Source organism: Fukomys damarensis, unplaced genomic scaffold (genome assembly GCF_012274545.1).
Source record: "Fukomys damarensis isolate Sample0158 unplaced genomic scaffold, DMR_v1.0_HiC HiC_scaffold_22, whole genome shotgun sequence".
Classification (NCBI taxonomy): Eukaryota; Metazoa; Chordata; class Mammalia; order Rodentia; family Bathyergidae; genus Fukomys; species Fukomys damarensis.
The window spans coordinates 23,535,543-23,600,947 of NW_022900934.1; the positions used below are offsets into that span (position 1 = coordinate 23,535,543).

The window sequence follows — 65,405 nt, forward strand, 5'->3', positions numbered from 1 at the left end:
GCATTGTGAGGGTTGTGAATTATCATGCATTGTGAGGGTTATGTGAATTTTCATATGTGAGGCTCTTCAAGTAATGCCTGAGTTAGATAAATACCTCATTACAATTAATTCTCTTACTTATTGTTAAACATTTTCTCCTTGCACATTAATGTAAAAAGAAACAAGAAGGCAAGATTGCATAGTTTTGATGGAAAACTTAAGGCTTAGACTGATTTGATTTCCAGAGTCACAAGGCAAGGAGATGATTCCTGGGGCCTAACACTATACTTAAACTCCATTGTATTTCTTAAGCCTGAGTTGGAACTTGAATATAGACCACCGAAGAAATGTATATAATGGACACAGCGTTCTAGCAGTTTTTCTCTTTCCTTTGGATGAAGTGCCCTTTTAAGAATATTTTACTGAAAAGAAAAAAAAAGGACAAAAGAGAATTATTCTTAGAAATGAGGCCTTGTTGCTCACAATGCCTGGTGTCAGTTCCATGATAGGGGCATCTGAACCTTACTCCTTGCCTCTCTGCCATTCCTTACCAAGTAATCTTATCCCTGATACTCAGGCTGCACTTCAGCCATTCTCAGGATACTCCTACAGGATTCTAGAAGCCATCGATTGAATGGCAAGTCTGTTTGAGTATTAAAAGAATGTTGTCCCAGCATTGAGAAGGCTGAGGTAGGAGACACAGTTGAGCCCAGGAGTTTCAGACATGCTGCCTAAGACCACTTTAAATAGCACAGTGAAATTCCATCTCAAAAAAACAACAAACAAAAGAATGTTGAGGTAGGAATCAGAAGACCTTCTTTCTGTGAATATCTTGGCCATTTGTTAGCCCTGTGATAATTAGGCAAGCCGCAGGACTTTTCTGAGCCTTTGTTCTCCTCATCTCTACAACAGGGAACCACCACTGTCTGAGATTACCACTGGCTCCGTATTTTTGAAACTGTACAGCTCTGAGAGTAAGCAGAGAGGCTAAACGGTGGAAGACAAGCATGGAAAGCGATGGAAATGTCTGTCTTACTGACCTGCTTTGCCCAGGTGGAGTCACCAGTTCAATCACAGGAGCCATTTGGTTTATTGTTGTGACCCCACCTTCTTCACTCCCTGTTGCTGAAGAAGGCAGGGCAGTTAGATAAAGGAACTAGGAATCTCAGTATGGGAAGGAGCTAGATTTTGGATCCTCTAAGAAAATACTGCCATCCAGGTGGCATATACCTGTTTCAGTATCGCTGATGAGTAAGACACTGAGGCCAATAATCTCAGTATTGCCTTTAGGTTTTCTAGGTTGTTTAGGTCCTCAGCATCTATGACAAGTGGCATTGCCTCAGCTCCATTAGCAAAGAACTCGATAACTTGTTGATTATTTGACTTATATGTCTGTGTTTCGTAGGGTTGGGGAACAAACATCCTATAGTTTTCTCCTGTATTCAATCTGCCTACATTTAATAGAAAATCATTTTTTAAAAAAGTTGCCTGCAGCTTTTCTGCACTCATAAATGCAGCCTGGAGGCTCAGAGTTCAGTTAGGAGCCTGTTAGTGTGCCAGCATCTTCTCCCCATCAGTAATCAGACCTCATGGGTACGGGTAGAACACAGAGGACTGAGGATGACATACTGATGTGGGTGAAGAAATTACTGAAGGAGGCTCAGGCTCCTAGGTCGTGGTGTGTTATAGCCCTGCTCCCCTGGAGACGCCTGCTGGGCTCAAGCTAAATACACATCTTGCACCTATTACATCTTATCCAAGTAAGATTTTCCATTACCACAAAACATAGGAGACATTAAGGGCACAGTGATTGCTAAAAGTCTCAAGACTGGTTGTCTACACTCAATGCTGCTAGGGTCAGGAAGTCTTCAGTATATGATTGCATATAATTGTTGCATTCTTTCTTCACCTTCTATTTTTGCTTTCTTCGGTGAGGCCTGATTATGTGCAAGTCACAGCCTCACCTTTCTCCTCCATATTCATGTGATAACATGATCCTCTTGCTCCCGCTGTAGGCATTTCTTTTGAACAGACTTCCTCTTCTTTATTCTTAGAGCCACTTAGCTTGAGTCAATTCCTTTCCATCTCTCGTCTTGCCTCTGTTCTTTCCCTCCAGCTCCAGGGTCTGTACTTAAAGGGTTACTTTTCACAAGTAAACCTGTTTATGTAACTTTCCTGTTCTTAGAACTCTTCCTTGTCTTCCTTCAAGTAGCATTTAGAACCATTTGCAGGTAGTGCAAACTGCCTTTCAGACTCTGGCTTTTGCTTCTACCCACCGTGAAATCTTTGGACAAACTTTCCCCTGAAAATATTGTATCCGTTCTTCTTTCTGTGGCTTTGCATATACCACTTTTTTTTTTTTTTACCTCCAGCACATATGCGATATTTAAAATTAATAGGTACTCATTATGTCCTTATGAAACATGTACTGGTCTATGCTGAATTCTGTACCCTAGATGGCTGGTGGTTTAACAAGGAATATAAGTTATTCCATAGTACTAAAGTGTAGACTGAGTGTCATAAGAGAGGCTCTAATAAGTGTATGGTTAATCACAGATTGAAATAACCTGTCTGGGAAGAACTGTTTGTAATAGAAATTTTCTTTTATTGTGGTACAGTGTACATTACATTGCTTATCATTTTAACCATTTGTAAATATGCAGTTCAGTAGCATTAAGTACATTCACAATATTGTATAGCCATCATCACTATCTATACCTAAGACTTTTTCATCATTCCCAATAAAAACTCCATCCATTAAATAATACTTCCTCCACTTCTCCCTCTCCTCAGCCTCTGGGAGCTGCTGTTCTACTTTGTGTCTCTGTGAATGCCTATTTTGAGTACTTCATATACTGTAAGAGCAAGCAGACAACATTTGTCCTTCTTTGACCTATTTCACTAGGTATAAGTTTGTCAAGTCCCATCTACTTTATAGTACACAGTATATGAAACTGCATGGCTTTTCTTGCTAAATAGTATCACATCGTATTATGTACCACATTTTGTCTTTCCATTCGTCAGTGAGTGGACACTTGGGTCATTTCTACCTTCTGGCTGTTGTGAATGATGCAGCTGTGAACATTGGTATATAAGGATCTGTTCCAGTTCCCACTTGCATTCTTTTTGGATATATAACTTAGAAGTAGTATGGCTGGGTCATAGGGCAGTTCTTTGTTTAACCTTTTGAGAAAGCACCAAACTGTTTTCCACAGTGGCTGTACCATTTTACATTCCCTCAGTGATACATGAGGGTCCCAGCTTTTCTACAGGGTTGCCAACGCTTATTTTTCCTTTAAATTCCAGCCATCTTTGTAGATGTCAATTAGGTAACTGTCCTTTAGTTTGCTTTGACTGTTGGCAATTGGGGATTTCTTATAAACTATTTTTACTTTCCAAATCTTATATTTCACAACAGAAAAACTAAAACCTAACCAAAATTTTCATGTATAGCATGTAACTTGTTATTAGGGTATAAGGCCATTCTTAAACTTAGATAAATAAAAACACACTAGGAAACTTTCCTGTTATTTTTCCATTGTACTTATTATAAAACAGGCAGGGATAAAAGGTTGGTTAATGTTTAATCTAATTATAGTACTTCCTACTAGAGTTTGGTGATTATTATCCTGTTAGGGTAACCTGGACAGTTGCAGAGGTTTGGTTTTCTTTTGTTTTAGATTTTGAGGCAGAGTCTCACAATGTAGTTCAGGCTGGCCATGAACTCACTATATAGCCTGAGCTGGCCTCAAACTCATGATGAACTTCCTGCCTCAGCCTCCTGAGTGCTGGGATTAGCCTGGCTGTTGTTTGGTGTTTTGATTTGTTTTGGTTTTGGTTTCGGGGTTTTTCTGTTTTGTTTTGGATTGGCTTTGGGTTTTTTTGTTTTGTTTTGTGTGTTTGTTTGTTTTGCTGTATTGAGAATTGAACCCCGTACCTCACAAATGCTAGGCAAGCACTCTACAACTGAAAAACCCCAGTCCTTTTAATTAAATAAATTTATTTATTCATTTGTTCATTTTTTAAGGCATTGAATCCAGGGCCTTTTTTTTTTTTTTTTAATTTTGAGACAGGGTTTCACCAAATTGTCCCGGCTGGGTTTGGATTTGTGAACCTCCTGCCTCAGCCTACTGAGTAGCTGGGATTACTAGCATGTGTTGCCATGCCCACTACAAAATTCTTCCTCTGTTTAGTCGGAAGCTTTCCTCTTTACTTCAAACTTTGGTATAAGTATGTTGACTCAAAGTCTGAAACTCCAACAAGTGGTAGTAAAGGAGCTGGAGGTCATCTAGAGACTTTAGATTGATTTGAGCGGGTGTGGAGTTTCAGAGGCCGTTTGAGGACAGATTAAAACAACAAGAAATGGGCCTCCTCAGCTAGAGTAGAGTTGTGTTTGAAAAACATTAAAACAGCAGCAGCATGTACAAACTTGCCATACTTGAGGAGCTTTCAAGTACTGTATGTGGACACCCAATACTGTAAGAGGTGATTGTGGCAAAAACAGATCAACTCATTCTAGTAATGTGTGCAGAGCATTGTTCCACCTTTGCCCTCAAAGCTCACATAGTAATGCAGAGAGAGAGAGAGAGAGAGAGAGAGAGAGAGAGAGAGAGAGTGTGTGTGTGTGCGTGCCTGTTTGTCTGTTTATAAACAGTTCATTAGAGTAGTATAGTAAGTGTTCCTGATGGAAGTATTAAAACTTGTGTAAAGGAAAAAGCAACTAGCTTTGACAAGATTTGAAAAGCTTCACAAAACAATTAGTGATGCCTTTTCTATAAAATGAGGACAATAACAACTCCTTAAAGGATTACTGTGAAGACTAAAGAGCTAACATACAAAAAAACTTTTAGTACAGTTTCCGACACATGGCAAATATTCAATAAATGTGAGCTGATTTAGTTTTTAATGAATTGATGAATAATATTAAATCCACTGACTGAGCAACAGAAACTGACTTCAGTGAATTTAAGGAAACAGAAATTTACAGGAAGGTAACTAGGGATTGAAGAATGGAAAGGAGAGTTTAACAATAGCCCTCAGGAGGAAAGACGAAGGGGCAGCCAAGGGAGTTTAGTATATAAACAGGAACTTAAGAGACTTTGTGGGATGGCCCAACTTTAGCTGTATTTTATCTTTGGTTGTCGCTGCTCAGAAGAGTCTGAGTAGTCTGGGCTGTGTACCTATCTCTGTGAGGGGAAGGGGTTTCAAGCTCAGCAGCCTTCCAACTCATGTGGAAAGAAAAGTGGGTCAGACTTAAGGAAAGGCAGAGGGCAGGGTTGGGGAGAAGAGAGGAAGATAGAAGACCATGGGGTGGGGGGGATGAGAAGAGAGAATAAATAGGAAGGAATCATGTCAGATTGCATCTGGACACTTCCGAGGTCCACTGATCCATTCAGGCTGATGATGGAAGCAACCAGGCCAGCCCACAGAACAGCCTTTGGATGTTTCTGTTGGCCGCAGAATACCAGTGCCAGCTCTGGTATTCTTTAATGAAATGTCTCCATTTTTTCCATGCTTCATTCTTTTCTTTCTCTTTTTTTTTGTTTGTTTTTGTTTTTTGAGACAAAGTCTCCCTATGCAGTTCAGGCTGGCCTCACACTAAGAGGATCCTCCTGCTTGAGCCTCCTGTGTACTGGAATTACGGATATGTACCACCACACCTGGCTCCGTTCATTTTTAAGTATAGTAGCTAAAAGAAAGACTTTTAGCATTACTATAATAGGGGAAAGAAAAACTTTTAACCTTTACATGTAGTTTTTCCCTTAATAAACCCAATTATGATTACCATTTCAACATTCCTAATAGTTTATATTGAGAGATTTGCTTTGGGAATCCTATTATGCCTACAGGGGCAAACCTTTAATACCTCCTGTTATTTAAATACACTGGATTTAGGGACTAGCCCTCTAAGTTATAAATCCCAGCATGCAGGGCCTGATTTGAGGGCAAGTCACTTGACAGTTTTGAGCCTCTGCTTCCTTGCTTATGGAATCGGGACAACAGTAGCATTTAGGCTGAGCTCCTGGAAGGCAGGCAGGCTAATAGTTGTGAGGCACAGATAAGAAGATCATAAATGGGAGAACAATGTCAGATCATGAGCGTACGGATTTTAATGGAAAGCTGCAGGGTTACTTCCTGTAGAACTCTGTACAATCAGCACAGTGCATGACACTTCTAGACCAGGTGTTGACTCTTTCCCCGGAGTAAGCATGATATTTGCCACACAGGATTCACTCAGAAGCTTCCAGAAATCAAAGTAGGTTATAGCTATTGTTTTCCCTTGATTTATATGTTCTGACATAGAAGAAGATTACTCTTGTAGGATAGTCTGTTCTTCCTAGGAGTGCTAATGGATTTGTGGGTGTGTTGGAGTGTTTGTCAATTAGACAATGACTGCAGTTTCCAAAAACAGATACTTTTTTGTGTGTGTGCTTGATTTGCTATTTAATGAAACTGGAAAGGACTATAGTTTGTGATCATTGGGAAATTAAGGTGGCTGGTTCTGCAGTTCTGCCCAGCAACCATGTAACTTGTTTTTCAGGACATTATCAGCCTATGTGGGTTTTGGTTTTGGTTTTGATTTTTTGAGACAGCGTCTTGCTGTTCAAACTGGTTTGAACAGTTCAGGCTGGTTTCAAACTCATGGTGATCCTACTGCCTCAGCCTCCTGAGTACTGGGATTACAGGCATGCACCACCATGCCTGGCAGGCTGTGTGGATTTTTAATATGTACTGATAGGTCACAGCAGCAAAGCTGGAATTTTAGAAACAACTAAATAAGAAAAAAAATAAGTAAGAGGTTTTTTTGTTTTGGTACCAGGGATCGAACTCACCTCCTTGCACTTGCCAGGTAGACAGCAGAACTACTGAGCTAAATCCCCGGCCCTTGTTTGTTTGTTTTGAGACAGGGTCTCACTTTGTAGCCCAGGCTGGTTTTGAACTTTCAGAGATCCTCCAGCCTTCGCCTTGTAATTGCTGGGATCATAGGTTTGCACCACCACACCTGGAAGGTTTTTTTTAAAGCTTCTTTTCATATGCCAAGCTTCTCTAGTGCACTAAAAATTTGAGATGATTTTTTAAACTGGACTTTTAAAAGGATCATCTCATACCTTATTTAGGTTGGCCTTTCATCATTTACTCAAATGTTTGGTTCATTTTCTAAAAAGGGAAGAAGAAATTGAAATTACACATCTGTCATGTTTTATAATTTTTCCTTTTCTTCTTGGTATTAACAGTTTTCTCTGGAACTGCATTCTGTGTCCACAGGCACATATAATCACACGCACAGAGTTTTGTTTGTATTTTTTGATCATTGATGAAAGACCTTCAATAAATATATTAGTCAGAATGCAAGTAAGTTACATGTATCCTTTTGTATATGGTCTCTCCAAGTCCCCTTTCTCACTGTTCTACCTACTTTGCTTCGTTTTTATGTATCCCCTATGATATCCCATGGAGAGTTAATTTCACCATTACATTTATAGACTAGCTAATAGTGCAGCCTAGAGTCCAGTGATGGCAAACCTCTTAGACCTTTCAATGGTACAAACAACCTGCAGCAGCACGTGTGCCCTAGGCTCGCCACCATAGCACATGCGGTTGATACTATGGACTGTTGACGATGCATTACTGTCTACTAAAAATGACTGAAAACATTGCCAGCTATATCTTGGGTTGTATTGTTGCCCTGTGATGCATTTGATATATTCCTTTGGCTTCAGGGAGCAACTCTAGCCACCCTTTATCATTAATTCCTTCCAACAGATTTTTAGCCCGCTGCTGTTAACATCTTTGTGTTAAGCTGGTAACCTTAATACTTTATTCTTACCTTCGTGCTGATCAGTTTTTGTTTTTCATACCAACCTTCTTCCATTCTCCATCCCCTCACCATAATTATACCTTTCTGACCTTCACCCCTAGTTTTCCTAGGAGCTTTCCTGGGATATATTGGGGGTGTCTGGTGATTACGTGGACCCATGTTGGGGGTCCCAAGACCATGTTGCACTTTTTTTCATGTGTGTGCATGGTTGTGCTGGGGATTGAACCAGAGCCTTGTCCATTCTAAGCAGGTGCTCCACCACTGTGTTAGACCCCCAGCTCACATTAGTACTTTTTAGTTCTGCCTCTACAGATAACCTGAGATGTGGGGCATATGAAAGGGCAGCCACACTTTATGGGGTTTGTGCCAACATAGATAATCATTGGAGTTGGATTGCTTTATGCTATAATTTTTTTTTTTTTGATAAGGTCTTGTTATGTACTTCAGGCCAGCCTTGAACTGACTGTAGGCCAAAGTAGCCTCAAACTCATGGGTGGCAGGATTACATGAGTGCTCAACCACACCCAGCTATGCAATAATCTTCACTCTAGTAGCTGTTTGTTGTTTGTTTTTTTATTTGAGTCAGGGTCTAGCTATGTAGTTCAGATTGGCCTTGAACTGAGTACTCACAGTGAGTCTTCTGCTTTAACCTTCTGAGTGCTGGGATTATGGGCATTTGCCCCCATGACCCTTGACTCCAGTGTTTCTAGCTGTGTAGCTTTAACTTTTCCCACATATCAATTTCCTCTTTGAAGTGGATATAATGGGGCTGGGGATTTAGCTCAGTGGTTCCACCGCCTGCCTCACAACCTCAAGGTCCCGAGTTCGATCCCTAGTACAGAGAGAGAGGGAGGGAGGGAGGGGGAGAGAGAGAGAGGAGAGAGAGAAAGACAGACAATACAAATTTCATAGATTCATCAGAGGGGATTAAGTGAGCTAATATGCAGAAAGCTCTTGGCATAGTTCTTGGCACTTGACAAACAGTCAATTATGAGACACTTTTGTAGTACCTGTAATGGGAGAGAAGAGAAGCTCTGTAGAGAATGTAATATGTGAGATAGATCTTAGAAGATAAGAAAGAGTTTCTGGAGTCGAGGATTCCCAGCTGGAGAAGGCACAGGGTTGCCTGTGCCAGGAGATGAATGAAAGTGGGCAGGCAAGAGGAGGCGAAGCAGGAAAGATGACCAGGAGCAGCTCACAGAAGAGTGAGAGCTTGGTCTCCCATTAGGCCCTATATCTGCATAGTCTGGTTCCTCCGTTAAGCAGTCACATAAATGTTTTTAACAGCCACAATGGTGGAGAAAGGAAAGAGAGCAGTGATTTGGCCTCAGATGAACTGGCATCTCTTTAAAGCTAATATTCCTCCTTGAAAATACTACGTTAATTAAACATGCTGCTTGCAAGATTCGTTATTGCCTGTGCTCCCCGTTGGTTGTCTCATTCATTAATCTGCTGATGAGTAACCCTGAACTCTTGCACCCCCCTTTTGCATTCCCTTTTTAATATATTGTGCTGTTCCCCCGGGACATAAACTCCAGGACCTGTCCCTGGCCTGCTCATGTTTGTTTTCTTTGCCCCTTGTGCCTGCCTCTGCTATAACATTTGTAGTATGTGTTAAGTAATCCTTAAGGTAACATTTTTATTATGTCATAAAAAGTGCATGGCAAATATATTATAACTCATGGACTTTGTTTAAAAATGAACGGATAATTTATTGAGTGTGTTACATGAGCCTTCTCCCCTCCCCATTTCAGCAGAGACCTGCTGCTCATTTAGCCTCGTCTCCTATTGAGTGCTCCCACCCTGTGACATCCTGGGCAAGCAGAGCCATGGTTGGCTAGAAATGACATCATAGTTTATGTACTCCATAAAAATTTAATTAAGTCATTACAGGAATTGCAGTCATCATTTAACCCTCTGATTTCTTCTGTTTAGCTTATTATTAAACATTCAGTAATACCAGTTGTGAATCCTGGTGGCTTATAAAATATCTGCATGAATTTTAATAGCTTAAATAAATGGGAAAATATGAGTAACTGATATAAAAGGAACTTTTCCCATGTGGTTGTACAGTATGTATGGGTTTTTATAAAAGCAAAGCATTATGGAAAGGATAAGTCTTTATAAGAAAATGGCCCAACTCTATCTGGGAGGAGTTTCTCTTCTGTTGGGGGCATCTGTGCATTCACAGGAAGGGTGCTCCATATAGGATGATCTGGCACTGGGGAATCAGGAAACCTTCACACCAGCTCACAAGCTGATGTGAAGGAGTAAAACCCAATAAGGGCTCACCAAAGAGTATGTCCAGCTCCTCTTGGTTGCTGCCTGGCTGGAAGGGCCCAGTGGGTTGAGTCCAGTAATGGAGGGAACTGTTGTCATTTACCCTCACCTGTTGCCTGCAGATCCTCTGTCTGCACTGATTGAGGTTCCACTCTCTTCCAGGAAGGGCCCTTTTTCATGAGCTAATCCAGTGCGGGTGATGATATCTGAAAACCATTCCTGGCTAAGGTAGCTTGCCGTCATTCAACTAGAGGTTGAGAGCTTACAGGTCACTGGAGTTAGTCAGGAGGCAGAGGGGACTTGCTAATAAGGAGCTCCACTTCGTTCTTCCTGGGCAGCAGCCAGCCAGGATGCAGGTGCATCCCAAGAGAAAAAATGAGTTTGTACATATTTGGCCCTTGCTGGAAGGCAAGAACTGATTATAAATGTGTTGGTGATCTTTGGAAATACCCTGCAGATGATGAAGTAGGAAAAGTATTTGCCCAGAAATTGGATTCTGATCCTGGCTCTGACAGTAACTTGGTGTGACCTTGGACAAGTCTCTTCCTCCTTTTAGACCCTCAGTTCACCATTTCCTCGGGGATCTGTGAGCGCTATTTCAGCTATAGAGCTTATGGCATGATGCCGCAGGAAGCTCGCTCTACTGAGGCAGCTTCGGTGAATGCTTTCCTTGGAGAGGTGCTCCTGCCTTAGTGTTTGACACCCCTGATGTCATGCTTTTGTGGCTCTGGTCTTTCTCTCAGTTAGGAGAACAACTGGTGTGGGAGTAGAGAGAGCCCAAAATGGTTCCCAAGAGGTCTGTGTTGAAGCCTCACATGACAGAAGGGATAAACTCCCTCTGGCTTATTTCTTGACTCTTCTTTCAGTCCAACCCAGATGGAAGATGGTTTTGATGGATGTTTGGCAGTATATGCTTCTGAAATTTCAGAAACATCGGAGATGTTCAACAACAAAAAGCCCCAAAACAAGCGTTGTCGTTGGACATAGGTTAGGAATGGTGCCCTTGTAAGGATTCAGGTAGCATGCCTGTCCTATCCCCTGCTGTAGGCCAGGCCCTGGACCAGGTGTTGGAGTGCTGTGATTAATCAGTCAGAGTACCTGTACTCTTGAGTGGTTCCCAAACTGGTGAGAGAGGCAGGCCTTTAAGTGACTTTAAACCATGTTTTGTACCTAGGGGAGAAGCTTGCATGGAGTTGTGGGAACACAAAAGATAGATGGTTGTTGTGTTCTAGGTTACCCCCCCCATCTACCACCAATTTCACATTTTCCAGCCTTTGAGCTTCACAATTCTGTTTTCATTTTTGAAAATTATCCATGACCATAAACTATTGGAACTGGTTTTAGTTTTATATAAACAAACCAGAAGGTATTACTCATAATTCCTTGCATTTGTAGAGTACTGTGCAGTTTATCAAGGCTTTCAGCATATGTTGTTAAATTAGTGAGTGGATACATAACTAACTTATTGGCTCTTGAAGACAGCCTTGTGTCTGGGGCATTTAAAAGGCAACAAAATAGGCTCAGAAAGGTTATTTGACTTGCTTGATAACATCTTGTACCTAGAAGAACTATGGCTTGATCCCAGGTTTTCTGGCTAAATTTTTTTACTTTTCTGCTCTTCTTCAGAGACTAGTTATGAACCACAAGATTAAATCACTTAGTATTTAAATTACAATCCAAAGTAAAATTATCCTCTGGGATGCAGGAACCTGTGGAATATAAGGAGCATGGACTTCGGATTCAGAATGATCTGGATGCTGATCTCAACTTTATCACTAGTTTGCTGTGTGATCCAGACTCACCTCCCTGAGTCTCTCAGTCAGCCAGTCGCCTACAGGTGACTAACATGTCTACCTCTCTGAGTTCTGGTGCAGGTTAGAGGAGATGATGTCCATAAAGCACTTGACCCCTTGCGAGTGCTCGATAAATGTAAATGATGGTGGGTGTGGATGTAGAGAGGGTTGTTAAGCACAAGTCTTATTCTCCATAGAAAGTTCAAAATAATGTTTGGCATTTTCTAAAACCTGTCGGGTTAAATAGTGAGTCTTTACTCTGTGTTTTGTCCTGCCCTGGGCTTTCTGCTGGGATCCCAGAGAAGATTAAACTTTGGATCGTGCAGCATATGGAAATTTGCTCAAAGGTCGACATTTCTTTTGAAGATGAACCATACTTCAGGCTCTGCAGGTGCTCCTGCCCGTTACCTAAGAGGAGTCTACCAGGGTTTCCACAATCTCACAGGAACTGAATTTCTAAAAGCCATCTCAGCGTGCAGTCTGACTACTTCTGAGTTGCTCCTCTCATTCTTCCTGCTCTTCTGCTTTGTCTTCCCACTTCTGACAACTTCCTTCTTTTTGTCTTTCCACAACAAGCTCTTTGGAGCAGCCCTTGAGACATTTGCCAACCTAATGTCAGCATAGCTTCCCAGGGGTCCTCCCTGTTCACCCTCCCCAGTGCTCCCCATGTGTCCTTTTTCCGGCTGTTCACCTCCGCACACCTCATTCCCTCCATCTCAGATGCTCTCTCCTCAGTCTTCCCCTCTCCTGTTAGACTCTTCTCCCAGTTCCGCTTAAGGATTATTTCCTAGAGCACCTTTTGCCCACACTGAAATTCACTTGTTTCCTAGCACATTCGGAATAGGGTTTGAGGCAGTAAGTTACAGTAATTTTAAAATGTTTGTTTGTTTGTTTATTGTGGTACTGGGGATTTAATCCAGGGGCTTCTGAGCTACATCCCCAGCCATTTTTATTTTTATTTGAGACAGGGTTTCACTAAGTCACTATGTTGCCCAGGCTGGGCTTGAATTTAGGATCTTTCTGCTCCAGCCTCCCAGAGTGCTGGGATTACAGGCATCTACTACATGCTCAGTTGCAGCAATTTGTATAAATGCCTATTTTCCCACACTAGACTATGGACTGCTTTGACTGGAACACTATTTCTTATGCTTGCCTTCATAGCATCCAGCACAAAAACAGACATGTAGCTGGACATCAATTAATTAAACTAACTGCATTGTGTAGTTTGAGACAAAAATCTAAAAGAAGTTGGCAAATCAGTGAGAATCTTGACAGATGCGGGAATTGGGAATGAACTGGCAGTTTGACTTGTAAGAGTTTCTTTCTCTTTGTTCTTTTAAGTCTGCAACAACTTGGAGCCAAAGAACCTACTTTTTGGTTTTTTCCTTTCTTTAATACCTTTGTTTTTGCTCTTTGTTTTTGTAGGTTAATCCCTATGTCCTGAAGAAGAACATGATCCTCATGACAAATAATTTCTATGCAGCAATCTTGGGATATGATGAGGTAAGATCATTTGCCAAGCCTTAGGCATGACAATGGCTCCTCGAACAAAGACATTTGATAATAGCATCTGAAGGAAGCGTCCAGGACTATCGTTACTCTATGCATTATACATGATGGCTTGATATGTACTTCTGTTTTCTCTGACTAGTTTGCTAGTATTTGGGAGAGCACTACATAATGTGGTCAGATCATTCAACAAGTCAGCATTTGTTGAGTGCCTGCTGGGTGCTGGATAGAGCGACAAAGGCAAATCACTGTCTCAGCCCCAGCTGCTCCCCGAGAGAGGAAGACATTGACATGTAAACAGCAGAATCTGCCAGGCAAATTACACACGTCTTTGGCTTTAAGTGTAAAAGCAATACATATTCATTTAAAAAGTTCATAACACTACACAGGTGGTTGAAATGAAAACTAGAAGGCCCAGGGCTGGGTATACACTGATAAAATTCTTGCTTGTGTGAGGCTCTGAGTTTGACCAAGAAAGAGAGGTGGAGGGATAGGGGAGAGGGAGAGGGAAGGAGGAGGAAAGGAGAGGGGCGGGGAAAAGGAAAAGAGAAGAAGGGAGGAAAGGCAGGGATGGGGGGGCCTGTTTGCTTCCCTGCCCTAGAATAAAACTTCACTCCTAGTTTATTGGTTGTCCTTCAGATGTTACTTGCGCATAGACATGCATCTGGTTTTTCCTTCATTATGCAAATGGGAATTGTGCTATGTGTACACTATTCTTTGACTTGCTTTTTGTTCACTGAACAGTGTATCTTGAGAGTTCTTCCACTTCATAACATATAGATCCATCTCATCTTTTGTATTGTAAAATATATCTGTATAACAGCTGAGTTTGGTGACACACGCCTGTGATCTCTGCACTCTGGAGGCAGAGAGAGGCAGGAGGATCAGTGGAAGTTTGAGGCCAGCCTGGGCAACGTAGTTAGCTCAAGGCCAGCCTGAACTACATAATGAGACCCTGTCTCCAAAACAAAACATAGTTAAATTGATAAATTTTGTGTGTGTATGTATATTCTTTTGTTTCCATCTTCCTAAACTGAATGAACATTAACTCCCCATGCTCTCCTTTCCCCTGCCTCTGGCAGCCATTATTTTCCCCCAGCTTCATCTGTGTTCACCCAGGTTGTGGTGTACATAGTCTGTGAATATATTCCCAGCCCCTGGCAAACATCATTTTCCTATTTGTCTCTATAAAAAAAATTTTTTTTTGAAACTGGGAATTGAACTGAGGACCTTGCGCTTGCAAGGCAGGCAGTGGCACCACTGAGCTAAACCCCTGGCCCCCAGTATCTGTTCTTTTGTGACTGGCTTGTATCACTTAGCATGATCTCAACAGGGTTCATCCATGTTTTGGTATTTACATTGGGAACGTATTGGTGAATCTGATATTTACATTGACTGATTACATTTTGATTTGAGAAACCTTACAGTGTATAAAGTAATGAGGCCTAGCATTGAAGAAGTACAACTCTGTATTGGCATTTGTTTGTGGTCTCTATTGCAGCTGTGGGTTCAGTTGACTCTGTGATGAGGATTACTAAAAGGGTGTTGGATGTGTCTGCTCTCCATCCCCCATCCCAGGCCCTTCTGGCAGAGCCATTGGACGTGCACGTTCCCCATCACAAGAATCTCACAAGAAGAGTGCTTTTCAGATTGCTCGATTCCTCAGTACCTCTGAAGCTTCCAGTTCAGTGGGAGTTCTGCCCGGTGCTTCACCAGGCACCCCGGGTGACACTTAAGAGAGGGAAGTTTGGAAATATGCTAATTGCATGGGACATATTTCTAGAAGTATCGGTGCTGCTTTGGCCTTGTGCCCCAAAGTTTCTGATTTAATTGGTGTGGGTAGGTATCTGTAATTGTAAAAGATCTCAGGTAATTTAAATATGTAATTCCAGAACAGTTTTTCTTAAATTTTTTTGGTACCGGGGATCGAACTCGGGTCCTTGTGCTTGCGAGGCAGGCAGCAGAACCACTGAGCTAATTCCCCGGCCCGAAATGAAATATTTTTGTCTATTACGTTTGGGGAGGAACCTTCTTTTTATTTTTTTTCTTCTTAAATGTTTGAAATGACCAACAAAAATCTAGATTTGGATTCAGTGAGTCTGGAATGGGGTCCTAGATTTTGCATTCTGCAGACCATTTTTGGAGTCAAAAGGGTCTAGAGGTATCCAATACTAGCTGCGTGCCATTATTTTTACTTAAATTAAGTAAAATTTAAAATTCAGTTCCTCATTTGTGGTGGTCATAATTCAGGCACACGTTGACTACATATGGCTAGACACCTCTGCACACAGCTACATCCAGACACAGAGCATCCTTCATCACGGAAAGTTCTCTTAGACAGCACTGTTCCACAGCAGTCTTTTCCTACACTCTTGCTTGGGTTGTTTCCCCTCCCTGGACACTGTTGGAGCCTTCCTGTTTTTCTGTCGTGAGGCTCAAACTGAAATATGGAATATGGAATTGAGGTCTTCCCATTGTTACATGTGCTTGCTACCTTTATTTCCTCTTGCCTACCTTTGAAGACTGGCCTTAAACTCACAGTGATCCTTCTGCTTTAGCCTCTCAAGTGCTGGGATTACAGGAGTGCATCACCATGCCCAGCTCTCCTCTCCATTTTTAAAGCCCACTTCTCTCTCTTTTTTTCTTTTTTTGGGATTGAACTTGGGACCTTGTGCTTGCGAGGCAGGCAGTGGAATCACTGAGCTAAATCCCCAGCCCCAAAAGCCCACTTTTCCACACAGCTTTCCATGACCTCTCTCGGTCTCTTGTGTTTTTTTCTCCACATTTCAATTCCCATCCATTCTTCTGTCCATTTAACAGATTGGGAATATTGGTGAACCACGCAAGCAGGGTCAGTTTCTTTCCCACTCAACTTACCTTTCAGTTGAGAGACAGAGAGTAAACAAGCAAATAAATGTCTAATTACGAAGAGTGTAGTGATGGAGAATAACGGGAGTGACTTAGTATGGTGGGGGAGGTCTCTCTGTAGAATGAGGAGAGTAATGCATAGCTTGTGGTCTCACCAAGAAGTTTAGCATTTGTTCACTCTCACGTTTGTCCCTTCCACTAGATTGCAGGCTCCTTGAGAGCTGAGCCCACATGAGTGTGATTCTGTGTTCCTAGCATCACGCTAAGCACATAGTGTTAAATGTGTCTTCATTGAGTGAAACTCTGCCATTCTACACCCAACTCATAGCCAGGCCCTCTAGCTCCAGGACAGTCCTTCCTCTCAGTTACTCTCACACCAGAGGTTTTCATTTCCTGAAAGATGCTTCTTGTGTCATAAGTGAAAGTGAGTAGGCACCTATTACATTGTCGCAGAATTGGCTTGCAACCTAATGTTTGGCTTCCCCGTAACCTTTTTCCTTTTCTACTTTCTTAGTTTGAAATTTGCACTCTTAGACTCCCATTAATTTCCACTGAGTTAGTAGCAGTCTGATGGAAAGAAGGCTACAGCTGGATTTGGTTATTGATTTGGTCATTTTCAGTGCACTCACATCGTGTGCCAGGGATTGTGTTGTGCCCAGAGCTAGGCGATCACCATCCTCTGACCTCAGCAGGGCAGACTGGTTCCACTTCCATTATGGTTGGCACGTTACCCTCTGAACCTCCATACTGATCTTTCAGACTGGGTTAAGGATATCTGTGCCATATGTAGTCTCGGAGCCAGCTGTGTGGAGGAGCCTGGCGGTCCCAAGTGGGCAGGTCATTCACACTGTTGGGTCTGACTATTCTGTGACTCCTGCTTATGGATTTGCCCCATCCCTGCCATCTCACCCACCACTGAGGTTGCCTATTTGGAAAAGGCCATGGTGACCAGGTTTTTCTTATCCCGCGCTCTGTGACATTCTTTGGGTCCCTGTGACCCCCTTGCCCACTCATATTCCTTCCCGTATCATGCCCACGGGTTGCTCTCAGCAGCACCCCAGCCTGTGCCCAGGGCACTGCAGACACTGGCAGGCTTTTATTTAGCACAGAGCTTGGTGAATGGTGAGGTGCCGGAGCTTGTCCTTGGCCCTCATTGCCCTCTGCTGGGGGAGGCTGGGTTTTCCTGACTCAGCCATGGGGCCCGAACAGTCTTCAGCCGTGGGACCATGCGGGAATTTAGCAGAGGGTGTCTGGGAAAGGGGAATGCTTTTCAACCAAATTGTCAGCTCCCCACACTGGACATGGCCCTTCCTGGCAGCAGGCCTCATATATCACAGTGCCCAGGAGCCCAGACCATGGCATAGGCAGAACAGATGCTCTTATGTCTGTGTAGTGTTTACAGAGCCTTCCATACCCATTGTCTCTTGACAGCAACCCGGTTGGATATGATTATTATATTTGTTTAACTCATGAGAAACTGAAGCTCAGGAACGGTTAATGGCTTTTCAGGGGCCACACGCCATCAAGTGCCAGAGCTGGCATCTGAACCTAGGCTGTCTGGCTCCCAGATACCACTGTTGTCTCTACTGTATCCACAGCTGCCAGCCGAAGTATGCCCTTAGTTCTTGTAGCCAAGATAGTACACTTTAAAGTGCCTTTATACATCTGTCTCTGTGTGTGTGTGTGTGTGTGTGTGTGTGCGCGCGCGCGTGTGGTTCTAGGGATTAAACCTAGGGCCTCACCCATGCTAGGCAAACACTACCTCTCAGCCTTACCCCCAGCTCACATTATCTTATTTTCATAATTTCAGGATGCTGTAGGCGAAACAAGTATTTTCATCTCTTTCTAGTAGCTGAGAAGTCCAAGACTCAAGTTTAGCCACCACCAGTGAGTGGCAGTGACAGCGCTAGGACTTGATCCAGCCTTCTGACTCTCCAAGTCAGCACCTCGGTTCTGCTACCTTGGACAGAGCACACTACCAAGGCAGAGCAACTTCTTGAGGCCTTTCCCTTGTTGCTCTCACTCTTCCCTCCCCTAGAGACCTGAGCTAGAAAATGGCTGTAATTAGCCTCTGTGGCATTCAGGCTTCCCAATAGAGTTCCCTGTACCAGGAGGAGGCACTGTCAGTCATGGACATGTGCAGGCTCTGAACATTTCCCTTGGTGGCCCTCTGAGGCCCTTAGTGATCCTGCTGAACAGCCTGTTCCTCTCCTAAGGCAGTGGCTGGACCAATCATGACCAGCCCAGAGACAGGCAACAGTGAAAGAAGGGTACCTGGCTCTTTCCCAAAGAGCTGGCTGCCTTGCAAATATGTGTCTGTGAACCAGTTGAGAAGGAGCAGTCCACACCCACCTCCATTGCTGGGGAAGTGGACCCTCATGCCTTGTGGATGGCAGCAGAAGCACTGCTGCTCCATTTCTCTTCTTGGCCTCCCAGACTTTGCCTGGGCCAGGTGCATTGCAGTAGAGAAGAAGAAACCATGACTGGGAGCGTTGACCAGACATGGACGAGTCCCAACTCTGCATCACTGCAGCCGCTGACTTGGTCCCTCTGGGTCCGTGTTCTTCCTCTATATAAAGTGAAGGTGTGGACAAGGCACGGAGGCACACACCTGTAATCCCAGCATTCTGGAACCGAAGAAGGAGGATGGCCACAAGTCCAAGACCAGGCCGGGCTATAAAGTGTGACCTTGTCTCGGAACCCTCCCTCACACACAAAAAAAGGATTTAGATCACATGTTCTTGTAACGCTTTCCACTTGTACAACTGGAAAGTTGTACATTTAGCAGTACTGTGGATTGAACTCAAGGCTATCATTGAGCTACATCTCCTGCTCTGTTTTCTATGTTTTTTTATTATTTAAAACAGGGTTTAAGTCACCAAGTTGTCTAGACTGGACTTGAATTTGTAATTCTCCTGCCTCAGCCTCCCAAGGTTTTGGGATTACAGACATTTTAAGCCAGTTCTTTGCTCTTGTGATCACATTTTCTCCAATGTTTGTGTTATGACTTTACAGTACTCCCTGGAAGACCAGTTGTTACACTTTATGTTCCAGGGGATCCTTTCAGATGATCACGGGCTGGCTGCTGCTCTCTGGAGAACTTTCTTCAACCAGAAATGTGAAGATCCTCGACAGCTTGAGTTGCTGGTGGAATACGTGAGGAAACAGGTGAGAGCAACCAGCTCCCCCGACATATATACACACAAATCTTATGGCAGGTGGTCCTCCCAAACCCTGTGTGTCCTGGACTTCCAGGTCATAGGAAGGTGGGTTACCAGAGGCCAGTCTGAGGGAGTTCTGACCTGCCCCCATTAGTAGCTGGCACCAGTGACCAATGTGTCCTTTCTCTGGGTCCAGCCATGAGCCAGACTGGGGCCAGCACATGAGAGTAGAGGTAAGGACACCATGTAGCCTCTGGCTTTCAGAAAGTCATAGCCATTCTTAACTACACATTTCATTACCTGCTGTGTGCCTGTGGAGTCCTGGAAGGCAGGGGCATAGTCAGCCCTTCTGTACACACTTAGAGTCCCAGGACTCATTTCCTGTTTCTGACTTCTAGCAGGACTTGACCCCAGCACCATTCTGTAGACACAGCCATCTTCCACAGGCTGCTGTCCCCCAGCAAGCAGCCCCCTCAGGCCCTCACTCCTTTGTGTCCCCAGGGCTCCCTGACACTAAGGTTTCTAGGAGAAGCTGTCCTGCAAGGACTGCTTAGCCACGGAGCTTTCTCGAAGCCATGGAGAATCAACTCCTTGATCTCCTTTCCCCCAGATCCTATACTAAGGGGAAACTCATGCTTTCTAGGTGGGTGCGCTGAGTGACAGGAAGAACAAAAGTGGACTCTCTTCCAGGGTCTCCCAGTGAGTCAGCCTATACTACTGGCCTCGGACCCCAACCTGGGTGATTCATGTAACTCTAGAGACCTCAGCTGCTGTGGACAGCTCATCAACTTGGGCTGTATGTGAGTCACAGCTTTGCTTTCTGGCCCTGGGCTGTAGGGCAAAGGGCCCTCACTCCACAGTTAAGTCTCTTACTCACCTGTATATATGGCTTTCATGCTTCCAAAAGGTAGAAAAAAGAAAGCCAGACCCCAGATCTTGAGCAGCCAGGGCCAGTAGGACTGGCTAATTGGTTGCTAGAAATTTGTCATTGAGCCTGTAGATCCAGACAGAAGCCAGGACTTCTGTTTGACCATTCTTCAAATCTGTGAAAGCCAGGGAGAAGGTACTGTAGCCAGAGGGCCCCACCCACAGAGAATTCTGAGACACACTGTTGACAGGACTTGCCCTCAGAGAAGCAGATGGCAAATCAAATGCTATTTTCTCAGAAACCCACCCAACTTTTCCATCTGCTATGATCGGCTTGTGCCCGAGGCCACAAGACTCAGCTGGGACCCCTCCAGGGTTCCAAAAGGTAGAGCCTGCCACAGTTAATGTTTCTGTAAGACTCATGTGACCCTGGTGAAAGCCAGACAAACAGTGATGAGGCTTTTAGGAAAGCAGGTCGCTTTGATGGGTACCCTGTTCTAGCAGCAAACCTGCTATCCCCAGCCCTGTGCCGGGAGAGCAGAGACTGATGAGGCCCAGTCTCGCATCAAGGAGCCAGGTAGGCACACAGCCAGCCCTGGAGTAAGGTAGACACTGGGCAAGGTGGGGAAAGAGTTGCGTTTTGACTGAGTGGATTAGGGTAGACCAGGAAGCTGGGCCTTGAGCTTGGTGCTGCCTGATAACCACTCCCAGGCTACGTTGAGGTTTACAGCCAAGGAAATGGGCAGAGTGGTGGTGTTAGGATAAATTGCTGGGAAGGGGAATGGGTTTTAGGGAAGATACTATGGTTGAGCTTCTTGCCCTGAAGAGACATAGGGAACATGGGACTCGACCTGTGAGAGGCTGAGATTGATGTCAGAGGTCAGCAGTCTAAAGATGGAGCAATAAGTGAGATTAGTTCTTGGAAGAAGGGACTGATCCAAAGCCTAAAATGAAGCCTCTGATCTTTCTGTCTCCCCTGAGGGAACCTCATCTTTCTAGGTCCAGTACTACCTCCTGCTCTGGTCCAGTTTTCCCTGGAAATGTGGCCTGTCCACTTGAAAGCATTTCTCCTCTACTGTCCTCTGTCCTAGCAGGTGGCCTGAGGAATCCTCCCAGAGCTGCCTTCATCTTCTGAGACTCCTTTCTCTTGCTCCCATTTGCCTGTGTTCATAGGTGTCCCTTCTCCATGCTGTACACCTAGATTTCTGGGCAGGTCTGAGAGCATCCAGAGGCCTAGCATTGCCCAGGGCAGTGGCATCTGGATCTCACCATCTCCATGCCAAATAGGCTGGAGGCAGAAATGATAGAAAACCCAGAAGGGACATGATTGCTGTCTCCAGATGTTAGAGCAGCTGACAGTTGCAGTAAGCAGCAGTATATGGCACTTGGTTCCCCTGGTTCCAGTGGGAACACCAAGGGTCAGTGATGACAGTCGTAGGAGACTGTTGATGACCACTTCAACAGTAGAGCTGCCGTTTCCCTCTCAGTCATCCTGTAGCAGGGAAGCTGGACCCACTGGCCAGCATCAGGGCCTCCTGGAGGACAGTGGAGGTATCCATGTTAGGGAAAGCTCATGTGAGTGACCAGCACTGTGCGTGTGCCTTACTTAATCTTTACATCCCATGAGGCACACATTTCTATTCTGTCAGACAAAGGTACCCTATCTGAGAAAAGGGAAGTAGTCACATTGGGTAACTAGGAAGGAACAGAGTTGAGATTCTTTCTCCCAGTAGAATCGGATGTGGGTGGACAAGGTGACTTTTGTAAATCACAAGCTCTGACTTCCTGACCTGCAGGAACTCTGCAGGGAGGATGTATCAAGGAGAGAAAAAAGTGTGTGTGTGTGTGTGTGTGTGTGCGCGCGCGCGCGCGCGTGTGTGTCCATACAGTTGTCATAAGGAATTCCCTAAAACCTTCCCCAGTGACTGTTTCCTCAGATATTCTTAATAAAATAACCTGGAGATCAGAGAGCCTGGCCTGAGACCTGGATGGTCAGAAGCTCCTCAGCTCCCTCTCCCATCCTCTTGTTGGGGAAGCTGGTTCTTTTCATTGTCTCGCATACGTTTTGCCCCATCTTTTCCTCTGTTCCCTGCAGATACAGTATCTGGACTCCATGAATGGCGAGGATCTGCTTCTGACCGGAGAAGTGAGCTGGCGCCCTCTGGTGGAGAAGAATCCTCAGAGCATCTTGAAGCCCCACACCCCTACTTATAATGATGAGGGTCTTTGAGGGGCTGGTCCTTCCAGGCTGCTGGCTAGGTGGCTTTGAGGAACTATGGCAAGAGACGTGCTTGGTTGGTCCAGGACCCTGCAAGAAAGTGGCCTGAACTGACCTTTAAACAACATCTGTCAAATACCGGGCCCATTTGTGTTGATTTTCCTATTAGTGTGTGTGCCCAGGAGTCTGATCTGGTGGGGGTATAATGCTGAGAGAACCTCTAGATCTTCTGAGGTATTGCCTCCCACAAGAGGAGCCCGTAAAGCTGATCTTGGTGGTGCACACCTGTAATCCCAGCACTCTGGGAGGCTGAGGCAGGAGGATTGCAAGTTCAAGCCCAGCCTGGATAACTTAGTGAGACCCTGTCTCAAATAACAGGGCTGGGGATATATCAGTGCAAAAGCCCATGGTTCAATCTACAATACTGCAAAAACAGTAACAAAAACAATAGAGGAGCCCCAAGTAAGAGCCCCTAGCACAAGCTCCCCAAATCCCTCCAGCAGCTTTTCCTAAAGGAAGGTGTACAGGGGTAAGAAAGGGGTTGTCATCATGCCCCTGCCCCAAGTCCTGCTGTGACCTAGGAGCTGTTTGTAATGCTGCCAAGTCAAGACGGGTAGCCACACTCTGTCCCTGGCTTTGAATCTTGCGATTGAGTTGGCCATTAAAAAAAACAGACTTATCTCTGTCATGGCTTTTCTTTATTCTAGAGACTTTTTAGGAACTTTTGTGAGATCGTGGCTGCCAGAAGCTAAGGAGCACTTCCCAGCTCAGAGACAGTGAAAGGGGAAAGGTCAGGGTCTCTGTTGTTGCTTTTGCCTTCTGTTTATGAGATGTGTCACTGTCTGGCCAAGGCACAGCCTGCCAGGCCCATCCTCTGGTGCCCCAGATGCCTCTGATGTCCAAGGGCTTGTCATTTAGAAGGAAGCCTCAGGGCTGGGCGTGGTGGTGCACCACTGTAATCCCAGCACTCGGGAGGCTGAGGCAGGAGGATCTCTGTGAGTTTGAGACCAGCCTGGGCTACATAGTGAGTTTCAGGTCAGTCTCAGCTATACAGTGAGACCCTGTCTCAGAAAACTTAAAAAAAAAAAGCCTCAAGAACAAAGAGAGGTCCTTTCGTTACCCCCCAGTGAATTGGTGAGGGACGTATTCCTTTTTCTCTGTTGGCCTTCCCTTATATGAGAAGAACATTCTTCTTGGCTTAGTTATAGCACCCCAGGACCTAGCCCCGTGCCCAGCTTTCTGCCGGCTTCCCAGCTTCTGGAGTCCATGCTGCAGAGCCATGTGGCCAAGCACTGGAGGACCGGTTCCCTCCTCCCTTGGAGTGTGGGTCATCTCTTAGGGGATTTTTTTTAAATTGAAGTAAGGGGGTGGGGAACCATCTTTCCCCTCCCTCCCCCATCATACTTCCTTCATCGAACTTGCTATAAAATGAGTCATATAAAGAAACTCTATACGGGTGAGGTATATCCCACTTCTGTGAAAATACTACAAATCAAACCACCTTCTCTCGGTTTATTTAAGATGCTTTGTTGCAAGCGGAGCTCTAGAGTGAAGCCTCCTCTGTGTGTGTGAGATAATAACACCTTGTAACTCATTACAGCTGGGCACTATTTACATAAACCAGAGCCAAGCCAGGCAGGAATTTGCTGATTAATTTATTTTTAATGGAGTGAAGTATACCATGCACCAAAATAAACTTTACTGTGTGTACCTAACTGCTCCTGGAATGGATGGAAAAATTAATGGAACAGATTTTGGCTCCCAGCTCTGCACATTAATTCATATATAAAAGTTATTTGAGCGTTAACCCATTTGCTGCCCAGGGCAGCTCACCAGCCACAGAGCCCAGCCCTTAGCACCAGTTTAGCTACCGGGCTTGCTTTAGAATCCTGGAACCTCAGATTTGGAAGGAGCTTTAAAGGTCATCTGGGCCAGCTCTGGTCCAAAACTTGACTGCTCTGCTCGACATCTGAGTTGGATACTCATGCAGGCCCTAGATGGGTCCCTCAGCAGCAAGTGGATGGTCCTTGCCTGCACAGGATTCAGTGATCATCAGATACAGCAACTTGTGACCTGGAGCCACACTTCAAAGAGCCAGGTAGAATCTGTGATGTGTCAAAGCCCTCACTTCCTGGCCATCAGCATCTTTCACTGGCCACGCCAGTCCCTCTCTAGGTTCCTTGGTTGCTACAGGCTCTTCTCCCCTGCCTCCATCCCAGCCTGTGTTTGTGGGTCTCTTGCCCATTTCCTCCCTGAGCAAACTGAAGCCCTTTGAGTTACCCGAAGGGACCACACGGTGTGACCTTTACCTGGACCACGTGCTGCCTGCTGCTGACTGAAGAGAGATCCCAGGCTCCCTCAGACGTGACTCCTTTGCCCCCACATGTCCCCCGCTGTCCATGGTGCTCCTTGCACTGTACTCTGGTCACTTAGAGCCTCAGATTTTTTTTCCTTCCACATGCCTGCCTCCCGTGTTGCACTGTGAGCTGCTTCCTTTCTGAGCAAATACCGTATTGTGGGTCACCTTTGTTTTCCCAGCATCCAGCAGAGTGCTTGGCTCACAGCTGGCATCTGTGTGTACTTTTTGTTTTTGTTTTTGTTTTTTTGAGACAGGGTCTCACTATGTAGTTGATACTAACCTGGAACTCACTATGCCCAGGCTGGTCTCGAAGTCACAGCAATCCTCCTGCCTCAGCCTCCTGAGTGCTGGGTTTACAGGCATGTGCCACCGCACCCGACTATGTGTATACTTTTTAAAATGAGAGAATAAGTGCCTGAATTATCACTCATTAGGACAAGCCCAACAAAAAAAGCCTCTTTTGGGGGTCATCCTCCAACTGACCTACAATTCAGCTTATTTTAACAGTACTACTAAGCTGGGTATATGGCATATGCCTGTAATCCTAGCTTCTCAGGAGGCTGAGGCAGGAGGATCACAAATTTGAGGCCAGTCTGGGCAACTTAAGGAGACCCTGTCTCAAATAAATGGGCTTGGGAGCACTTTCCTAGTACTTGCAGCACACTTGGCTCAATCCCCAGTATCCCAAAAGAGAAAGAAAAGTAATGCTAACATATTAAACTCCTCCTTTGGCCTTAGCACGGGACCCAAAACCAAAAGCTCCAGCTCAATATCTTTCTAAAGTAAGTTGTTATACAAGTAAAGAGCATGGCATCTTACTCCCAGGGAGATTGTGCTTTATGAGTGATCTTGTCATGTGTTTGTCCTCTCTATACATCAGAAAAGATCACCGCAGAAACAGTTATAAGAAAACTATTAAACTTTGAAGCTGGTCATGGTGCACACCTGTAATCCCAGCACTCAAGAGGCCCTATCTCAAGAAAACAAAATTTCTGGAAAGATAAATGCAAGTATTGTGAAGGAAAATAATTGTATCAGAAAACCTAGACTGCCAATCAGCAACTTTAAGATGACATTTTTTTGTAATTTACAGAATATTTTAAATGTGTTTTCTCATCATAGCCCTTCCATAAGTGAGCAACTAAGGGCAAGAGTCCTAGCAAGTTATTCAAGAGTGCTACAGCCCATGTTATGTGGCCCCAGGACACCTGTTCGTTCCCCAAACAATATTGCCTCCTGAAGTCAGCAAGGAGATCTGCAGCTCAGTGTAAAACCTTGTCCTAAGCTTCCTGAAAGCCAAAGGTGGAAAGGGGGAAGCCTTAAGATTACATAATTCTAGCTGGCTGTGTCAGTGCACACCTATAGTCCCAGCACGAAGGAGGCTGAGGCAAGAGGATCACTGGGAGTTCAAGACCAGCCTGAACTATAGAGTGAGACCCTGTCTAAAAAACAAAACAAAAAAAAACAGTCTACTAAGCCTGGGGATGTAGCTCAGGGAAATGATGTTTGTTTAGCATATATAAGACTAGGTTTGATTCCCAGCACCACAAAAAGAAGTTTATTCACAAGAAGATATAATTTGGTTTTATCTAAAATTTAAAAAATAATCACTATTACATCAAACTGACATTAAAGTCCAGGCCATGATTCAGTCATTTTTTTTTAGACGGTCTCACTGTGTAGTCATGGCAATCCTCCTGTCTCAGCCTCCTGAGTGCTGATATTATAGATGTGCATCACCATGCTCAGCTCAGCCACTGTTTTTTGAGTTTCCGCTCTGTGCCAGACACTGCTTGATGTTATCACTTGTTACTGCATTTAATATCCTCAGTGACAGTCCTGTGAGGAATTAAGTTCTTGTTACAGATGAGGGAAACAAGCTCAGGAAGGCCCAGATGTACTCTGTGCATATTCGCGTGGCTCTGACATGAAAAGCCCTGTATTTGTTCTAGAAGGGGTCCTAGATAGAAGGGGCAGTTATGCTGCAGTTAGGAAGTGGAAAGAGACCTAAGGCAATATTCCAGTGCACATGCACAACAAACTGGAAAAATCACTGCAAGAGGGTTAGGAATCAGAAAAGCCTCCAAGACTCAGGACACAGGATGGGCAAGGCTTAGGGAGGTGGAAAGAAAAATAGGAAGTGAGGAGCTCCTGGGTAAATGCACGGAACCCGAACCTCTTCAGACTCAAGTGGCCCAGTGGGGTCAGCTGTGAAGGGAAGGAGCAATTGCGGAGGCCACGGGGCCATGAATCTAAGGTAGCTTGGATACTGCATCGGCTGATAGGCATCAGGGAGCCACCACGCGCTCTGTTGGACTGCGGCGGACAGGAGCAGACACAGCAGTGCCCAGAATGACTGGCCTGGCCAGGAAGGGAGTGCAGCTGCCAAGGCTCCTGAAGAAGGGAGCAGCCTCAGAGCTCTGGAACTGGAGATGCTGCTGTCTAGGAGAAAGGCTGAAAAGAAGAATCTTCATGTTGCTCCGAGTGATGGTTACAGCACGGTGTGAGTAGCAGAGAGTGCTTCCTTCCTTGGCTCACTGAGAAGAAACCACTCACTGCTGCAAGGTGACCCTGAACAGAAGCAAGTCTGAGCCCCCGCCCCGCAACCCCGCACTGCTTTGGGTGCACCTTGAACAATCTGTGTGAGGAGCCAGGCTGGTAGGAGGTGGGCTTTGGGCAGTCGAGATGCCCTGGGAGAGCAAACGCACAGGGCAGGGCTGTACGCTGGAGCGACTCGGACTGGGGATGAGGACACTGGCCCTGTTTGGGTTCGGAAAGGATACATGCAGTCCCGAGACTGGATGAGTTGCCAGAGGTGACAGGGCTGGGGAGCAGGAGCACTTACAGGAGGTGGTAGGAAGAGTAGGAAGCCACACAGAAGGCAGGCTCTGGAGAGGAAGCCAGGAATGGGGTGGGAGAGCTTCCGGGAGGGGTCTCAGCGTGACTTCCTTTAGAGAAGGGGCCAGGGAGTGACCCCAGGAAGCTGCAATTTCTACTGTGTTTTCCAGGAGCACAACTGTTGAGAGAATACAGGCTGTAGAGGGTCACCAAGGCTGAACGTGGGTATCTATTGGTATTTTGGGAGGGATGAGGTGAGAAGAATGGAGAAAAAGACAGGAATTAGGAGAGCGGGTGAAGATTCAGGGATTTTCGAGTAAGTTCTCAAGATGTGTGTGAAGGTGGGAGAACTCAGAAATGTAATGCACTTAACAAAGTAGGAAACCTTTATAAATGTGAAGGAAGCCTGGCCTTGAGAATATGGCCTGGCCTTGGTAGGGATGAGGGAACCATTTTCTGAAATAAGAGATGCAGAGGACAGACGGGGTACAAGGGATTCCCAGGGTGAACCTGGGAGTAACAGGCAAGCTCATGTCAACTGGTCTGGGCGCCTAGGAAATCTAGAGTCTGTCAGCCTCTGGGGTGCAGTGGGAGGGCAGGGTGCTGGCAGGTTTATGGGAAGGCAGGGGTAGCCCCAAAAGGTTTGAACTCTACCCTTGGAAACGGCCCTGTTGTATTGCTACCCTGGTCCTTCCCACTTCCAGGCCTCTCCCCACTGTGTCCAGATTTGGTCTTAGGGTTAGGACAGACCTCAGGCCCCTGGTGGAGACCTCTCCCCCGACTCACTGCTGCCCTGGAGCTGACCACCCATCAAGGGCCTTCTGTGGCTTCCAGAGACCTCTCCTGAACAATGTTGCTGAGTCTGGGACCCAGATTCTGCCCAGATCAAGAGCCCCCCCACCTTCCCTCTGTGGAGAGAAAAGAAGCTGGAGATCCTGGCAGAGGAGTCTCCAGGGATGGAGCATCCAAGCAGCAACCTGTTATATCAGCAGCGACAGACTACAGTGTCAGTGCCAAAAGGCATTTGGAAACCTCCTGCCCAGTCACCCTTAGACAGGTAGCAAGCTGAGCCCTGAGAGGCCCCACTCCCGGTTTCAGAGTCCTGGCCTGTCAGTTAACCTGCTCCTTTTTCTGTTTTTTCCTTCTCCCTGCATCCAGAAAAACTCTTTCACCTCTCGAGCCCCCATCTGAGACAGATGAGGGATTGGGGGGTGGGGACATGGTCCCTCTAAGTTTCTAGAATGGGTCATGAGCTTTTATACTCCAAACACTTAGTTTATACTTCGGCTTTTATTTTGTGGCTTGTAATTATTTATGAGTCTGCCTTTGCCACTAAACTGAGTTCCTCCAGGGCAGAAATGAACTCTTACTCATCTTTAAGCTCCGAGGGCTGGTGTAAAGCAGGCAACAAGTCTATTTCGGGTGGATTGTATGGTCAGATGGAGTGGGAACAGGATGGGCAAGGAGAAGTAGCTACAAAAATAGTGAGGGCTTAAGGGGTCAGTGGATAATATCTCTTCTGTGCCCCTCTCAAGTAGAGAACAGACAGAGATGACACGAGACAGATGGACATCAAAGCCAGTGGCTTTGGGCTGGGGACACAGCTCATGGTAGCGTGCTTGCTCAGCATGCACAAAACCCTGGGTACAATCCCTAGCACCACCACAACAAAACAATAAATATGATGTCTTTGCCAACATTACTGACAAGGGCAGACTTCTCCTTTATGAATGGAGAGGCCTTACTGAAGTTTACTATGTAGATGTGGATGGAGAATGTGCTATCTTCGCATTTGGAAGGGAAGGCGGGAGGGCGGGAGGGGGCCTTCAGGGCCAACTCTGGTCTAGAAGGAGCAAGGGACTGAGCAGGAGCTCTTGGGGTTACTGCTTCGCCTGTATTCAGGCCTTCACTGACCCCTTGCCCATTCAGGTCTGAAAAGCTCTGCAATTCAGCACGAACTGAGCTACTTTGCCCTCAGTCAAGCCCCTGATGCAGATTAGTGCATTCATTTCTCACAACAGCCTGGTCAAGGAGGTGCTTCTGGCCCCATTTTATAGACTAAGTTCCTATGACTCCGAATTTCAGCTCACCATTGCTCCAACCAGTGGGTCTCAGTCCAGTGGCACAACCACAGCCCTGGGTGGGCCCAGACTTTGGAAAGTCAGAATAGCTCAGAATATAGTAGTGGCCTCCTGAGGATATATGTGGTGCTCAGGGGACAGTGAGTTGCGGTATGGGTTGCTCCCAGTACTTTGGGCCAATCTCCCCAAGGGCTGCTTCTTAAATTTACCCTAAAATACTGTTCTGGAATCTTCCCAACCTCCATGCACTCATCTTTAAGAAGGCCCCCAGGGCTCCTCAGAATGTCGCTACAGTGGCTTTCCATCAGCACCTTTCCCTGCACCTTCCAGGGCATCCTGGCTCTCCTTCTCCAGCCGACACCCTACTTATCAGTTGGCACCGGCTGGAACTTTCCTCAGCTTTACGACTCAGCTCAAGCCAGCCTCTGGGACTCCTACCACTTATTCCCTTGTCTTTCCAGCTCCTAGGTGGCCTTGGTTCAAGGTATTTGGGCACACTCTGGCTGTCCTGCTAGGACTCTCGTCTCCCTGACCCAGAGGTGCCACAGTGAAGGTGTGTGGCAGTGCTGGCATCAGAGCAGCCTGCCTCTGGACGCCACAGCCAGCCTCTGCCCCCCTCCTCCCCGACAGGAGTCAACTGCCCAGGCGCCACTTGGCTGAGAGAGACAACAGACAAGGCTAAGTGGCCCCCAGGAAGGCTGAGCAATGACAGACAGGCGCCTGACACAGCTCCCGAACAGGAAAATATTTTCCTTCCTCTTAATAACAGTCATTAAGGGGCCTGTGCACCACACACTGCAGCCAGGGGCTGGGCTTGGGTCTGTCTGTGTAGCTTCCATCACCCTGGGCCAGCACCCCAAGGCCAGGATCCACCTGTCTACCCTCTTCTGACCCTTTACTCACCCAACCCACAGGGAGCAGGGCTGGATTTGATGTCCATGCTCTTATCACCAGGATGTCAGGGATTCCTGGGACCTGTCTCTTCAACTCAGTCCTCCCACCGCTGCCTCTTTCATTTCAGCTTCCTGTATGGACACCCAGTACCAAAGTCCAGGCTTTGAGTCAAGGATACCCCACTGCCCACACTTAGCACACAAATAGTACTGCATGCACGCGTGCACACACACGTAAATCTGGCATGTGGCCAGATATTAAAGACAGCCAGCAGGCACACAAAAGCACAGGTAGTACATACTTATAGGTACATGCACAGATCGTTATATGTAGATGCATACATATTTAGTTAAACCATAAGAAAATACCAGTATTTGGTGACTTTTTTTTTTTTTACTAACAAAAACAGAATTTTTTTGTTTTTTTGAGACAGTGTCTCACTATGTAGTTCAGGCTGACCTCAGCTTGAAATAACTGTAGCCCAGGCTAGCCTCAAACTTGCAGGAGTCCTCCTGCCTCAGCCTTCTAAGTGCTGGCCTTACAGGCTTGCACCAACATGCCCGGCTGCTGAAAAATATCAAGATTTGTTTTTTGAAACAGGGTCTCACTATGTAGCCCGGGCTGGCCTCAAACCCGCAGCAATCCTCCTGACTCAGCCTCTGAGTGCTGGGATTACAGGCGTGCGCCACCATGTCTGGCTTGGAATTTTTTTTACTTAACATAGAAAAATGGAATTTAGTATGGAGGGAAGTACACAAAAACAGAGAACCAAAGAAGAAAAAAAAATACAGAACCAAATTTGCACATCCACGTTCAATAGCATTGTTTACAGCAGCCACAAGGTGAATGGAAGCAGCTCGGGGTCCGTAAAGGGGTGAAGGGATATGCGATGTGCAGGATGCACAGGGCTGGGGACAGCTCAGTGGTAGAAAGTTTGTCAGACCGCGTCAGAGCCCCAGTACTACACACAAACTGTACCCAAACACAGTGGAGTAGTAGCCACGGAACACGCTGCACCACGGAGGGAACTTGAGGATGTTCTGCTAAGTGAAATAAGCCAGTCACAAAAAGAAAAGTGCTGTATGATTCCCCTGGCGGGACTCCTGGAGTAAGCAAATTCGTAGAGACAGGAAGTGGAGTGTTGGCTGCCAGGGTGCAGGGCAGGGAGGGAGAAATGATGAGTTGTTTCATGGGTGTAGAGTTTCAGCCTTACAGGAGGAAGAGTCCCAGAAGTGAACGGTGATGAGGGCGGCACAACAGTGTGAGTGTGCTTAATGACACTGAAGCACACCTAAAAATGGTTAAAACGGTACATTTTATGTGCGTTTCACCATTATTACAATGAACAAGATACAGAGCCAAAAAATATGCACCATGAGATAGAAATATATACCCTAGAAAGAAACACAATTCACAGGTACACACAAACGTGCCTTCCTCCCTCTTGGGAGCACTTGACCAACCCAGATAAGGTCCTGGTTCTCCCTTCTCCCCTCAAAGCACATCTGGAGATACGGCCAAATAGGGCTCTGCCACCTCTGCTGCCTCCACAGCTCATCTCCTCCCACAGCCTGGCTTTGTTCACCCAACTCCCTGCTACTCATGCAGCCTCTCCACCCCCAGGGAAGGGCCTCCTGTGAAGGCCTGGTCTCCAGTTTCTACCCCTGCACTTGGGCTGGGCTGGACTGGCAGACTTTCTGCTCCTGGCCTATTGCTCCCCAATGTCCTCTGGGGCCCCTCCCCTCTAAGCCCCCCACCATGACAAAGTTGTGTTGTGGACACCATCACAGACTAGATAAGCCACCATCGGAGTCAGTACTGAACATGGTTCCAGGCCTGGTTTTAAAGTCTCTGCTCTCTACCACCCTCATCAAGCCTCATCTCTCCTGCAGAAAGGCCATGAGCACTTGTGCTTGGCCTGGGCCCCCTCTGCGGCTGCCACCTGCTGACCCCTTCTCCAAAACAAAGCCTCTCCCCTGTCCTGAGGACAGACCATGACCGCTGGGACTTTAGCCTCTGTTGGGGCAGAGATGCCTGCCCTGTTTGCCTCTCACCTTACTGGGTCCTGTCTGAAACCTTTGGCACTCTAACCATTTAATATCCAGCCACAGAGGAGAGAGGAAGGCTCTCTTGGCTCCCACCAGGGCCAAGAGTCTCCCTGGAATCTAAGTAGTGGAAACACAGCTTCTGGAATAGCATGTCTCACAGGTGGGCCTCCACCCGCTGCCCCGCTGAGCCTGACCTCCTCAATGTCTGGCTTAGAATCTCGGGGTGTGTGGAATCTGGGGGACACGCATTTTAACACTTCCAGGCCATTCTTGGGGCCAGGGTGAGGGCTCCTATTCCACATCTGTGAAGCATGGATGGGCTCTGTGCCTGAATGAGGGTGGGGCAGAGGCCTGTAAGCTCCAAGACTGGGATGGTGGGGAGTGGATTGAAAGGAGAGAGGCCTGGGTTGGGGACAGATCAATGTTGATGTCCTTGGCAGTTTTGCGTGACATTCTATTCCGCTCTTATTTGGCGGCTGGTGTATATTTGGGCCAAGACATGCAGTAGCCGTGGTGGTATGTTTGGGGTTATAGCCAGTGTCTACATTGGTGCTTTGGGTCAGTTCACATGGTGGGGCTTGAGCAAAATGTGTTGTCTCGGGCTGGCTGTAGTGGTGCACTCCTGTAATCCCAGCACTCAGGAGGCTGAAACAGGAGAACTGCTATGAATTTGACTCTAGCTCGGGTTACATAATGAGTTCAGGGCCACCCTGAACTATATAACGAGATCCTGTCTCAAAAAACAAGACAAAACCAAAAAAAACTGAAAATGTGTAGTCTGACCAAGAGATGGAGGCAGGGGGAAAAGGAAGAGAGGGGAAGTAAAAAGAGTTAAAATGTGTTATGTACATTACCACCTCCCCACGATGAATATAATCATTATGTACTGCAAACATGTATTAATAAAATTTAAAAATAAGTAAGATTCCTATAATGTTTTATATGTGTGGTGGCATGATAGCCTGTGGTCCATGTCTACATGTCATTCAGCTGTCCGTAAGTGTATCTGCTTGTGCGTCCATGTCTTTTCTCTGGGTGTCCTGAGTCATTCACCACCACGGAGTGTGTGTGCCCCTGAGCAGGCTCAGCCCCTTCGGCCTGTCTCCAACCTCAATGGGTCCCTAGAAGGTCAGGGTTGGAGACTTGCTAGGAGCCTGGTGGGATGGGGTGGCGCTCCTGAAATGTAAGGGGAGGGAGGCAGCAGTGTGCACGCACTAAAGGCCTGGCACTGCCGCTTCCCAGGCAGGCGAGTCCTGACATAGGCAGACAGGTGGGGCTGACCTGACAGGTTCCAGAGGCCAGGGGCAATGGGGCGGAGCATAGCTCTGACTTAGGGTGGCAACAAGTTGGGGGCCCTGCCTCATACTGGGAGGGCCGAGAGGCGGTGCAGCTAGTATCCTCTTCCTGCTGCAGCCAATTCAGGTGTAGGCAATGGAACCTGCCGGTAGGTGAGGCACCCAGTGGCCAGGAATGTTTGGAGGCCTAGGGCCTGGAGGGACTCAGGGAATGGCAGGACCCCTGCGGGGCCGGGTGGAGGAACTGAAGCGGCCCTGGTGGCGGGAGAGCTCACCTCTGGTGCTGCAGCACAGCGAGGCAGCTAGGCTGGCAACCGATGCCCTCCTGGAAAGGGGCGAGGCTGCCTACCTGCAGGTCATCTCTGAGGAGCGGGAGCTGCCCTTCCTGAGCGCTCTGGATGTGGACTACATGACCAGCCATGTGCGAGCGGGTCCTGAGCTCAGTGAGCCCCAGGGCCCTGAGGCCTCAGGGCCTGACCGCCTCAGCCTGCTCTCTGAAGTCACCTCAGGCACCTACTTCCCCATGGCCTCTGATGTAGACCCTCCAGACCTGGACCTGGGCTGGCCTGAGGTTCCACAGGCCACAGGCTTCAGCCCCACCCAGGCTGTGGTCCACTTCCAGAGGGACAAGGCCAAGAACATCAAGGACTTGCTGCGTTTCCTCTTCAGCCAGGCCCGCAAGGTAAGGGCTTCATCTCTTCAGACATTCACTTTCACAGAGGTATACACCGAGATCCAGGGAGGGAGGGGGAGCAGCTCAAGTCACACAGCAACTTAGATGCAGAATTGGAACTAGGACCTCTGGCTTCTCTGAGACAGGAAGCTGTGAAGAGGATGGAGATTGTTTTATTTCCCTTGGTAACCCCTTGGCAATCAAGAATGTTATAGAAAGCATAGAACAGGGCATGGACTTCTAGGACTCTACAACACCCCTGAAAATGCATGTTTCTTGGAAAGGAGTCCATAGCTTTCACCAGATCCTCAAACTCTTATGAACCCCAAACTAAGAACCCAAACTTGGAGAACATCTGAGCCATCCCTTTGATTTAGAGGAAGAAACTGAGGCCAAGGAGGTGCTGGGACTTGGTCAGAGAAGTCTTCAGGGTCAAGGAGAAGAGGGTCCCTGATTCAGGCTCTTGTTCCCAGCTGTACCTTGCCCTGACGTGCTGTTTCCTGCTAGGCCTAAAAAAAGGCGGGGGGACACTGATTCGTGAGCCTAAGAGTGGTTTTGAGGCCTAGGTGTTTATTTAGCTCTGCACCAAGGAATGGGGAGGACTGGAAGTTGCTTGGTTTGGGGTAAAGAGAATCAGGAGAGCAGATAGGGGTGGTCACACATGGAGACTCCAACCACACAGCAATGCAGATTCATTCCTGGACCCCCAGCTCGTACTCAGAAGAAAGGGAATAGACACAGTGACTCCCAGAAGGATTTAAGGTATGTTTAGGCTCTTGCAGCAGAGATGAGGATGTCAAGATCTATCAGTACCTCCCTAGCCTTCCCAGCAAGTCTGCCTGTGCCCCAGGCAGGGGAGAGCCAGGCCCGATTGGCATCAGGAACAGGGTTATTAGTGAGGCTGCTTCTGTTGTCATCACCATCTGCCTTTGATCTTTCCTGCCTGTCCTTGTTCCCCTTGCTCCTGGCCAGGCCTCTGCTGTGGATTAGCCCCCCACCCCCACCTGGCAGTACCTTGTCTGTTCTCCCCCATTTAGATCCCTCCAGGTCTGGGCTAGAAACCAGGTTCTTGTGCTGGACTGTAACTCCTTGAGTGACCTTGGGAAGTACTTCCCTGTGGCCAACGTCCTCATTTGTTAAGAAGGCAGCAGGAAAGGCACATTTATTGAGCTTCTGTTTTGTCTAGCATATTCACATTTAATTTCCTGTAACTCAGACATGCAGCTATCATTATCTCCATTTAGCAGATGAGAAAGCTGAGGTTCTGGAGGTGAGCAACTTGCCCTGAGCCCTACTTCTCAGAACTGGCAGGGTCTGGGTTTGAACTTAGGTCTGTGTGGCTCCAGAGCTGCAGTGCTGGGCTCTCTGTATCTTCTACCTCTTGCCTCTGCCCTGAAGAAGACAATCTCAGCAGATACATGCGGTGGGAAGGGGCAGCTGGAGGACTGGGGCGTACCATTGGTATTTCAGGGGCTTCTCTGAGGCAACAATTTATATGGGAGGCACAAGCTCCAGGCAACTGAGTAGGAAATTTGGTTCCATGAGTGTAAGGTGTCACATCAAGCCTTTTGCAGCTTTGTAGGGAAACTGAAGCAGGCGTGGCAAAGGCACTGACCATCCAACAACTAGCTTTCAATTTCCTCCCTTGAGAGGGGAGCTTCGGATAGCTAGTCACTGGGCCAGGGCCTAGCCTAGGAATGAAGGTCCAGGCCTCAACATAGAGTGGGACTTTGGACTAAGACAGCTAACACAGGTATGATAAATACTCTGTCCACAGAACAATGCACACAAAAACAGCCAAATCTCCCCATGTTTAGGTTAAGAATCCTGAGGTAGGCATCACTAAAAGTCCATCCTGTTCAAATGTTCTCCCAGGCTCTGGCCTCCTGGCTTTCAGTCCCCTACTCTTCTTGGAAACACAGGTTAGTCTGGATGTGAACAGTGACCCAGGTAGGCTTAGCTTCCCTCTTCCCCAGGTGGTGGCTGTGGTGATGGATGTATTCACCGACATGGAGCTTCTGTGTGACCTCATGGAGACCTCAAGCAGGCGTGCTGTCCCTGTCTACCTGCTCCTGGCAGAGGAGCACCTGAGGCACTTCCTGGAGATGTGCTACAAGATGGACCTCAATGGGGGTCACCTGCCGGTTAGTGTGGGCCAAGGGCAGCAACAAGGGCTGAGAAGTCAGCAGGGCAAAAGAGCCATCTGGTAGCCAGTGAGCACTGGGGGAGTCCTTGGGAACGGGGAACCAGGTTCTGGTAGCTGGGGTCAGAGTATAGACATGGTTTCAGTTCCACTCTCTTAAGGCCAATCCCCCCAATATTCCTCCACCCTTGGCCCAGAACATGCGTGTGCGGAGCACATGTGGGGACACGTACTGCAGCAAGGCAGGTCGCCGCTTCACTGGGCAGGCCCTGGAGAAGTTCATCATCATCGACTGCGAGCAGGTGGTCGCAGGCAGCTACAGGTGAGCAAGTGACAGGAGAGGAGTCTGGGGTTGTGCCATGGGCTGATAAGGGAATCTCGGTTTCTGCCATCTGTGTATCCATTCATCTCTTCCAACATATTCTGAGCACCTGCCATATACCAGTTCCCCTGCAGGGGTTTGGCTACTGTGGGAGGAAATCAGCAGAGAAAGAGCCCACTCTCGTGGAAGGATCACTTGAATGCCCTTGGCATAGAAAGTAACTACTGCACACGGGAAATGGAAGGACCATAGGAATCTGGTTCCTGGTCCATTTTACATGAGGGCCAGTTTGGGCCTCAAGAGGGCAGTCATATGCCTAAATCCTCTAGGCAGGACTAGGGCAAGCACAGACTGGAGATTGAGCTCTGTCCCCACACTGTGAGCCTCATGGGGTGGAGGCTTGGTCCACCTCTCAGCATCCTTTGCTGGTTATGATTCCTGTTGAGTCCCTGGGCCTGTATCTTTCACTCCTGACCCAGAACCTCTGCCCCCAGCTTCACTTGGCTTTGCAGCCAGGCCCACACCAGCATGGTGCTGCAGCTGAGGGGCCGCATTGTGGAAGACTTTGACCGGGAGTTCCGCTGTCTGTATGCTGAGTCACAGCCTGTGGAAGGCTTTTGTGGCACTGAGGATTCACTGTCTCCCCGGGTACCTCGTCCTCCCCCGGTGGGCCTGGCCTTTGGGCCTGGCATCACAAGCCCTGCATGCTCCTCACCTTCTAGCACCAGTCTCTGTAGCATCAAGCGCTCACCCCTCATGGGCCGCTCTTCCTACCTCGCTCTACCAGGAGGTGGTGGCTGTAGTGACACAGCTATAGGGTCCTCACCCCCAGGCCCTGTCCATCATGAAGGTGGTGGCCAGCCTTCCCTGCATCGACAGCTGTCAGACCCTAACCATGGCACCCCTCATGTGCCCTATAGGGCCAACCTGGGCAAGCTGGGAGCATTCCCATGGTCCCAGTCTTCCCCTGCCCTCAACCACAGTAGCCCCAGTCCTGTGACTCAGGCAGTGGGGTCACCTCTGATCCCCCAGCCCCGCCCTCTCCTCCACTTTCCCCGGGGATTCCCAGTTCTGTCCCGGCTCCCAGAGAATGGGCTTCCAGGAAGCCAGGAGCTAAGTCCACCAAGAGGTCGCCAGATACTTGGCACAGCCTTGGAGATGACAGAGGAGAAGAAGGCATCTCTGAGTCAGAGCTATGGCCAGCTGGACCTTCTAGCCCCATTCCCTAGAGCCCGAGAGGGTGGTCCTAACCCTGGGGTTGCCCCTAACTCAGGCACCCATCGGCCAGATGACCAGGCCCCAGAGGAAAGGAGGCTGTCCCTGAGCCAGAGCTATAGCCAGCTGGACCTCCTGCCTCAGACCCAGGATGCTGGGGTTACCCCTGAGTCAGGTGTCCTCAGACATGGCGATGTAGGTCCAGAGGACAGGAGGCTGTCCCCAAACCACCGCCATGCCCAGCTGGACCTCCTGGTACAGGACCCCAAGGCCAAGAGTTCCAGAGTGCCTGCTGAAGCCAACTGCCCATCTAGGCCTGGTAAGCAGGGTCTAGACGAGCGAAGACAGACAATAGGCCACAGCCAACTGGACCTCATTGCCAAGTTTGGCCCATTCAAGAGTGAGGGGCCTGGGCCCAGTGGTCTCCCAAGACCAAGCACTGCTCGCATGGCTGGAGTAGGCCCTGGGGATGAGAAACGGCTGACGCTGGGCCACAGCAAGCTGGACCTCATCACCAAGTACCATCAGCTGCAGGGGGCCAGGAAGGAACCCGAGCCTGTCCTCCCTGGAAGCCCCAGTGGTGGCCATCATAGTGGTAGCAAAGACCTGTCTGAGAATGAAAAACGGCTGACTTTGGGGCATAGCAAACTGGACCTCATCACTAAGTACAACAAATCTAAGTTCAAGTTGCTCCGAAGTCGCTTTGAATCCTAGTCCTTCTTCCACCATCCTGTGACTCTATTTGCTCAGGTTGTGGACCCTGGGGTGGGAGTGGAAAAATGGGGCTGCACAGTGATGGGAGGCATTTAGAAATCCAGGTAAGATACTCCCTGATCTCACACACACACACACACACACACACACACACACACACACACACACACGAGTAAAGGGAAATCAGTTATTGAGTGCCTACTGTACCTCTTTATGCTGGGCACTTCAGACTAATTACTCTTCTCATCCATCATACTCACAACATCCTAAAAGATGAAGTTCCTGTTGGTACATAGTTATAGGATGATAGGTAATATCCTCCCTTTATATAAATGTGGGAGCTGAGGCCCAGGGAGTTTGGATGGCTTAATTGGAGGTGGGTCAAAGTAAGTGGAGTAAAAACCTCTGCCAGACCTGTGTCTCTGGTTCTGAAGACTGTAATTTTTGCACACATCGTACATGATATCTACAGTTCATGTGTCTCATTCACACAAAATGCAAACACCTCAGAGATCCACAAATGCCCATAATCAGCATATTAACAGAGTAGGATAAACACTCATAAACTGCACACCCACAGATGCATACACTAAATACACACAGGTCACTGTGATAAACTCAAACACTTGATATTTAGTTGAGGTTATGGAATAAATGTCAGCTGGAAAAATGATTACCCAAAATACATGCAGTGTACAATAGATCCCCTGTGTCCACAAACTACAAATACGAACATGACTCAAAACACAGAAGCACACACACACATGCATGCACAAACCAATTACTTTCTGTTTATACCTGAGCTGTGTTGCCAGTCTTATAGTGTACACGCTCTATAGTTGATAGATAAACCAGACCCAGTCACTGGAGGATGTAATTAAATGTGTACTCCACAGGGGAATAAGATTTGGCTGTGTCAAATGAAAAGCTAACCAGAAGATAAGTCATTGAGATGGTCAAGTCAGGCCTTACAGGATGCAGAGGTTTCAGAAACAGGGAGGAGAAAAATTCTTGGTAGAGTAAGTCATACAACGGGAGGACCACAGAGGAATAAGCGCGCCGAGGACAAATAGAGCACATATATACCCAGGTACACACATACCCACATCTTGCTGAGTGTCCTTTACAGGACAGGCTGTAACAAACTGTGTGCCTTTTTCCTCTCTGGAACAGAGTATGTGATACAAATGAATAAAGGCAGACATGGCTAGAACCAGATATGGCAGTGTGGTGTGTCCAAGGAACGCCTGGTTATGGATATGCAAGTTGGAGTTGAAAAAGAACGCCATTTAGGACCATTAAGGGGATGGAGAGAGCCATGGAGGACAGTGGACGCCACCCAAAACGCTTTAGGCAGTGGGGGCTCCAAGTGCCCTCTGCCTTCACTGTGATATTTGTAGATTCTACCAAATGGAGGCCAAGTTCATCCTGTCCAGGCGAGCAAGGACAGAGGTGGAGGATAGAAGGTGGCTGCTGAGTGAGTGACACAGCATGCGTGAGAGGCACACAACGGAAACAAGCAGCCCTCGCATTCTCGCCCAACAGGGACCCCTGCCTCTCCAACCACTCCCTAAGAACCTAAGTCATTCACATTCATGTTCATATTCATCCTCGGTCATCAGCCTGCATTCCTCCGCTGGGATGGCCGAGCACCCAGCAGCCTGGGATCTGGTCTCACTTCTCCCTCCCGGACACCTTCTCCGGGTGACGCCATCCACCCCAGCTCTGGCCCCACGTCTCACTCCTCAGCCTTTCACTCTGGCCTGGGCTCCACATCCCGACTGGGGCGCTCGCGGCAGGGCTGGACCCATCCCCTCCCCTAAACCCGCCCTTGAGCCGCCTACTTCCTTTCAGTCAGTACCTCTCTCATCACCCCACCTTCGGGGAGAAGGCGCTGGCTCCTCCTCTCCCTCGTGTCACACCGACCAGCCACAGGTCTCAGTCGCCTGAACCTCCCAAAAAGCTCCAGAGCGAAAGAATGAACGAACCAATGAGGGCGGGCGGGCGAGCGTGCTGCGAGCGGGGCCAGGCGAGGCGCTGGACAGAGTATTTGCAGCCATAGAGTCCCTCCCCGGGGTGGGGCTAGAGGGGCGCAGGCGTGGCTGGCGTGCCGGGCTCTCCCGGAAGTCTCTGCGGGCCGAGGCGGAAGCGGAAAGCTGTGCGGGGGAGAAGTAGAGAGAGGCGTGTGGACTTTGGTGTCGCTAGGTGAGCTGGTGTGAAGGGAGGCCGCGAGGGTCAGCTCCGACCCGGGCGGGCAGGGGAGGGGCCTGAGAACGCGGGTCCGAGTGGGAGGGGCCCAGTGGGCGGTACCCGAAAAAATCTGACCTATTTCGGAGGGCGGGGTCGCGACGCTTCTGAGGGGACGAGGCTCCGGGACCCGCGACTGACTGGTAGCCGATCCGTCCGTCGACCCTGCCTGCGTTCGCGGTGGGGGAACCTCCGGGCTTCGGTCATGGCGGTGCGAGCGTCTTTCGAGAACAACTGTGAGATCGGTTGCTTTGCCAAACTCACCAACACCTACTGCCTGGTGGCCATCGGAGGGTCGGAGAACTTCTACAGGTGCGGCGGAGCGGGAGGGTTGTCGAGGTCGGGAGCTCCGGCTGAGCGTGTCCGGGCTGGTGACCTCCGAGTCTGTGTCCCTACAGCGTGTTTGAGGGCGAGCTCGCCGATACCATCCCTGTGGTGCACGCGTCCATCGCTGGCTGCCGCATCATCGGGCGCATGTGTGTGGGTAAGGCATGTGGAGGACGCCTAGGGAGAGTGGAGAGTCCAAGCACCATTAATTATTAATCGTATCCCTGGAGGGGACGCGGAGTGACCTAGGAGTTTCCAGGCCTTCGTTCATTATCTCCGTGGACTGTGGAATCTCTCGGGGCTGAGTAGGACCCAGTCTGAGAGCAGTCAGGGGAACAAGAGTTCTTGAGAATAATAAATACAAATGACAGTCAAAAGAAATAGCACAATCAGGTGCATTGTCGCACGGCTGTATCCTAGCTACTTAGAATGCTGAGGCAGAGGGATGGATGGCAAGTTGGATCCCAACCTGGGCACCTTAGGGCGACTGTAAACGTGAAAAAGGCAAGTCGCTCTGTTTTTATTTTTGTTTTTGATAACGGGAATCGAACTCAGGGCCTCATGCTTGCCAGGTAGGTGCTGTACCCCTGTGCTACATCCCTGGCCGAGAAACAAGTACTTTTGCTCTTGTTCTCTAGAAGTACAAATCGGTGTCTTTTTTTAAAATTAGAAATTAGTATCTTAATTTGGCTAATGAGGAAATGAGATTAGGGAGTCTAGGTGACTCACCAAGTACCACACCTATTGTGGAGAAGGATTTTAATTTTGTCTCTTTTCTGCCACCGACTGACTGTATAGACAAGCTTCTTCCTGGTTCTGAGCATCCATTTCTGCCTCTGTGAAATGATACAGGCTCAGAGGCTGGGTTATCTTGTACATTTAAATCCTCAGTTCCCATTTCCATGCCTGGCATTTCTGCTCTGATCTGCCATAGCTGTCAGCTGTGGCCATTCCTCCTTTCTTTAGGGTGGCTCTGTGTCCTGATAGTGCCACCTCTTGTTTCTTACTTTGCCGATTGGGTTCACAGAAGTCTTATTTTCTTACTTTCAATTAAGAAAAATCTTAAACATTATGACCTTGTTTTCTAATTCATTTCAAACACTTTGATCGAAGAACAGGAAAACAACACCCTGATCTCTATCCATGCCCGTGAGATTTGAAGAAAACTCAGAGAATGAGGGTGAATGTAGCTTAGCCCTTGTATTATAAGAGAGCAGCTCTTAGTTCTGAGGTTCAGAGTTGTGGCCTTACAAGGACACAGAGAATTTTAGCTGTAGTTCTGAAGGTGTCATTAAACTTTGTTCCGTTTTGTTGGCATGGAGTAGCTTCTGTAGGGATATTTCAGAGTGGATTCCATTTATTCTTTTGGGCAGTTTGCCATTTGGTCTCTTAGTAATAGTGCCTCTCTATAAATACGAATATATGTCTTTCTTTTCTCTTTTCTCTCTTTTTTTTTGTGATAGGGTCTTGCTATGCAGTTCTGGCTGATTTTTCATTTTTTGGTACTGGGGACAGAACTTGGGAGATTGTGCTTGTGAGGCAGGTGGCAAAACTACTGAGCTAAATCCCAGCCCTCAGGCTCGTCTTGAACTCACTGTGTGTCCCAGGCTGGCCTTGACTTCATGGTGATTCTCCTCCCTCAGCCTCCCAAGTGCTGGGACTACAGGTGTGCTGGCAGTAATATGTGTATATTTTCTATTGGATGTAGAATACCCACAAGTTATTCTACATTAGGCATTCTCCATTTTATAGTGTAGAAGTTAGGTAGAGTCACAGTTTATGTGACTATCTGGGGGTAATGCTATACAATTATTGAAAGTGGTTGACCTTTTCCCTCTGTCAGTGTATGAGTTTCATTTGTTCCACATGTTTTTTTGCCAGCATTTGGTAGTGACATTGAGTTGAAATTTTTAGCCACTGTTATAGGTATTTAGCGTTAGGTACATGTAGTTTTTAGGTATCAAAATGCACAGTGTGGGGCCAGGGATTTAGCTCAGTGGTGCCACGTGCCTGCTTCACAATGGCAAGGTCCTGAGTTTGATCCCTGCTACAAAGGGCGCGCGCGCGCACACACACACACACACACACACACACACACACACACAGATCCACAGTGTGCCAAGGGCCATGTCTTTTTCCTACCATCTGATGGTGAGTAAGTAAGTAAGGTCTGTTGGGATAGATTCCTGGCCATTTTGGGCCTGCCCATGGGACCTGGTACTCTTGTAAGATGAATGGATCAGTGCGCTGGACAGCTGGAGTCTGAGCCTCAAGCTGTCCTGGAAAATTAATTGGGCTGGGGTGGGCTGGGCTGGGCTGGGCTATATCTTGATCCCTGAAGTCCCAGAAGCATCTCCTCAGTCATGGTCTGTGTTTGCCTTGTCCTCTAATTTGGGTCTCTCTAGGGAACAGGCATGGACTCCTGCTGCCCAACAACACCACTGACCAGGAGCTGCAGCACATTCGCAACTGCCTGCCAGACTCAGTGCAGATCCGGCGGGTGGAGGAGCGGCTCTCGGCCCTGGGCAATGTTACCACCTGCAATGACTACGTGGCTTTGGTCCACCCAGACCTGGACAGGGTAAGGTAGCCCAACTTGTCTCAAGAGCCGTAGGACCAGCCTAGGATATTAGCTATCGTTTTTCACGCCACAGGCTGACATTAGCATCACCTCTTGTGGTTTCTCTGCATTTCAGGCAGTCAGTAGGAATAGCGGTAACAGGGGCCTCGGTGGTATGGTCAGTGTCAAGCTGGGAGACCATTAATCCTTCAGGATTAGGGAGATTCAGGGAGTGTGTCCCAGGCGTGGGCCAGGACAGATGACTAACAGTTGAACTGGAGGATGTGTTAGAGGGAAAAGGTTGACATGGAGGCCAGTCCCCAGTGTTCAGGGCATGCTTGGGGCTGAGGGGTTGCAGAGCTGGCCCAGCTCTATGCTAAGCTCTACCTTGTCCTTTCCCTGAGTGAGGCTTCCATGTATAGCTGTGTAGCAGAGAAATGAGGGCTCTGAGTTCTGGCACGGAGAGCCCCTGTTTCTCTGGCTTACCCATCCTGAGCGACAGCATTTTTGATGGACAGGAGACAGAAGAAATCCTGGCTGATGTGCTCAAGGTGGAAGTCTTCAGACAGACAGTGGCTGAACAGGTGCTAGTGGGAAGTTACTGTGTCTTCAGCAATCAGGGAGGGCTGGTGCATCCCAAGACTTCAATTGAGGATCAGGATGAGCTGTCCTCTCTTCTCCAGGTGCCCCTTGTGGTAAGACTCCCTGCGTCCTGTCCCATCTCCTGCTGAAGCAGATCCCTTTGCCCAGGACTCTGGACTCACCTGCCCTAGTTTGGGATCAGGGCTGAGGTTCAGGGAGCAGGTTTGGGAAGAGTCCTCACTGGGGCGGTGGCAGACTTGCGCTGCTGGTGCCGTGCCCCACACTGAGCCTGGTCTTGGCAGGCGGGCACTGTGAACCGAGGCAGTGAGGTGATTGCTGCTGGGATGGTGGTGAATGACTGGTGTGCCTTCTGCGGGCTGGACACAACCAGCACGGAGCTGTCGGTGGTGGAGAGCGTCTTCAAGCTGAATGAGGCCCAGCCTAGCACCATTGCCACCAGCATGCGGGATTCCCTCATTGACAGGTACAAGGGACAGGGCGGCTTACTTTGCCTTTGAGGGTGGGGAAGAAGATGCCTCTTAGCATGGGAGTCCGTTGTGTTTCTTCTGGTAGGTGGTGCTCAAATGTAGGAGTGCATCCACACACTGCCGAGCAGTCACAGGATAGAGCCAGCAAGCATTTTTTTGAGCATCTATTTTTCCTTTTTTGTTTTTGGTTTTTTAAGACAGGGTCTCCCTATGTAGTTGAGACTGACCTGGAACTCACTATGTAGCCCAGGCTGGTCTCGAACTCACAGTGATCCTCCTGCCTCAGACTCCTGAGTGCTGGGATTATGTGCCATGAGGCCCCGCTTTATTTTTCCTTATCTTTGATGATTTAGCTGTCTAGGCCCATCTTTTTGTTGTTGTTGTTCTTTTGTTTCTTTTAATTTGTTTGCAGTACTAAGATTGGAATCCTGGACCTGTGTACTGAGATATATCTGCAGCCCTTTTAATTTTAGTTATAATATTGATGCAGAACTCACTGAGTTGCTAAGTTTATCTGGCAGGGTTTAAACTTGTGATCCTCTTCCCTCAGCCTTTCAGAGTCCTGGGATTACAAGCATACAGCACCATGCTTGGCTTGTCCTTATTCAATCCCTCTACTTTTGAAATTTGAATTTGGTGTGTGGTGGTATGTCTGGCCAGTGGCACAGGACCTCAAAGACTACCGAGCTATTGTGGCTAGGGAAGGTGGAAAGGGCAGTACAAAATGCTGAGGATATGCTGGGCGTTTTGTCACCTACGTGTAATCCAAGTATGTAGGAGTCTGAAGCAGGAGGATTGCTGGGAGTTGAGCGTCAGCCTGAACTACATAGCATACCCTGACTCAAAAACAAACAAAATGCCCTGGATGCTAAGGGAGTTGTTGGTTGGTGTGACTGTTACTTCTGAATCACAGTCTGGATATTTGTGAGTTAAACAAAACAAACATGAGGGCTGGGGATTTAGCTCAGTGGTTCCACTGTCTACCTCATAAGCACAAGGACCTGAGTTCGATCTGATCCCCGGTACCCCCCCAAAAAAAACTGAAACAAACACGATGCCCTAACCCTGGAGATGCCAAGGTATGAGGCATTAGAAACTTTTCTGGAAGAGCAGCAGGTGCTTGCTAGTCCAACCTCCCTGTCATCCTTCATTGAGGCCCTTTATCAAGTCTGACCTACCCTGAGCAGAGACTCTAGAGCAGTGGTGGCGAACCTACCACACATGTATCTAAAAGGTTGGCCATCACTGCTTTAGAGGATAGAAACCCCAAAGTGGAGCAAGTACCAAGTAACAGACCCTCCATTCCCCATGGGTAGAATTTCCCTTCCCTTTTCTTCATTTGTTTGCCTGATACTGGTTGATCCCTGTGGCAGGGATCCTTGTGGGGTGGTGAGACATTTAAGTCCTACATCGTGCTCCTGTGGAGCTCACAGTGTAGTGAAGAAAATGTAGTGGCTGCACATAACTTCTAGCTGTCTCCAAGGAGAATAAAAAGTGCCTTGATTGTTCTTAGATAGGGGGTTTTGGAATCCCGGATGACATTTCTCACATCATGAAAGTTTCATAAAGGGAAGGATCATTTAATTTGGCTTTAGGGAATGAGTAGGTATTTGAGTATGCAGAGACATGTGGAGAAGCAGCTCAGGTAGACACAGAGATAGGACAGAGTGGATGGGTGAAGGGGAAGGGTAGCGTTCTCGAAGTGCTGAAGACTTTGCTGACAATAGGAAATTTTGACTGTTAGTCTGTGGTTTGGAGTTTAGCGGATGTTGGGATGCTTGTTTATGTAACTTCCTTGAATGCACTCTCAGATTCTGATTCTGCAGGTCTGGAATGGGACCAAGTGAGGGCTTTTGTTTTGTTGCTATATCCCCAGCCCTTTTTTATTTTGACAGAAGGTCTCACTAAATTGGTAAGTTGCTCACACTTAAGATTCTCCTGCCTCAGCTCTCCCAGGGTACAAGATTATAGATGTGTGCCACTGTGCCTGGCTTTGTGTCTTATTATTTTTTAAAAAATAAGCTACCCTGGGTGATTCTGATGTGGGTATTTTGAAAACTGCACTAACTGCCACCTCTAGTGGTGAGCGAGAAAGTTTGTGGGTTTTTTCCCATTGCTGCACTCAGAAAAGAACTCTGGGCCTGCCCTGTGCTAGGCCAGTGCTGTACCACTGCGCTACATCCCTGCCATGCCAAGTCGTTCAGTAACTTTATGCACCAGGCAATAGTGATGTGGTGATGAGTAATATTTCCTGTTCTTTTGGAACACTGAGTCTTGTATGGAAGATAGTACTTAACATAATTTATCACTGAAACAACAAAAACTGTCTAAGCAACCTTTTAATAGAAAAATTTCAGTGAAGTGATAGTTGATACCTATCAAATACTAAAGTAAATGTTGCATGTAACAGTAAAACTTAGAAACTGCTGCTGAAGTTGGGCATAATTTCTACATTCCCTAGTAGTGGTCAGTCTTTTTTCTGGTACTGTCCTCTTCGCCTAGGCAGTTAGATAATATACAGAAATGGGTACTGGAACAGAAACAACACTCACTGGCATGTTTGATTTGTGGACTTGTTTCGTTTGCGGTGTGCATGAACCCTCAGGTAGGTAGGACAAAAACCATATGACAAATGGCAGGTAGGTGATTATAATATGTACTCCAGTATTATAATCACGCATATGATTATTTCTTTTTATAACAAGGTTTTCAAGTGGGTGCAGTGATGCAGGCCTATAAATCCCTGTATTCTTAGAGGCTGAGGGAGGAGAGTCACAAGATCATGGCCAGTGTGGGCAACTTAGTGAGGTGGTATCTCACAATAAAAATAAAAATGGAAAGATAAAAAACAAGAATGTTTTTACTTAATATTCAGAACAGATTTGTTTTTCAGTCTAGTATTCATGGTTTTTTTTTTTTTTTTTTCTTTAGTTAGTTCTGAAAGGCAACATTGGGAAATGGAGGCTAAATTCTGGCCCCAGCCCTACCCGTTGCGACTTATGGTCTAGGTGCAGCCTTTCCTTGGAGTGAGCTCCTTTTTCTGATGGTCTGAGACTTGGTTTATGATCAGTAAATAAATAAATTGTTAAGCAAGTGGGTCCAATCTGAGCAGGAAGAATTAATCTTAGTCTTTAAACACTGAGAACTCCAAACTAGACTGTGTGACATGGGATGCAGATGGGCCCAGGCGGGTCTCTGCGTGTGACTCTTCAGGGCTTAGCTAGAACAAAGAGAGGAAGGTGAGGTGTGCCCTGTGAAGCAGGTCCTGACACTGCCCCTCCTCTTCCCTGCAGCCTCACCTGAGTCACGTTCCACGCTGCTCCTGGGATCCTGCCTTGGACTTTGGCTCCTACCCCCACACCTACCTAGTCCGGACTTGCTGCTGCCAGGAAGGTGTGGCAGAGGGGTCAGTGAAGTTGAGTGGCCAGGCACCCAGCCCCGCACCGGTGCCACCTTCTGAATCTTTTGTTCCTGCAAACACCCTCCTGTGCTGTGGCTCCTGGATGAGGATTCTGCTGTTCTGGTGTCCCCATTAAAGGGCACCTGCCTCTGACCATTCTGAGTGTGCTGTCTTGTGGGCCTCAGCCTGTGCAACACCCTCTCCCCGCCTCAAGCATTCTGGGAAGGCTGAAGGGGAGAGACATACAACACAGTGTTCTCTGTCATTATCAATAGAAGGCTTTATCCCATGGCAAAAGGAAGAAGCACTATTCTGTGTTTTCACATTTTCTACTCACCTTCTGTCTTTTTTTTTTTCTCTCTGAGTTCCAGTTGGTCATTTTTTAAATTTAAATTTTTTAGTTTATTGGTACATTTTAGGTATACAATACAGTTAGGCCGGGGATTTAGCTCAGTGGTTCCGCCTCCTGCCTTTCAAGCGCAAGGACCCAAGTTTCATTCCTGGTACTAAACAAACAAAAAAACAATACAATAAGGTTACATTCATTATTGGGATCTTGTACCTTTACATGATATCTTGGTTCTTATTTTTTTCCCATTCCCCAACCCTCCCTTCACTCCTCTACCCTTCCCTGTTTACAAAGATATTGTTTCCATGTTTTTCCTTTTCTCATATTTTTTCTTTTGCCATCTTACCTTTCCCCTACCCCTCCCACTTCCCCTACTTTTTTAGACCTTTTCTTCCTATTACTATCAACTTTACATTTTGATCTTTACATTTTTAGTTTTTCATACCAGAGAAACTATTTGGTGTTTACACAGGTGTGTCTTATTATTTTCAGTTAAGGGCCGGGCATTTAGCTCAGTGGTTTTGCTGCCTGCCTCATAAGCATAAGGTCCCAAGTTCGATCCCTGCTACCAAAAAAAAAGAAATTCTGTATTTCAGTTAGGAGTATGGCCTCAGTGTGCATTCACTTACTATGAATGTCTCTAGTTTCTTGTTCTTTATGGCTGAATTTTTTAATTAAAAAACACATCTTCTTTATCCAGTGTCTAGTTGATGCGTAATTGGGTTGTTTCCAAGTTTTAGCTGTTACAAACGGTGCAGCTATAAACATGGGTGCGCATATATCAATGTGGTATGATTCTTTTAATTCTTTTGGGAAGATACCCAGCAGAAGAATAGCTAGGTCAAATGGGACTTCTAATCCTAGTTGTTTGAGGTATCTCCATATTGATTTCCACAGTGGTTGCAACAGTTAAGGGTTCCTTTCTTCCCAGAACCCCACTTCTGTCTTGGTCTTCTCTGGCCTTCAGAGGATGAGAATCCAATCCATTGGGCATTCTTGTCCTCTTGACCTAAGGAAGATGGGTAGGTCCTGGCTTGGCCTCCAGGGCTGTTGTCACCAGAACTTAGGTCAGCAGTGAACTCATGGGAGAGTGAGGACAATGCCATGAGTCTAGATTGTACTGAAATAAAACCTTGGGGTCCCAGCCCTGGGGTGCTGGGACAGTATTGGGTGAACACATTCTTTAGAAAATCACTAGTATCCTTGTGGCCTGAGGGATAGATCTCTGCAGGGTTTATCACACCCAGCAGAGTAATCTTGCTTGATCAGCCTGATCCCACAGGTGGCTCAGCTGTCTGAAGTGAGGTTAGAACAAGACGGGGCCTGGCAAGCAGTAGGGTCTAGATGAGTGAAGATGGACCCTGGGTCGCAGCCAGCTGAGCTTCAAGATGGCCCATTCCCAAGTGAGGTGCGGGGCCCAGTGGTCTTGACAAATTCTGCTCTTGGGGATGGAGAGGGCTATGGAGATGAGAAGCGGCTGACTGCTGGGCTACAGCAAGCTGGACCTCATCACCAGTTACCACCAACTTCAGGGGCCAGGCAGGGACCTGAACCTCCAGTCCCCAGGGGCTGCACTATTGGCCATCAGCATGAAATCAATGACCTGTTTGGGGACAAGAAATGGCTGATCCTGGGCCACAGCAAAGACCTCATCATCAAGTTCAAATTCAAGATGCTCTGAACTTGCTAGGGGTCCTAGCCTGCTCCCAGTAGGGACAGATCATCTACTGAGACTTGACTTGCTCAGGTCCAGACCTTGGGCTTTGATCATGAGAATGGAAATGGATGGGGAAGGGTGGCATCAAGAAAACCAGGTCAGAGCCAGGCATGGTGGTGCACACCTGTAATCCCAGCACTTGGGAAGGCTGAGGCATGAAGATCACTGTGAGTTCGAGACCAACCTGGGCTACATATACATAGTTCCAGGTCAGTCTCAACTACATAGTGACACCCTGTCTCAAAAAACCAAACCAATCAAAACACCCAGGTCAGACATGCTGGTCTCAAGATCCTTACACAAAATAAAATACTGATTTATTGAGTGCCTAGTCTATGCCACTGTTCTAGACACTTCATACCGGTTATTTTTTTCTCATCCTCACAACATCCTACAAGGTGGACCTCTTGTTGGTGTATACTTATGGGTTAATAAGTATTATACCCCCTACTTTACAAAGGTGGGAGTTGAAGCCCAGGGAATTTGGCTGACTTAGTTGTTAGCAGGTGCAAATAAAATGGCAGAATACAGACCTTGGCCAGACCTGTGTTCTCTTGCTCGAAAGATTATGGTTTTTAAATAAACATGATGTTTGGCATTGATACCATGTCCCCATGCATGCAAAATACACTACAGAGATGCCCCTAATACTCATACAATATACACTGCACACTGATAGGGTACGGTACAAACCCACAAACTAACTGCACATGCAGTAAGTATACATAAGTCCCTGTGCTAAACCCAAACACTGATAACTCACAAATTTAGTTGAATGTACTAAATATATAATTGGTTAAATGACTACTTAAATACCTGCTTTCAGTGCATACCATGGACTACCTTAGGATCACAAGCTAAGAAAGCATGTGGAATACACTGTAACCCTATCACAGGTTCCAGGCCAACCTGGGCAACTTAGACCTTATCTCAAAAAGGGTCGCTGGAGGGACCTCAGTGTGAAGATCCTGGGTTTAATCTCCAGTATGAAAAAAGTACTCATTGTATTGTTTCTCTTTTGTGAGAAACCCAAAGTGCAAATAAGGAGCATAGTGGAGGACAGATACTGAGAAGTAGGAAGAACTTCAAATGGGAAGGGAAACAAGGGAGGGGAGGGGGAAAAGGGAAAAAGAATGGGAGGGAAAAAGAAATAGCTTTTGTAAATGGGGAGGGGAAGAAGGGTTGGAGGGAGGGGATGAGAAGGTGAAAAAAAGATGTACAGGTACAAATCCCTTATGATGGATGTGATCAGTATGTATGACAAATATATACTAATAAAAAGTAAGGTTTTAAAAAGAAAGCAAAAACTCCAGAGAGCACAAGTTTACCTGAGGTGAAGGGGGAGGGGAGCATATCTAGTGCCACAGCAGGCACTAGCGGGGAAGAGTACAGCACATGGATTCACACACACACACACACACACACACACACACACATCCCTCACCATCTTGAGCATCTCAAACATAGGTTACAACAAATTGTGGGCCGTATTCCTGTGTTCATCCACTGCCTGGGACCGTACACATCAGTAAAGGCAGACAGTCCTAAGAAATACCGCCTTCTGGAAATGCAAGTTGGGGGTGGGAAAGGACGAAGGCCCATTATAGGGGATGCCCTGCACAGTGGATGTTCCCCCAAAAGGCTTTAGGCAGTGGGGGCTCCAAGTGCCCTCTGCCTTCACTGTGATATTTGTAGATTCTACCAAATGGAGGCCAAGTTCATCCTGTCCAGGCGAGCAAGGACAGAGGTGGAGGACAGAAGGTGGCTGCTGAGTGAGTGACACAGCATGCGTGAGAGGCACACAACGGAAACAAGCAGCCCTCGCATTCTCGCCCAACAGGGACCCCTGCCTCTCCAACCACTCCCTAAGAACCTAAGTCATTCACATTCATGTTCATATTCATCCTCGGTCATCAGCCTGCATTCCTCCGCTGGGATGGCCGAGCACCCAGCAGCCTGGGATCTGGTCTCACTTCTCCCTCCCGGACACCTTCTCCGGGTGACGCCATCCACCCCAGCTCTGGCCCCACGTCTCACTCCTCAGCCTTTCACTCTGGCCTGGGCTCCACATCCCGACTGGGGCGCTCGCGGCAGGGCTGGACCCATCCCCTCCCCTAAACCCGCCCTTGAGTCGCCTACTTCCTTTCAGTCAGTACCTCTCTCATCACCCCACCTTCGGGGAGAAGGCGCTGGCTCCTCCTCTCCCTCGTGTCACACCGACCAGCCACAGGTCTCAGTCGCCTGAACCTCCCAAAAAGCTCCAGAGCGAAAGAATGAACGAACCAATGAGGGCGGGCGGGCGAGCGTGCTGCGAGCGGGGCCAGGCGAGGCGCTGGACAGAGTATTTGCAGCCATAGAGTCCCTCCCCGGGGTGGGGCTAGAGGGGCGCAGGCGTGGCTGGCGTGCCGGGCTCTCCCGGAAGTCTCTGCGGGCCGAGGCGGAAGCGGAAAGCTGTGCGGGGGAGAAGTAGGGAGAGGCGTGTGGACTTTGGTGTCGCTAGGTGAGCTGGTGTGAAGGGAGGCCGCGAGGGTCAGCTCCGACCCGGGCGGGCAGGGGAGGGGCCTGAGAACGCGGGTCCGAGTGGGAGGGGCCCAGTGGGCGGTACCCGAAAAATCTGACCGATTTCGGAGGGCGGGGTCGCGACGCTTCTGAGGGGACGAGGCTCCGGGACCCGCGACTGACTGGTAGCCGATCCGTCCGTCGACCCTGCCTGCGTTCGCGGTGGGGGAACCTCCGGGCTTCGGTCATGGCGGTGCGAGCGTCTTTCGAGAACAACTGTGAGATCGGTTGCTTTGCCAAACTCACCAACACCTACTGCCTGGTGGCCATCGGAGGGTCGGAGAACTTCTACAGGTGCGGCGGAGCGGGAGGGTTGTCGAGGTCGGGAGATCCGGCTGAGCGTGTCCGGGCTGGTGACCTCCGAGTCTGTGTCCCTACAGCGTGTTTGAGGGCGAGCTCGCCGATACCATCCCTGTGGTGCACGCGTCCATCGCCGGCTGCCGCATCATCGGGCGCATGTGTGTGGGTAAGGCATGTGGAGGACGCCTAGGGAGAGTGGAGAGTCCAAGCACCATTAATTATTAATCGTATCCCTGGAGGGGACGCGGAGTGACCTAGGAGTTTCCAGGCCTTCGTTCATTATCTCCGTGGACTGTGGAATCTCTCGGGGCTGAGTAGGACCCAGTCTGAGAGCAGTCAGGGGAACAAGAGTTCTTGAGAATAATAAATACAAATGACAGTCAAAAGAAATAGCACAATCAGGTGCATTGTCGCACGGCTGTATCCTAGCTACTTAGAATGCTGAGGCAGAGGGATGGATGGCAAGTTGGATCCCAACCTGGGCACCTTAGGGCGACTGTAAACGTGAAAAAGGCAAGTCGCTCTGTTTTTATTTTTGTTTTTGATAACGGGAATCGAACTCAGGGCCTCATGCTTGCCAGGTAGGTGCTGTACCCCTGTGCTACATCCCTGGCCGAGAAACAAGTACTTTTGCTCTTGTTCTCTAGAAGTACAAATCGGTGTCTTTTTTTAAAATTAGAAATTAGTATCTTAATTTGGCTAATGAGGAAATGAGATTAGGGAGTCTAGGTGACTCACCAAGTACCACACCTATTGTGGAGAAGGATTTTAATTTTGTCTCTTTTCTGCCACCGACTGACTGTATAGACAAGCTTCTTCCTGGTTCTGAGCATCCATTTCTGCCTCTGTGAAATGATACAGGCTCAGAGGCTGGGTTATCTTGTACATTTAAATCCTCAGTTCCCATTTCCATGCCTGGCATTTCTGCTCTGATCTGCCATAGCTGTCAGCTGTGGCCATTCCTCCTTTCTTTAGGGTAGCTCTGTGTCCTGATAGTGCCACCTCTTGTTTCTTACTTTGCCGATTGGGTTCACAGAAGTCTTATTTTTTTACTTTCAATTAAGAAAAATCTTAAACATTATGACCTTGTTTTCTAATTCATTTCAAACACTTTGATCGAAGAACAGGAAAACAACACCCTGATCTCTATCCATGTCCGTGAGATTTGAAGAAAACTCAGAGAATGAGGGTGAATGTAGCTTAGCCCTTGTATTATAAGAGAGCAGCTCTTAGTTCTGAGGTTCAGAGTTGTGGCCTTACAAGGACACAGAGAATTTTAGCTGTAGTTCTGAAGGTGTCATTAAACTTTGTTCTGTTTTGTTGGCATGGAGTAGCTTTTGTAGGGATATTCCAGAGTGGATTCCATTTATTCTTTGGTTTCTTTTTTTTTTTTGTACCAGGAATTGAACTTGGGTCCTTGTGCTTGCAAGCAGGCGGCAGAACCACTGAGCTAAATCCCCGGCCCCTGCATTTATTCTTTCGGACAGTTTGCCATTTGGTCTCTTAGTAATAGTACTTCTCTATAAATATGAATATATGTCTTTCTTTTCTCTTTTTTTTTTGTGATAGGGTCTTGCTATGTAGTTCTGGCTGATTTTTCGTTTTTTGGTACTTTGGTACTGGGGATAGAACTTGGGAGATTGTTCTTGCGAGGCAGGTGGCAAAACTACTGAGCTAAATCTCCAGCCCTCAGGCTCATCTTGAACTCACTGTGTCCCAGGCTGGCCTCGACTTCATGGTGATCCTCCTCCCTCAGCCTCCCAAGTGCTGGGACTACAGGTGTTCTGGTGGCAATATGTATATATTTCTGTTGGCTGTAGAATACCCACAAGTTATTCTACATTAGGCATTCTCCATTTTATAGTGTAGAAGTTAGGCAGAGTCACAGTTTATGTGACTATCTGGAGGTAATGCTATACGATTATTGAAAGTGGTTGACCTTTTCCCTCTGTCAGTGTATGAGTTTCATTTGTTCCACATGTTTTTTTGCCAGCATTTGGTAGTGACATTCAATTGAAATTTTTAGCCACTGTTATATGTATGTAACGTTAGGTACATGTAGTTTTTAGGTATCAAAATACACAGTGTGGGGCCAGGGATTTAGCTCAGTGGTGCCATGCCTGCTTCACAATGGCAAGGTCCTGAGTTTGATCCCTGCTACAAAGGGCGCGCGCGCGCACACACACACACACACACACACACACACACACACACAGATCCACAGTGTGCCAAGGGCCATGTCTTTTTCCTACCATCTGATGGTGAGTAAGTAAGTAAGGTCTGTTGGGATAGATTCCTGGCCATTTTGGGCCTGCCCATGGGACCTGGTACTCTTGTAAGATGAATGGATCAGTGCGCTGGACAGCTGGAGTCTGAGCCTCAAGTTGTCCTGGAAAATTAATTGGGCTGGGCTGGGCTGAGCTGGGCTGGGCTATATCTTGATCCCTGAAGTCCCAGAAGCATCTCCTCAGTCATGGTCTGTGTTTGCCTTGTCCTCTAATTTGGGTCTCTCTAGGGAACAGGCATGGACTCCTGCTGCCCAACAACACCACTGACCAGGAGCTGCAGCACATTCGCAACTGCCTGCCAGACTCAGTGCAGATCCGGCGGGTGGAGGAGCGGCTCTCGGCCCTGGGCAATGTTACCACCTGCAATGACTACGTGGCTTTGGTCCACCCAGACCTGGACAGGGTAAGGTAGCCCAACTTGTCTCAAGAGCCGTAGGACCAGCCTAGGATATTAGCTATCGTTTTTCACGCCACAGGCTGACATTAGCATCACCTCTTGTGGTTTCTCTGCATTTCAGGCAGTCAGTAGGAATAGCGGTAACAGGGGCCTCGGTGGTATGGTCAGTGTCAAGCTGGGAGACCATTAATCCTTCAGGATTAGGGAGATTCAGGGAGTGTGTCCCAGGCGTGGGCCAGGACAGATGACTAACAGTTGAACTGGAGGATGTGTTAGAGGGAAAAGGTTGACATGGAGGCCAGTCCCCAGTGTTCAGGGCATGCTTGGGGCTGAGGGGTTGCAGAGCTGGCCCAGCTCTATGCTAAGCTCTACCTTGTCCTTTCCCTGAGTGAGGCTTCCATGTATAGCTGTGTAGCAGAGAAATGAGGGCTCTGAGTTCTGGCACGGAGAGCCCCTGTTTCTCTGGCTTACCCATCCTGAGCGACAGCATTTTTGATGGACAGGAGACAGAAGAAATCCTGGCTGATGTGCTCAAGGTGGAAGTCTTCAGACAGACAGTGGCTGAACAGGTGCTAGTGGGAAGTTACTGTGTCTTCAGCAATCAGGGAGGGCTGGTGCATCCCAAGACTTCAATTGAGGATCAGGATGAGCTGTCCTCTCTTCTCCAGGTGCCCCTTGTGGTAAGACTCCCTGCGTCCTGTCCCATCTCCTGCTGAAGCAGATCCCTTTGCCCAGGACTCTGGACTCACCTGCCCTAGTTTGGGATCAGGGCTGAGGTTCAGGGAGCAGGTTTGGGAAGAGTCCTCACTGGGGCGGTGGCAGACTTGCGCTGCTGGTGCCGTGCCCCACACTGAGCCTGGTCTTGGCAGGCGGGCACTGTGAACCGAGGCAGTGAGGTGATTGCTGCTGGGATGGTGGTGAATGACTGGTGTGCCTTCTGCGGGCTGGACACAACCAGCACGGAGCTGTCGGTGGTGGAGAGCGTCTTCAAGCTGAATGAGGCCCAGCCTAGCACCATTGCCACCAGCATGCGGGATTCCCTCATTGACAGGTACAAGGGACAGGGCGGCTTACTTTGCCTTTGAGGGTGGGGAAGAAGATGCCGCTTAGCATGGGAGTCCTGTTGTGTTTCTCTTGGTAGGTGGTGCTCAAATGTAGGAGTGCATCCACACACTGCCGAGCAGTCACAGGACAGAGGCAGCAAGCATTTCTTGAGCATCTATTTTTCCTTATCTTTGATGATTCAGTTCTCTAGGTTGGTCATTCTGCTGGTCCTTTTTATTTGATCATTGACCATATTTTTTTACAGCTTGTATTTGCATCATTTCATACTCAGCCAGTGCCTAGAACTTGAGACAGAAAAGAAATGATGTTGGTAGGGACGTTTTGAAGGCTCCTCTACAATGCGGAGGAAGGTGGACACGTTGATTCATGCATGTAATCTCACCAATCAGATTGTTGAAGCAGGTGGATCACTGCAAGTTTTAGGCCAGCCTGAACTACGTAATGAGTTCACAGGTAGCCTGCAGTACATCAGAAACCCTGTCTCAAAAAAACAAAACAGATAAGCAAAACATTGAGGAGGCTTCTGATGCCTAAAGAGATTTTGAATAGTTTGCAGTGGGTATTGCATGAGACTCTGCTTGTTTATGCATTAAAAAAATAATCAAAAGAAATACAGGGCCATTACCTAAAGACTAGCAATTGGTTGGTCATTCCACTTCCTTATCTCTCACACCCCGATTAGGACCTCTTGAACCCTGACTTGCTTTGAGGTAATACTCTCTAGAGCAGTGATAGCAATCCTTTTAGAATTTTCAATAATAAACAGCTGGCTGCAGCACAAATGCCATTGATTCTCCAACACAGTGCTAGAGGATAGAAACCCCAAAGTACAGTAATTTCCAAGTGACAAACTTGTGACCCTTCCCTTCCTTTTTCTTCCATTTCTTTGCGTGATATTTTTCTTTTTTTGGGAGGTGGGGTACTGGGGAGTGAAGTTTGGTCCTTGCATTTGGGAGGCAGGCAGTGGAACCACTGAATGAAATCCCCTGTCCTTGCCTGATATTTTTGATCTTTGCAGGCAAAGCTCCATGGGGCATGACCCAGGGAAAAAGTATGTGGTAGCCACATACTACTTAGCTTTCTTCAAGGAGAATTTAAAGTATAGTAAGGCCCTGATTTATGAATGAGTTTCATTCTGGGAGAATGCTTCTAAGTTGGATTCGTTTGTAAGTCTGACAGAGTGAGTCATCTGTACCTTTGACACAAATAGACAGTGTAAAGCATAAAAAAACCACAATACTGTAAATAAACAGTTTTTACTTTTATAGTTACCTTGAAATGGTGGTACAGTGTTAAGTTTAAAGTGAGCTTCTTCCATGATTTATTCACATCTACAAATGTTCATAATGACAGGTCTGTATCTATGAAAATTCCCAACTTGAATGTAAGTTGGGGACTTAATATACCTTACTTGTCCTCAGATGGATGACTTGGAATGCATGGTGAGAAACTTTCTTTGATCCTGTAAGTTTTATAAAGGATGGGTAATCTCACTTCAGGGAGTGAGTAGGTATTTGAGTATACAGAGTTGGGCAGATACAGAGATGGGACAGTGTGAAGGGGAAAGGTCATATTCCCAGAGTGCCCAGGACTTTGCCCACTGAGGAAGGTTTGACTGGTATCCTGCGGTTTGGGGTTTCACGTAGTTTGGGAATCCCATTTATGGAATTTACTGATGTTAGCCCTCAGATTCTGATTCCCTAAGTCTGGATTAGGGCCCATCTCTTGTGCTTTTTCTTTTAATAAGCTACCCTGGGTTATTCTGATTGGGGCATTTTGGGAACCACACTCAGTAACTCTGCCATCAGTAGTGGTAAGTAATTGAAGATTTAGGTTTTTCTGTTTGTTTTTCCCTCTGGCACTGGGGATGGAACACAGAGCTTACTGCTTGCTAAGGAAGTATAACACTAAGCTACATCCTAGCCTGAAAAGTCTTATTCAGTAACTTTTTACATGCCATGCCACAATGATATGGCAATGAGTAAAATGAATTTCCTGTCCTTTTTGGAGGATTGTAGGATTGTAAGGAAGACAGTTTTTTTTTGTTTTGTTTTGTTTTTATTTTAAAGACAGGGTCTCACTTTCTAGTTCAGGCTGGCCCTGAATCTATTATGTAGCTCAGGCTGGCCTTGAACTCTTGACGTTCCTCCTGCCTCTTCCTCATGAGTGCTGGGATTGCAGTCATGAGCCACTATGCTGGGCTAGGAAGACAATACTTACATAGGTAATTATTTGATTAAACAACAATAAATCTCTTAGCAACCTAAAAGAAATTACAGTGATGTAATAGTTGATAATACCAAGAAACTCCAGCAAATGTTGCATTTACTGGTAAAACTTTAGAAATTCACTAAAGTCAGGCAGAATTGTTACATTCCCTGGCACTGGTCAGCCTTTTTCTGGTACTTCTCTGCTGTGTAGTCAGATAATATACAGAAATGGTTATTTGAAAGGAAGCGAGCATACTCACTAGCATTTTTGGTTTATGGACACATTTTGTTTGAAGTGTCTGTAAGACCTCAGGATGAAGACGTTAGATAAGTGATTACAATATGTACATATTCCAGTTATAATCATAAACCAGACTTATTATCTCCAGTAGTAATGTTCTTCAGTTGATCCTTTCAGATCAGATCTCTTTTTCAGCCTATTGCGTGCAGTCTTTGTGTTTAGGTAGCACCAATAAAAGGGAATCTGGAAAAGGAGTCTGGTCCAGCCTGGTGTCTGGGTGACTTGTGGTCTGAGCACATCAATTCCTCTGACCAAATTCCCCTGTTCCCTTTTGTAATATTCTTAGGTTCTGGTTTTTATGGTCAGTACCTAAACATGGTAGTCCAACCAGAGTGGGAAAAGAATCTTAGTCTTTAAACACTGAGAACTCCAAACTAGACTGTGTGACATGGGATGCAGATGGGCCCAGGCGGGTCTCTGCGTGTGACTCTTCAGGGCTTAGCTAGAACAAAGAGAGGAAGGTGAGGTGTGCCCTGTGAAGCAGGTCCTGACACTGCCCCTCCTCTTCCCTGCAGCCTCACCTGAGTCACGTTCCACGCTGCTCCTGGGATCCTGCCTTGGACTTTGGCTCCTACCCCCACACCTACCTAGTCCGGACTTGCTGCTGCCAGGAAGGTGTGGCAGAGGGGTCAGTGAAGTTGAGTGGCCAGGCACCCAGCCCCGCACCGGTGCCACCTTCTGAATCTTTTGTTCCTGTAAACACCCTCCTGTGCTGTGGCTCCTGGATGAGGATTCTGCTATTCTGGGGGACCCCATTAAAGGGCACCTGCCTCTGACCATTCTGAGTGTGCTGTCTTGTGGGCCTCAGCCTGTGCAACACCCTCTCCCCGCCTCAAGCATTCTGGGAAGGCTGAAGGGGAGAGACATACAACACAGTGTTCTCTGTCATTATCAACAGAAGGCTTTATCTCATGGCAAAAGGAAGAAGCACTCTTCTGTGTTCTAATTTTCTTTTTTTTTTGGTACCAGGGATTGAACTCTGGTCCTTGCGCTTGCAAGGCAGGCCACCGAACCGCTGAGCTAAATCCCCGGCATGTGTTCTAATTTTCCACACAACTTGTCTTGGTCTTCATAAGAGACATGTTCTACCTTTTACAGCCCACCTGGAGGTATTTTTGGTCCATTTTTGACCAAAGATGTATTGAGGTGGCTGCCCTAGCCACCACCAAGCCCACCCTGCTTTGGTAGCCGAGGGCGCGGCTTAAGGCAGACAGAGGCTGTGCGCTGTTTCCGGGCGGGGCGGGGCTGGCCCTGTGCTTGTGGCCCCGCCCTGGGTGGGAGCTGGCGTTTCCTTCCGGGAGGAAGTCGGGCTACGTCTGTGCGCGGTTTTGGTGACGTCAAGAGGCAGCTCCAACCCGCTAGGTGGTGGGCTCCGCTGACTGTCCCGGCTGCTTCTAGAGGTGAGGATGTAGTTGGGTGTGGGGGGAATCGGTGGGTAGGTGCGGTACTCTAACCCACTACCCTGCTGGACTTCTCGTTCCGCAGACCATGGGTGCTCAGTTGAGCGGCGGCCCGGGCATCCCTGAACCAACACAGCCAGATCCCGAGGCGCCAGCGCCTCCAGAGCAGCCCCCACTGCAGCCTGAGCCTGGCCCTTGGGGGCCGCTGGACGACGTGCGCTTTCTCATCGTCTGCACCTCCTGGTACTGACTCAGCCTTCCCAGGAGGATGCCGAGCCCGAGCTCCCCTTCCCCGGTCCGTGCATCCTTGGCAAAGGCCGGCCTCATCTTTCCCTACAACTCCGTGTGTCTTACCTATCTCCGTAGACAGACGGAGAACCTGAAGAGCCCTGGAGCCCTGGAAGGGCTTCCTCGTGAGCATCGGTCATCCAATCCTGAACTTGTTAGCCTGCCAGTAGGTCAAAGTCAGCTTCGACCTTCGTATTTACCCCCACTCGTGTACAGCTGTCTGTCTGGTTGCAGCCTTCCCCAAACCAGAACCAGGCCAGGCCTTTTGGTAAGATCCTATGGCTGCTGATTGCACAGTCTGACCCTTATTATTAGAACTGTGTCCCAGATCATGGCATTATGTGACTTGAGCCCAAAAAAGTCTGCCAGTGAGGCTTCCCATACCCCTCTTTTTTTCTTTCTTCTTTTTTTGCATGTCAGTTCTTTTATTGAACCAGTCATATTTGAAGCCAGCACAGTGCGTACGGAATGGACATCTGCAGTAGACTAACCAGCTGACAAATAAGAAGGACCCAAACTCTTAATGGAATTGCTCTCCACCCTTTTTGGAGAAGATGTCTGATTGCTAAACTAGCAGATGATGTTTGGGGCAGCTCTAAAACACCACAGGGTACCCTGCAGCTTTGTAAGGTCACCTCCTAGAACCTGACGATCTTTGTTCCCACACCCCAGAGAAATGCCACACTCTTTCTTTCTGTTTTATTTAGAAATGATTTAAAAAACATTATACAAAGGCTGATCAGTTTAAAATGTGACCGACACTGAAATGCTGTGATTTCCCCCAGGCTGAGGGAAAGCTGGGCTCTTGGGCCACCAGCGCTTTGCCCCTCTGTCTTTCTGCCCTGTCCTGGGGTGGTGAACAAACAATGACCAGAGGCAGGAGAATCCAAGATTGGAAGCCTCCAGGCTGAGCCCTCTCTGGGCCTGGCCCCACATGCCTCACATCTGCAGCCTGGGCTGCCTGCCTCCATCTCCTGCTCTTTCTCAGCTGGCTTTGTAGTAGTACCAGGAGCCGACTGGAGCCAGGGAGGCGGGGGGCCTAGAGCTTTCAGAAAGTGAGAGCACCAACCTGAGGAGTGGAGAGGGGCCAGGAAGGGAGAGATGGATAGAGGACACACTTATCTCACACCTCAGAGAGGTCCACAGGTGGAGACAGAAGACCCAGCCAGCCCTGGGATGGCCCTGGGAAGTAACAGAACCTCTCTGTGCTTCATGCGAGGGCATGATGAGAGCTACCCTCGACCTCCCAGGGCCTATACGAATTTCATGTTAGTGGACAGGTGTTAGCTAATAAAGTGCTTTGCAAAGTATAAAACACTGTACAAACCTATGAATCACTAATATCTCTGCAGTTGTTCCCTGCCTGCCCCAGGGAGCCTGCCCTTGGCCAAAAAGGAAAAAACAAAACAACAACAAAAAAAACATGGTGATGAAAGGGGACACAGTGGACTCACATAGGTGCCTCTGGCACCATAGATTTAACTCAGGACAGTTCACAGGGTAGCAGGAGTCCCTGTCTGTGCTACAGGGTAGGCTGACCCAAAGCCCAGAGGCCACAGGGTGGGGGCAAGGCCCATGTGGGCTCAAAGGGCAGGAGTGGCATCTGAGACCCTGCCAGCACCCTGAAGACTCCACCACTTTTTGGCTTTGGCAGAGGGCTAGTGGATGTCACTGCACCCCTTGGTCTTGCCTAGGGCGCCTCAGTGACAAGAAGTGCTGCCTGCTGAGATGGAGCAAGGCAAGCTGAGCCCTAGGAACTCCTGCCAGAAGTGAGCACTGGGCCCAAGAAAGTAAAAAAGGGAGGCCCCTAGGCTTGGGGCTGCTACCAGTTGGAGCTGCCCTTTTCCTAAGAGCAGTACAGGAAGAGGGGCCCAGTGAACTGGGTTGCCAGGGCTAAGCACATGGCATGACATTGCTTCTGGGCGGAGACAGAGGCCTCAGGGTAGCTGCGGGTGTGGGTGCTGTAAGAAGGCTGCCCTGGGCCCTTTACTCCAAGGCCTTGACAGTGATGGTCCTGGAGCCATCTCTGCTTCACCTGACTAGTCCACGAGAAACAGGCTAGAGCAAGGCTGGGGCAGGGTTAATGGGGGGGCAGTGGAGGACGGTCACAAACTTGATTGGCCTCCAGAAATGGGGTCAGCTCTTGCCCAGCTCTTGAGCCTCACAAGCAGGGCTCCAGCGAGAGTTAGATGGCTAGCATGGCCTTAGGAGCACCTTGGTCCTTATCACCTGGGGTAGGGCCAGCACACTGGCCTCATCACCAAGACAGTCATTGTTAACTCACCTAATGCCTCAAGCAGCCTTTGCAAAATAGGACTTTAAACAGTAGTGACAGGACATTAAATATTCATGAGGTGACAGCTGGGTCCTTTTCAGACCCAGTTGGGCCACAGCCCTGCCTGCAGCATGTGACCCTAAATCCTGGGTCTCAGAGGAGACCTGACAAGTACAGCAGGTTTCCTGAGGGATCTGTTTTCCAGCAAGGAGACCCCAGGCTCGTTGTCCACTGTTGGCAGCAGGGGGGTCCTGCAGCCTTGAAGGACAGGAGGGGTAAAGTGGGTAGGGAAACATCTGACCAGCAGGTGTTGGCAGAAGGGGACTGGGACTGGTGGCATCTCCCAGATGGAGGATGAGAGCTAGTGCTGGCTTCCCGTGGAGGGTGCTGGGTCCTAGCCGGACTGGAGCTGTGGTACCTTCTAGACACCACAAGATTCAGTGACCACAGGGACTCCTGGCACAGTCCCTGCCTCCTGGCATGGCCTAGTCTATTCTCTTGTGTAGAGAATTATTTCACCCAGGATAGAAGGCTGGCACCTGGGTGCTACATGCCTTCCTGGGGCACAGCCCCTGTTGCTCCCTGCCCTCAGCGTAGGCCAACATACCCACCACTTCTACTGTATGATCCTGGCCTTCTGCTGGCCCCAGTGGGCAGTGGCCAGAGTTGCCCCGTAGACCCTGGTGAGGAAGGGCCTGGCTGGCCAGACCGAGTGGATGGAGAGGGTTTTGGGCTGCTCATACCCACTCCTGGACTGGCCGCTTATAGTAGGTGACAGGCTGAGGGCCTGCCTTGTTCTTGAACTGGAAGATGGTATAGACCAGCACCAGGATGCAGAGGGACAGGATGCAGGGGATGACTACGGCCACGGCATTGACGGAGCCTGGCACATCGTTGATGGTCACCATGATGTCCACATCGTCCTGGGGCAGCCGCCGCTCCTTGCGTCGCTCCACCTCCTTCTGGTTGCAGCCCATCCAGTCTCGTAGGATGTTGCGTGGGTACCCTGGCTCCACACTCAGTTTCTGGTTGTCAAATTTCCAGTAGTCCCGGCCCTTGTAGAAGTAGGTGTAATCTGCAGAAATAAGGCCCAGCATCACCATTCCCAGACACTTCCCGGCACTTGCTCTGGGCCAGTGTGAAGCACAGGGTACTGTGGCAGTGTGCAGGAAGGAAGGAAGGGGTACTGTGTTAGGTGGAGGGAGCAGTCTGTTGGAACCTTGGAGGTGGGATAAGTACAGTGCTTGGCTGGATTGCAGAATAAAAAGTGCAGCTGCAGAAAGGGACACAGGTTCTGGGGCCATACACTATCAGCTCAAAAGTGCTGTGAAACCACTAAGGGCTTTAAGTAGAACTAGGAAAGGACCATTCTCAGTGCAGATGCAGCTCTGTCACGTGCCCACAGGCTCCCCCTGAGGGTCAGATCAAGCCCTCATCTTAAGGCTTGGATAGCACTGTTTCCATAATTTTACGACTAAGTCCAGCTCCTGCCTGGGCCAGGAGAGGCAGAGAGCAAGATTTCTCCGGTTTTCAGTAGATAATACCTCCCTGCAAATTACAATTTTTTTTTTTTTTT

General features: G+C 47.9%; 5 protein-coding genes and 1 long non-coding RNA gene across 13 annotated transcripts in view; 4 read left to right on the forward strand and 2 right to left on the reverse strand.

The window, feature by feature from the left end:
• The window catches only part of LOC104873340 (ubiquinol-cytochrome-c reductase complex assembly factor 1), a 96,469-nt gene extending 72,984 nt beyond the window's left edge, over positions 1–23,485 (forward strand). The window contains exons 8-10 of one of the 4 annotated variants that reach the window (XM_010639947.3): positions 13,297–13,374; positions 19,303–19,416; positions 22,372–23,485. In XM_010639947.3, coding sequence (XP_010638249.1) covers positions 13,297–13,374; positions 19,303–19,416; positions 22,372–22,506 — 327 coding nt within the window. In that variant the 3' untranslated portion in view covers positions 22,507–23,485. Of the gene's footprint in view, positions 1–13,296; positions 13,375–14,958; positions 15,303–19,302; positions 19,417–22,371 lie in introns of those variants that run through there. The other 3 variants (XM_010639950.3, XM_010639949.2, XM_010639946.3) reach the window with 3 other exon arrangements.
• A 7,836-nt stretch (positions 23,486–31,321) lies between these two features.
• Positions 31,322–41,722, reverse strand: LOC104873336. Of its 5 annotated transcripts, XR_004518449.1 has the most exons (5): positions 41,588–41,722; positions 40,938–41,232; positions 37,059–37,141; positions 34,285–34,832; positions 31,322–31,957 (listed from the first exon to the last, which is right to left on the reverse strand). It is a non-coding gene; the product is annotated as an uncharacterized LOC104873336 (long non-coding RNA). The 5 variants fall into 5 exon arrangements; XR_004518448.1 differs by lacking the exon at positions 31,322–31,957 and having other exon boundaries at positions 33,581–34,832; positions 40,955–41,232; XR_004518446.1 differs by lacking the exon at positions 31,322–31,957 and having other exon boundaries at positions 33,581–34,832.
• Positions 34,185–39,076, forward strand: Fam83c (family with sequence similarity 83 member C). Its single transcript, XM_010639943.3, has 4 exons — positions 34,185–34,691; positions 36,659–36,826; positions 37,023–37,147; positions 37,642–39,076. Exons 1-4 carry the CDS (start codon positions 34,185–34,187, stop codon positions 39,074–39,076), a joined length of 2,235 nt encoding a protein of 744 aa, XP_010638245.1.
• On the forward strand, positions 41,212–48,662 carry Eif6 (eukaryotic translation initiation factor 6). The gene is made up of 7 exons (XM_010639944.2): positions 41,212–41,281; positions 41,413–41,635; positions 41,722–41,807; positions 44,056–44,231; positions 44,729–44,905; positions 45,095–45,276; positions 48,574–48,662. The coding sequence occupies exons 2-7, from the start codon at positions 41,529–41,531 to the stop codon at positions 48,581–48,583; spliced, it is 738 nt and encodes a 245-aa protein (XP_010638246.1). The 5' UTR covers positions 41,212–41,281; positions 41,413–41,528; the 3' UTR covers positions 48,584–48,662.
• A 4,807-nt stretch (positions 48,663–53,469) lies between these two features.
• LOC104873334 (eukaryotic translation initiation factor 6) lies at positions 53,470–60,642 on the forward strand. The gene is made up of 6 exons (XM_019209946.2): positions 53,470–53,599; positions 53,686–53,771; positions 56,121–56,296; positions 56,794–56,970; positions 57,160–57,341; positions 60,382–60,642. Exons 1-6 carry the CDS (start codon positions 53,493–53,495, stop codon positions 60,389–60,391), a joined length of 738 nt encoding a protein of 245 aa, XP_019065491.1. The 5' UTR covers positions 53,470–53,492; the 3' UTR covers positions 60,392–60,642.
• Positions 60,643–62,127: 1,485 nt separating this feature from the next.
• The window catches only part of Mmp24 (matrix metallopeptidase 24), a 30,977-nt gene continuing 27,699 nt past the window's right edge, over positions 62,128–65,405 (reverse strand). The window contains exon 9 of the mRNA XM_033767104.1: positions 62,128–64,904. Coding sequence (XP_033622995.1) covers positions 64,567–64,904 — 338 coding nt within the window. The 3' untranslated portion in view covers positions 62,128–64,566. The remainder of the gene's footprint in view (positions 64,905–65,405) is intronic.

What these genes read in the sequence shown, in the direction of transcription:
- Fam83c (XM_010639943.3), top strand. Translation starts at nt 34,185, where the DNA reads ATGTTTGGAGGCCTAGGGCCTGGAGGGACTCAGGGAATGGCAGGACCC. An exon ending in TCAATGGGGGTCACCTGCCG is followed by an intron (nt 36,827 to 37,022) that starts GTTAGTGTGGGC and finishes CCCTTGGCCCAG; the next exon opens with AACATGCGTGTGCGGAGCAC. An exon ending in GTGGTCGCAGGCAGCTACAG is followed by an intron (nt 37,148 to 37,641) that starts GTGAGCAAGTGA and finishes CTCTGCCCCCAG; the next exon opens with CTTCACTTGGCTTTGCAGCC.
- Eif6 (XM_010639944.2), top strand. Translation starts at nt 41,529, where the DNA reads ATGGCGGTGCGAGCGTCTTTCGAGAACAACTGTGAGATCGGTTGCTTT. An exon ending in GGGTCGGAGAACTTCTACAG is followed by an intron (nt 41,636 to 41,721) that starts GTGCGGCGGAGC and finishes GTGTCCCTACAG; the next exon opens with CGTGTTTGAGGGCGAGCTCG. An exon ending in TCCACCCAGACCTGGACAGG is followed by an intron (nt 44,232 to 44,728) that starts GTAAGGTAGCCC and finishes TTTGATGGACAG; the next exon opens with GAGACAGAAGAAATCCTGGC.
- LOC104873334 (XM_019209946.2), top strand. Translation starts at nt 53,493, where the DNA reads ATGGCGGTGCGAGCGTCTTTCGAGAACAACTGTGAGATCGGTTGCTTT. An exon ending in GGGTCGGAGAACTTCTACAG is followed by an intron (nt 53,600 to 53,685) that starts GTGCGGCGGAGC and finishes GTGTCCCTACAG; the next exon opens with CGTGTTTGAGGGCGAGCTCG. An exon ending in CATCGGGCGCATGTGTGTGG is followed by an intron (nt 53,772 to 56,120) that starts GTAAGGCATGTG and finishes GGGTCTCTCTAG; the next exon opens with GGAACAGGCATGGACTCCTG.